The sequence below is a fragment of the Meriones unguiculatus genome, chromosome 3, assembly GCF_030254825.1.
Source record: "Meriones unguiculatus strain TT.TT164.6M chromosome 3, Bangor_MerUng_6.1, whole genome shotgun sequence".
Taxonomy (NCBI): Eukaryota; Metazoa; Chordata; class Mammalia; order Rodentia; family Muridae; genus Meriones; species Meriones unguiculatus.
Window position 1 is genome coordinate 45,497,760 of NC_083351.1, and position 71,735 is coordinate 45,569,494.

General features: G+C 41.2%; 1 protein-coding gene, 1 long non-coding RNA gene and 1 other non-coding gene across 3 annotated transcripts; 1 reads left to right on the forward strand and 2 right to left on the reverse strand.

Moving 5' to 3' along the window:
* Window positions 1-11,768: 11,768 nt before the first annotated feature.
* Window positions 11,769-16,033, reverse strand: LOC132653054 (uncharacterized). Its single transcript, XR_009590705.1, has 2 exons — window positions 15,678-16,033; window positions 11,769-13,003 (listed from the first exon to the last, which is right to left on the reverse strand). It is a non-coding gene; the product is annotated as an uncharacterized LOC132653054 (long non-coding RNA).
* Window positions 16,034-16,169: 136 nt separating this feature from the next.
* On the forward strand, window positions 16,170-59,881 carry Rad23b (RAD23 homolog B, nucleotide excision repair protein). Its single transcript, XM_060379933.1, has 10 exons — window positions 16,170-16,522; window positions 34,503-34,584; window positions 36,084-36,163; window positions 41,017-41,285; window positions 47,280-47,335; window positions 50,428-50,555; window positions 51,707-51,842; window positions 52,835-52,962; window positions 53,685-53,888; window positions 58,196-59,881. The coding sequence occupies exons 1-10, from the start codon at window positions 16,457-16,459 to the stop codon at window positions 58,307-58,309; spliced, it is 1,263 nt and encodes a 420-aa protein (XP_060235916.1). The 5' UTR covers window positions 16,170-16,456; the 3' UTR covers window positions 58,310-59,881.
* LOC132653276 (U6 spliceosomal RNA) lies at window positions 44,789-44,895 on the reverse strand. Its single transcript, XR_009591055.1, has one exon. It is a non-coding gene; the product is annotated as a U6 spliceosomal RNA (small nuclear RNA).
* Window positions 59,882-71,735: the final 11,854 nt, after the last annotated feature.

Below are 71,735 nucleotides of genomic sequence, written 5' to 3' on the forward strand. Positions count from 1 at the left end.
TGTTTTGCTTGCATGATGTCTGTGTGTGCTGTGTTCTCAGAAGCCAGAAGAGGGTGGTGGATTTACCCAAACTATAGTTAATAGACAGTTTTGAGTTGCTTTGTGGATGCTAGGAATGGAATCCGCGTCCTCTGGAAGCATAGCCAGTGCACTTAACTACTGAGCCATTGCTCCAGCTCCTTGAAAAGATTTTTTGATCTACAGCTAGATGAATATGTAGGTGTGAAACCTCATATATGGTCATGACTTTAAATATAAATTCTCTGTGAGCCAGATCTCTCCCTCATTTGTATGTCTCATGGAGGAAGAGACCAAGGAAGCACACAAGACTAAGAAACTTTGGCAAAAATCATCTTACTGTCACAAGAGTAAAAACTTAGAACAGCACTTGGACACACTAGGTACTGCAGAAATGTCTATTGACAGAGTTTATCGACTAATTATATTTTTTTTCTTTTAGTTTTCTATATAAGGCTTTTGTAATTTTCCTAATGGACTCCTAACACTTTTTTTCTAATCTGTATGAATAACTTGTACATTTATATTTCATTTGTCATATGTTAGAACTACTTTAGGTTAGGGATGGAGATATAGATTAGTGGTTAAGAGCACCAGCTGTTCTTCCAGAGGACCTGGGTTCAATTATCACCACCCACACACAGCCCCTCCCAACTATCCTGTCCCAAGGAACTCAACACCCTCACATTGACATACAGGCAGGTAGTAAACAAACACACATAAAATTTTTAAAAATATATTTTAGGTTTGTTTCATTTTTCTGTCTATATTCTTGTTTGAGAATGAGATAGCAAATTTCTGTTTGTCTGTTTTGTTTGGTTCTAGGATTTTGCTGGCCTAAAACCAAGACCATTCTCCCTTAGCCTCCTGAGAGTGCTGGGACTCATAAACAGTGAAATAATATTTTTTGTAGTACATCTATTAGGATTTTTTAAATTGGAATGTTGGCTGGCAATCATGAGAGATTTGGTAAGTATTTGCTAACCTCTTCTGTTTCTTCAGTTGGTTTTTGTTTGTGTTTACTAACATAGCTAGTGCATATTTACATTAGTTTTTTTACACCTCAGAGAACAGATTGCCTCAAACTGAATGGACCACGTTATGGTTTGAATCTGAAATTGTCCCCCCATGGTCTTAGGTTCTAAACTCCTGGTCTCAAGTAGATGATGTTATGTTGGAAGAGAAAGGGGAGCTGTTTTACTATGTTTAGGGAACACATACCATTCACAACCCCCATGGGTGTGTGTGTGTGTGTGTGTGTGTGTGTGTAAATAGAAGTACGCTTGTATCCTGACGGTGACACAAACTTTTAATCTCAGCACTCAAGAGGCAGAGGCAAGCAGATTTCTGCTAGTTTGAGGCCAGCCTGATCTACAGAGTGAGTTCTGGGACAGCCAGGGCTGCACAGAGAAACCCTGTCCCAAAAAAACAAGACAAACCCCAGGCAGCTACATCTAAAGATATTTAAAATACTAATCTGATCACATCTGGTGGTAGACGGTCAACCCTGGAAAACTTTTGCATTCTTAAGATAATGAGCAATGACTTAGGGATCTTATCTATTTTAAAAAAAAATTTTTTTTTAAGATATTTTAGGGATGGAGAGATGGCTCAGAGGTTAAGAGCATTGGCTGCTTTTCCATAGGTTCTGAGTTCAGTTCCCAGCAACCACATGGTGGCTCACAACCATCCATAATGAGATCTGGTGCCCTCTTCTGGTGTGTAAGTGTACACGCAGACAGAACATTGCAGACAAATCAATCTTTAAAAATGGTATTTGGTTTTCTGGGCACTGGACTATTATTTTTACTTGTGTTCTCTGTAGGCGTGATACAAAGGTCTTTTTTAAAGCGCAGTGCATCCTACCATTCCGTTGCCTAGTTGTTCCAGGATGCCCAGGATTACTCAGAGAAACCCTGTCTCAAAAAGCAAAACAAGGGCCAGATGTGGTGTTGTGCGCCTCGAACCCTGGAACCTTGGGAGGCAGAGGCAAGCAGATCTCTGTGAGTTCCATGCTAGCCTGGTCTACAAATAGAGTTCCGGGATAGCCAAAGCTGTTATACAGAGAAATCCTGTCTTGAAAAAAACAAACAACAAACAAACAAACAAACCCAAAAGACCAAAAATGTGTTTGCATGTGTGTGCGTGTGTGTGCGATGTGGTGGGTAGGTATTCCTACCAACTTTGTGGTGCCAATTCTCTCCTTCCCACTAACTGTATATAGGTTCCAGAGATTGAACCAGGTCACCAGACCTGCGCGGCAAGTGCTTGACCTGCTGAGACATCTTGCTGGCCCTATTGAATTCAATTTTAATTAAACTACAACGGAGCCTGTATTTATCTTATAATAACTTGAAATTCCAGTGAAGAAGCAAAGAAAGAAGGAGGAAGTTCAGGATTTAAAAGAGAACCACTCTAAAAAACTAATCTCAGTAATGCGCATGCTCCGTCTGTAGACTAGTAGGTCAAGCTGCGAGTCGGGCGCTTGTAGACTAAGGCTCTTTTGTCTTTGGAACAAAGTCTGTCTCCAGCCTAGGTTAGCTCTGAACGCACATCCTCCCCACTGCTTACATTCTCCAGCATGGACTGCATAACACACCTGGCCCCGAAGCGGTTCTTACTTCATTCAAAGTGGAGCAGCTCTGCAAAACACAAGCAAATTTAAACTGCAAAAATACAAATAGCAAGATTAAGTCAATGAAAAAGGAACCTGAACTTTTCATTTTATTCAGTTAATTTATTTTTTCTTAGTGCTCTGAAGTTTCTTCCAGGAAGCTACGAAGTTATGCAAATTTGTTCAGAATTTACCTTATGAGTGGATGATAGTCTAATGGTAATAGAACATTCAGAACATCCTGCCAACACATAGATTAGATAACCAGCTCTGAAAGACCAAAAGCTGAAGTGGACACCCCCTCGCCCCCCACCCCTTTTGCAGTCAGTCATGGCTTCCTGGCTTTCATAAACATCCCTTAATCTCAACACAAAACACAAATCTTGTTTTCTTTTCTGCTAAGCTCCTGAGGTAGAGATTCAGAGTGTTCTCTTTCATGAGATCCAACATGCAAACATATCCCAAGAAATGCTAGAGAGTTAAATGATAGCAAATTAATTAGCAAATACACATGGTTTAAGCAAAAGGCCAGCTATGGTTTTTAGCCAGAGAGATAAGCCAGGTATATTTGAAATAAATTATGTGTAAAAGTCAGCTTTAACTAAAACGGAGACCCCTTTTGGAATGAGAAAAAAAGAATGTTAAATGGGTTAGGGGCACAGGGAGATTGTTTAAACACACTGAACTTTAGCAAAAGATCTATTTCACAATTTATTGCTAATAATTTTTAACTCTCTTGCAAAACTGATGAGAAAAACAGCTCAAATAAGAAAAAGGAATGTTGCATTGCATAAACAGTACTGTTTAAACATAAAAAAGGGGGATGCCAGGCCTTTGCCCCAGTAGCTGCTGCTGCTGACACCATGAAACAAACCCGTTTACCAAATCATACCTTATAAGCCAGCGAAGGTTGTTTCCAGAGTATTTACGGCAAGGCTTTGGTGAATGTAAGAGTTGAGATTCTGGAAGTTAAGAATCATCTATATAGGCCAGGCATGTTGGTGCACCCCTGTAATCCCAGCCTTGGGAGGCTGAAGTTTAAGAGTTCAAGGTCATCCTTAACTACATAACAAATTCAAAGCCATACAGGGTTACAGGAGTCCCTGTCTAAACAAACAAACTATCTGTATGACTAAACATTAAATATGTAGTGTTAGGATTGTGCAGCAAAGTTACACTGCAGGTTCACAAATCACGGCACACCACTGGTTCCACGTGGGAGGTTTACTCAGGGAAGGGGTCACACAGACTGTCTCTGGGGAGGGCAAGAGACAGAGAGAGAGAGCTTGGAGGTGTTATGAGTTCTGTTATAACGTGACCCAGAGCATGCACAGATGGTTTCAGGGGATCCATAGGTGGCTTCACAGATGCCTGATATCCGGTTTGTCAGGTCCCTTGGGGCTGGCCGTAGAGATGCCTGCTTACGGATCCCAACAGTCCTCCCTTTTTGTTTTAATAAAAAGTGAGGAGCTAGAAAGGGGTGATGGTGGGGAGGGCATAGGAATGACCTTTGCTCTTCAAACTACTTCCTGCTGATTAGGGGTGTAGTCATTTTCACGGTATATAGCTGGTCTCCACCATCAGGGTCAATTGGAAGGTCATTGTCATCTGGTTCTGTGGGAAGAGGTTGATAATCCTGTAATAGTAACTGATTAATGATTTGGTCAGAGAAATTTTGCATTTGTTGTTGGAAAATTGTAGAGAGGAAGTTAATAAAGCAGTGTGCAAAAAGCAAAAGCAGAAAGCAGAAGAGGTGTGAGAAAGGGCAGAATCCATTTCCATATGGGGTTCTCAGAGGCCCAAGAGCTAGAGGCCTCCAACTGTTCCCTTCGCTTTTGTAGATTTGTCTGGGGTTGTTGGATTTTATCTTTTCCTATACCCGACTGGTTGACATAAAACAGCATTCCTCCTGGAGAAAGATCCAAAGGCCACCTTCTTTAGCTGTGAGGAGATCCAGTCCACATCAGTTTCGAAGTACTACTGTTGCCCTTGGATAGTTAGTATTGTCTGAGTGTCCCGACCCATGGGACTTCAATGGGGTTCCTAAGGAGGAGAGTAGAAGGAATGGGGGAAGGGAGGAACAAGAGATGCAAGGAATGAAGGCCAAGTCTGTTCGTCTGATCAAAGCCTCATTTATTAGAAATTTTTACTCAACTTATATAGGGAGAAGGCAGGACAGGGGGAAGGTTAATTTACTGCTGCAGGAGATAGGAAAGGTGCTTTCATGGGTTAAATATTGTACCTGCAAGATACCATAAGGATGTTTTCTTAAGATATCTTATGGATGCTCTAACAAATGGATGTCCTCACAATCTATCACCCATGATTTAGGGTCTTAGATAACTCTTTCACTAAATAGCTTTAGGTCTCCACTAAATGACCTTTGCTCACTACTTGGCTTTGGCTTCAGTAACTACCTTTGTCTCCACTAAATAGCTTTGGCTCACCAATTGACTTTGGCTTCAATAGATAGCTTTGGCTCCCGGCATCTGAGCCACTTGCTAGAGGTCCTGGATGAACTGGGAAGAAAGATGATAACACAAAGTTAATGAAGTGACTAGTCCTGCTGTCCCAATCCTGACCGCTGCCGTGCATGATTCCTGCAACAGCCAAAAGGAGCAAAATGTGAATTACCCTCTTATCCTGCTGGGCAGCTATTGAGTCCACAACCAGGATTGGTAGGGGCTCCTTTTCATTTTTCACCCTCCAGCTTGGGGAAGAGGAGCACAAGCGTGCAAACTCCTGAGGAACCAGCAGGCAGATAATGGTAGACCTGAGTGCCACAAAGAATCGAGGTATTATTAGCAGTAGGGCATTGGGGTTGAGATGAGGTATCAAGGATCACAGTTTTATTACACTCTAAGGAACTTAGCATTCCTACAGAGTGTGTCCCGGATGCCTTGAAACAGCTTGCCATGCCAAAGAGGGTGATATGAAAAAGGTAGGGGGTTGTGGCAACATCAGAGTCAGGACAGTTCGTGAATGGAGAAGTAAGGCTACTTGACAGTCATTGGAGAAGCTGTCAGTGGTAGTTCTGAGTTGGTCCCAGGTGGGACACACAGCCAGCAAGCTTTAAAATGGCCCGGTTGGGTCACATTAAGGAGCTTGTAGGCTGAGGTCAGAGTCTAAAGTAGGAAACGAAATGACAAGTTTGTATTATTTAGGAGGGGGAATATCAGGGAATAACCTTATATGCCAGAGCCTGCAGGCAGAGTCTAACAGTTCCTGAATGGGGAGTGAGGATTGAAATAATTAAAGCAAGTTACATCAATACAAGAAAGAAGTTTGTGGAACTTCCAAACTTGTTTCCTGAAACTACTTCGCTATAACAGATATAGTCCAAGATCACACAAACAAGTTTTAAGGAACTTGGCTAAACTTCCTCTTTTCTCTGTCTCAAGGAGAAGGCCAGGGTGAAAACTGTTTTTCAATAAATAACAAAGCAGTTTGACAAACTAGCAGCTCTCCACCCTTAGAAGAGTGTTAAATTACCTTCTCTACTTCTCCCATCCCCAGGGATTGGGTAATATACCAGGTAGGATCCTGTAGCTGAAGGACCATGGGAAAATGGTGCATAGCAACAGGGGTTTTGGACGTCCCAGACTTGGAGGTCCACTTGAGAGGCTGGTAAAGGAAGTGCCATGTCACAACTGGTAGGTAGGGTAGCCAGGAGGAAGAGAGAGGATGCTGGCAAGCTTGGGGTCAGGTGAATGGGTGGAGTAAAGGAGATAGCGGCTCTCACTTTGGCTAAAAAGTCCCTTCCCAGTAAGGGAATTGGACAGGTTGGCATCATTAAAAAGGAATGAGTCAAGGAACTACCCCTGAAAATACAATTAAGTGGTGCAGTCCGCAAGGCTAGCAAGGCTGTTCAAATAGAAGAAGAGGATGGACCCCAATACTTCCTCAGGACTGAGTAAGTGGCTCTGGTGTCCACAAGGAAGAAGATGGACCACCCTGATAACATGATAATTACCTGTGGCTCCCTGCTAGTGATGGCAGTGGTTAGGTCAAGGGAACCCAGGCACCTTCAGTCATCCATAGCCAGGCCTAGGATATAGGCCAGAGGGCGATCTGGGAGTGATGCTCCCATATTGTGTTGCGGTCAACACCCCAATGTCCCTCTTGGTGGCATTTTGGACATGGCCCTGGTGCCTTGTGGGGGTTTGGATAAAACTGGGCCCAGTGACCTTCTTGACCACATTTGAAACAGGGACCCCGTGGTCTTCGTGCCTTAGGAGGCAAGGCAGCCTGGGTAGTGGCTGAGGCTGGTCGGATGGCCTTGGCCAGCATTTGGTATTTTTGCTTGTGGGCTTTATCATCTTTCCCATGGTACACCTTAAAGGCCAGCACTAAGACTTCTGCCTGTGGAATCAGAGGTCTTCTCTCTAAGCATTAAGCTTAGCCCTGATGTTGGGGTAACTCTGGGAGAAAAAAATAGGTCATTAGAAGTTGCCTACCCTCTGTGATTTCGTGGTCTAGATTAGTATGTTGTAAGAGAGCCTTTGTAAGGTGCTTTAGAAATTGAGACAGGTTTTCATTATTGTCCCGAATGACCTCCTGGAGCTTCTTGTTATTAACTGGCTTAAGGGCAATCTTGAGGAGACCAGCCAGCAGGCAGGTTGTGAACTGATCTCTGGCTAAAATGCCTTTCAGGGTATTATATTCCCATTGTGGATCCCGGTCAGGCACCGCCTCAGCCCCAACCAGGTGTCCTATGTTTGTTTGGTGAACCTCATCTGCATGTGTTCGAGCCTGTTCCCTAACTCTCCAACACTCTTCAGGTAACAGGTTATTGGTAAGAATCATATATATATCATGGAAGGTAAGACTACAAGATTGAGTGAGATATTGAAATTCTTTAGTGAAAGTAGAAGGATTAGTGGTGTAAGATTCTAATCTCTTTTCTACTTGAGAAAGTTCAGTTAATGAGAAGGGAACATGCACCCTAACTAAGCCATCCACACCGGCCACCTCCTACAAGGGAAGAATTGAGGCTGGTTTATGCTGAGTAGAAGAAGAAGGGGGTTTCACTATAAAGGGAGAACAGGTTGCAGGGGGGCTAATAGTTGTTGGTGGTGTGAAAGGGGGTGCCGAAGTAGGACAACTAGGACAGCCTGTTGCTGGGGAAGGGTGTAAAGGTTCTGGAGAAGCCAAAGAGAAGAGGAGGAAGCAGAGGAGGAGGAGGAGGAAGAGGCCAGATGTTGGAAAGAAGCCAGAGGTTGAGAATGGCAAGGTGGAGGTTCATTGGCAGGGTCGAAGGTAGAGAGAGCTCTGAGGTTGAGACTTTATAGCTAGTAGAAGTTGGGTAGGAGAACAAAAGAACAGAGAGAAGGTTTAGAGCAGAGAAGAGAGAAAGCTTGAACATAAGGTATATCCTTCCATTTACCAGATCACTGACAGTAATTAAAAAGATACCGTAAAATATCAGGATTTAATGTGCTGTTAATCTACCAATTTGAACCATTATCTAAGGAATATGTAAGCCAAGTCTTATTACAGAAGTGTATGTTCTAAGAGGCCTTTAACTCAGGCTCCCTGTGTAGGGTTTTTAAATGCTCCAGAAGACATCCCCGTGGGGACACCGGAGGAAAGGACAAATGGACTGTTCCCGTTGGGAGGGTAGGAGTCAGTAACCTGCCAGAGGCGTCCCAAAAGTAAGATTTGACTCAGTAGAGTATGATCCTACCTGATCCAGCAACTCTTAAGTGTTGGCTAGAGACCAAGGGCTCAGCTGCCTGTAGAAGACACAGTTTACCTCGTGCTAGGATTTTCATAGGCGAGCGTGAGAGGAGAAACTGTGCACATAGAAAGGAAAAAAAAAATCTCACCCAAGGGAAAGAAGAATCCCTAAATGGAGGTCAGCACAAAGGGTGAATCGTAGCCAGTGAAGACCACAGTTGGGGGTTCATCTATCTCAAAGGGTGGAAGGAATTTGCTGGATGCTCAGCCGTCAATTTTCCCCTACCAAGAGAGGTGTTTATGCTAACCAATGAGGGGAACTCACCAATCCAGCCAGTGTTGCATGGAGAGTGGGGCATGGGCGGATTTGGGATGAAATAGGTTTCCAGCAGCTCCAGTGGTGTGCTGGCACCAAAAAGTAACCACCACACGGCGTGGCCACTAGAGGCACCTATTCCCAGCCAAGTGCACCAATGTTAGGATTGGGTAGTAAAGTTACACAGTGGGTTCACAAGTCATGCCACGTGACTGGTTCCACATGGGAGGTCTATTATGGGAAGGGGAAAGGGGTCACAGAGACCGTCTCTAGGTAGGGCAGAAGAGAGAGAGAGAGAAACTGGAGGTGGTGTGAGTTCTCTTATAAGGTGACCCAGAGCATGTGCAGGTGGTTTCAGGTGGTCTGTGGGTGGCTTCACAGATGCCTGATATCCAGTGTGTCCTTTGGAGCTGGCTGCTTACAGATCTCAACATGTAGGAGGCACAGAGATCCATGTACTCACTAGGGAAATCAGAAATATTGCACACACAGGGTTGTTCCTTCAAAGGAAGGTATGAATAAACTGTTATTCACCTAAAATCTGGAAGCAGATGTGTTTAATAGTCTGGTGACCAGCCGGGCATGGTGGCTTATGCCTGTAATCCCAGCACTCAGGGAGGAAGAGGCAGGTGGATCTCTATAAGTTTGAGGCTAGCCTGCTCTACAAAGTGAGTCCAGGATAGCTGCGTCTACACAGAGAAGCCCTGTATTGGGACAAAAACAAACAAACAAACAAACAAACATACAAACAAAAAGAAAAAAGGAAAGGGAAAGGGAAAGGGAAAGGGAAAGGAAAGGAAAGGAAAGGAAAGGAAAGGAAAGGAAAGGAAAGGAAAGGAAAGGAAAGGAAAGGGAAAAGGGAAAAGGGAAAAAAAGGGAAAAGGGAAAAGGAAAAAGGAAAAAGGAAAAAGGAAAAAGAAAAGAAGGAAAACTCAAAAGCTGATGTCCAAGATGGCATGGGCCACAGCAATCTGCAGTCTAACTTCTAACATGGAATGACATGTGTTTTAAGAAAACCCTTTTTTTTTTTATTTCATGCCAATAAGGCAAGTATGCCGGTGGTAAATTATTGTTTGAAAAATATTACTATTTTTTTTTAATTTTTTTTTCATGCCTGATCAAATGAAAAGCAGTTGTTAGTCTTTACAAGTTAGTTTGGACTGAATGATCAAGCTGTCAAATGAATATCAAGTCTCCCTATTCAGGAGATCTCTCCTACTCTAGTCTAATCTTTATCAAATTTGCTGGTATTCACAGCTTTTCTACTGTGGAAACAAAGACAAAACCTCTGCTCCAACGTAACACATATCTTGGTTTCCATTCTGAGATCAACACATCTTTAAAATTAATAGGCTGATTTAATTCAGCAGTTTTTGTACTATCCAATATCTCTCTGCAGCTGCTGTACTTTTCCCATTAGCATTTAAAAAATTAAAGTTAATAGAGTACTGTGTAATCTATTTCTAGGGGTCTTTATTACCCCTTTCTGTTTATTAAGCATATATTTTAAAGTGTGACTAGATCTTTCTATAAGTGTTTGTTATATAGGATTGTGTGGTATACCGATGCTTTACGTTGTAATATGCCAAAACTGTTTCATTTTATTAGAGAATTTTCTGGTCTATTGTCAGTCTTAATTTGTACAAGTATCCCCATAATAGACAGAACTTTTAACCAGTGTGTAATTACAGAATCAGCCTTTTTAGAATTTAAAGCAGTTGTCCATTGAAATCCTGAAAATGTATCTGTGGCATGGGGTACATATTTTAATTTTTCAACTGCAAAATGAAATATATCCATTTGCCAAATTTCTTTTTTTCGCTAACCTTTTTGGTAATGAAGTTTGGTTATACAAAGAACAAGTAGAACATTTCTTTATAATTTCCTTGGCTTGTTGCCAGGTAATAGAAAAATCTTTCTTCAAACCTTAGTTTTCCTAAGTATTTCTTATGAAATTCTGAGGCTTCTAGCACATTTCCTATTAAGAGCTGATCAATTTCAACAGTACCCTGTGCTAGAGGACCTGGGGGACCCATATGGATTCTAATATGTGTTATATACAATGGATGATTTCTATTTCTGATTACTTGTTGTAGATGAATAAATAGTGAAGTTAATTCTGAATCATCTAGAATAAGTTTAGTGGTTTCAATATGTAAAACACCTCTTTCTGAACATCGAGAGTCAGTAACTATATTAAAATATTCCAGAAAATCAAATAATACCCAAGAATGGCATATAGTCCTGACTTTTGAGCTGAATCATAAATAAGGGTTTTGAGCCACTTAACTTATTTTTCCTGACTTTTAATCTGCCTTTCCTGATTTATTTGCCTCAGTATAGAAGGTAGGGGCTCCAGAAATTATTGTCTCTTTTACTATATGAGGGAGAATCCAATTAGTTTTTTTATAAACTGAAGTTGCTTGCTTTGGGGGCATTCCTTGTTAATTTGTTGCAATTTCCAAAATAATTACTGCTAGCTCTTTGCCAATGTTCATTTTCTACCTTTAATGAGGCAATTTCAGCATTAGTAAAAAGATACTACAAATTCTGCTAGGTCTATTATGGAGAGCTGCTTGTTTGTCAAGCTGCTTAACAAGGCCGTGAAAAACATGTTTTCACCCTGGCCTTCACCTTGCGACAGAGAAAAGAGAAAGTATCACCAAGTTCCTTAAAACTTGTTTGTGTGACCTCGAACCATATCTGCTATAAGGAAGTAGTTTTAGAATACAAGTTTGGCAGTTCCAGGAACTTCTTTCTTGTATTAATGTGACTTGGTTTTGCTTTGCCTATAAAAAGGAATTGTGGAATAAACTCAGGCAGCAGTCTCACTAACAGCCCTCTTGAGCTGATCCCGTGTGTAGTGTGACTTTGCTTTAATTATTTCAATCCTCACTCCTCACTCAGGAACTGTTTGATTCTGCTGGTAACTGCAGAAGAGAAGACCTGAGGCTTTGCTGATAAGTGCCTCACCTAAGTGTCCTTGTTGGCATAAAGATGCCATTTTATTATCTAGCCTGTGTCCTATGATATTCTGGGCTTGGCAGCTACATCCAAGGACGCAAACAGCGCATTCAACCTGTTCTATTTTGGTCAAGAGTAGGCATATGTAATGTCAACATAAAAACCACAGTTCTCATCTTAAAGGGAATAAAAGAGCATTTATTTTGAGTTACTGGGACTCAGGAATACAGATTTAGGTTACCCCAAATTTCACATTCCAACACGGAAGCAGTGCCATGAAGTTTTTATAGTTTTACAGAACTGAGAAAGTCATAAACCAGGGCAAGTTTAGCCAGAGATCACTACTAAAGACCTTCTAGGTCTGAATGATCCAGCTGGAACACAGACACACCTTTAATCCCAGGAAACAAGCAAAGTGATTTCTGAGTTCCAGGCTAGCCTGGTACAGTGCAAGTTGCAAGTAGAGAAAGGCTAAGGTCCAGGCATGGTAGTACACATGTTTAGTCTCAGTATTCAGGAGACAGAGGCTCTGAGTGCTGTTCAGAACTTCAGTTGAATCAGTGAGTTGAGAGGCAGTGCATTGGAGTTGAGTTTTTGGTAGTAAGGTTTATGAAATTCAAAGCAGTTTTTTACCGGAAGAGTTTTACAGAAAGAGGTTGAAGAGCGAACAAACTGGATACAGGTAAAGACAGAATAAGCCAGAGAATGAGGAGACAGAAGATTAGAACAGATTGCTAGAGTTAGTTTGAGGCCAAGCAGAGCTATTCAGTGAGAAACTGAGAGAAGCCAGATAAAATCAGTCAGCATGGAGAGGGGTTTGAGCCAGAACAGCTGAGTTGACCCAGTGAGCCCAAACTCAGAAAGAACCAGAAAAAGTGAGCTTACTTAATAGGAAATCTCAGAGGCTGAAAACATTCTAGGCCTTGGTTAGATTGTATGCAAGCTAGAGGTTTCTAGGACTAGGCCTAGAAGCCAGACTAGGTTAGCAGACAATGGCAGTAAGCCTTGAAGACAACAATTGAATCAGGGGAATAAAAGTTACTTTTACAGGGTACATCAGAGAGGCAGGTCCAATGAGATAGGGGAATATTTTCTATAGCTTCTAGACACCATCTGAAGACATTCTTGGCTTTTGGATTGGTAGAGTCTAGTGGCCTGCAAAAGGCTTTAATCTGTTGTCCCAAGATGTTAGTTCCAACACAGGAGGCAGGCAAGGAGTCTGTTCTGGAGGGCTAGAACTAGCCTGAGATAAGGTAATTAGCTTCTGGACCTGCAACATTCCAGTCTCTGCAACAGCACTGAGATTCTAATCAGCCAGTCTCTGCAGATGTGGATTCCTTTCAGGACTTTTCTTTCACAGCCAGATGCAGCTTCTCTTCACAAGTTTTGGACCACAGTAACATGCAGCTTCCCTAGAAATCAAAAAAATAATTCACACCAAAAATTCACCATCCTGGTCAGGATGGTGAAGGATGAGCACTAACAGTTCATGGTCAGCCTGGTTACAGAGTCTCTCTCAAAACAACAACAGAAAGGAGCTGCAGAGATGGCTCAGCAGTGAAGAGCATTTGCTACTCCTCCAAAGGACCTGAGCTTGGTTCCCAGCATGTCCATTGGGCAGTTCTCAATGGCCTGTCATTCTAGCTCCTTGAGAGCTGACACACTCTTCTGAACTCTAAGTCACACTCACACATGTGGTATTTACTGCCACACACAGACAAATAAAAATAAAAACCTTTATTTTATATATATTATATTTTTTGAGACAGGGTTTCTCTGTGCAGTCCTGACTCTCTTTGTAAATCAGGCAGGCCTCAAACTCAGAGATCTGCCTACCTTTGCCTCACAAGTGCTGGAATTAAAGGCCTGCACCACCATCAGCTTAAAGATAAATATCTTAAGAGCTCATGATAAAACTAGAGAAGAATCTGAAAAATGAAAAATAGCCATTTAACTATTGGAAAAGGTGACGTTTCAGGCTGAAGAAACCTCACATACAGGCCCAGAGGACAGAATCAGCGTTTGAGAGATGAAGGAAAGATGCTCCAGAGGACAGCAGTGAGTAGGAAGGAGACAGAAGGAAAGACACAAGCTCAGAGAATTTGTCAAGAATCAGATCATGAGGGCTCTCAAAGGCTAGGGAGAGTTTGCATTTTATTCCAATGTACAACTAGGTATTGTTATGGTTTGGATCTTAACTATCTCCCCAAGGTTTGTGTGGAAAAGGCGGGCAGTGGAGCTGTATGAGAGGGGAGGAAGATCGGTTGCTGGGGTTGTGCTCTTGAAGGGAGTGGAGACCCCATTTCTTCCCTCTCTTAGCTTCTGGATATCAGAAAGCAAGCAGTTTTATCACCATGCCCTCTCAATGTAACATACTGTATGACCATAGGCCCAGAACAACATGAGCAAGCATCTCAAACTGACGCCTCTCAAATCACTAGCCAAAAGAGATCTTTCCTTTAAAGTTGATCACTGTGACATTTTCTCATACCTAGGAGTTGAACTTAAGTGTTAAAAATAAATGTGATATGATTTGATTTATGGTTTCAAAAGAACCCTTTAATGTAGGAATAGTGGTGCACACCTCTAATCTGAGCACTCAGAAGGCTGAGGCAGGAGAATTGCAAGTTTCAGCTCAGCTTGGGCTATATAGTTGAGACAATAGCTTAAGAAACAAAAGCAAAAATAAAATCCCCAGTTTAACATATTGGGTACTTTGACTGCTGGACTATTTTCTGGTTGGGAATTGGAATTAAAGACAGTGAAACAGGAAACAGTGACTGATGATGGCTGTTAGCATAGAAATCCTGAGGGGGGAAAAAAAGGCTGAACTTGAGGATATGGTTTGGAGAGTAAAACTGATACAATTTGACAATGGTTTGGACATAGTGGCTAGGCAGCAGAAGTCAGGGAAGCAAGGGACTTAAGGAAGGAGCCCTGGTTTTGGTCTGAGTACCTGGAGAAGAGATGGAGATGTCATGAACTAGGGAAGACTAGAAGAGAAATGGTTTGCAGGGGTAAGTCCACAAGGACGTCAATTTCTACCTTTACCGTGTTTTCCAGAGAACTGTTACACTGAAAACAGTAATATTGCTTTTGCCTTTGGCTAACCGTACAGCTAAAGAGAGAGATCCCAGCTGCCAGTTTTTCAGAGCAAGAGTTGGAATCACCAGGAGACTGAGATCCACAGGAAGACAGAAGGCAGAGAATTAGATATTCACCACAGTGGAGAGGGAGCTTGGTCAGGGAGAGTTCCACGACAGGATTATATCCTACCTTCCGGATCCCGTGAAAATTCAAACAGACTCATCCGTGAAGGTGCTAGCTCAGAAAGGGAGTTTGTAATTGTCCTGTGATCTGATTGGAACTGCTTTTTATTCATTTTCACCTTTTAAGTCGAACGGGTCACTGTACTATTAAGAGGCAGTATACAGACAAGGCCCCATGGTGTCACTATTCTGGTGTCTGGGTGCTTATTACTCGATACCTCTGCATTTATCCCTGTGTAAATGGACATACTGGTAAAACTAAGCACTTAACTTTGTGTTCCTGAAACTAAGATTTACATGCATTATCCAACACCTTCAGACCACCAAGGAGCTGAGCGACATGTCAGTTTTACTGCTAAGGAATCAAAAGCGCATCCACCCATTTCTCTAATACTTATCTTGTATCTACAACATGGTAGGCTCATTTTGTAGGCTCTGGAGGTACACTGTGGGCAAAATAAAATCCATGCCTTTGAGCAGCCTCAGCTTGGGTGTTAGTAAAGGAAGAGATGACACATATGCTAAACACTACACATTGAATAGTAATCAGAAGGTGATGTTACTGAGAAGAGTAGAGCTGGATAAAGGGAAGGATAAACTTCACCAAAAATGCGGTATCTGGGCAAAGATTAGAAGGGGCCAAGTGTAAAGGAAAGCGCTTGGGGTGAGACTGAGGACAAGTGTTTAATATCCACCACCAAGCCCTCAACACGGAGAGCAATAGGAAGCTATGAAAGACACAAGTAGGCCTCCTTAAATCCGCCTTTCTTCTATAAGGTCGGCGATCCCAAGGCTAGGCAGAGAACACAAGACGCACAAGGAAGCAGATCATCGCTGGAGTCTGTCTCGGGTCAGAGAAGCAACCGGCATTACACTCCTCCGCCTGCGGCGTGCGTCCCTTCAGGGCCGGCCCCAGACAATCTTTCCACCAAGGCTCCGCCCGCTCCACCGGCCCCTAGGTTCCACGCTCTCTGCTCTGCAGCCATTCAGTGGGTCACCACGTAGCCGTTCCCCGGCTACGGATTGCGCAACTCGCGCCGCTAGGCGGAGCCTGGACGTAGGCGGAGCGACAGCCGGCGAGCCGACCCCACCAGGCCCTCCCGAGCGCCGCTGCCCGCGATGTGCGCTTGCGCACGCTCGTAGCGCGCCGCGGACATTCCAGCGCCTCCCACCACCCCGCCCCCGATTCCCGGGCGGAGTTCCTGTTCGCGCCTGCGCACTGCGCCGCCGCACCCCGCGCCTGCTCAGATCGCCCGGGTCCGGCCCCATCCTCCGGGTTTTTCTGGTGGGGGAGGGGGCACGTCTCGGCGAGTCACGGTGATGGCGGCCACCATCCTGTGGTGAGGTAGCCGGGTCTCTGCGGCTCTCGGGGAGTCCCTCGTGCCTCCTGCGGGCCCGGCGGCCGGCGCGTGAGGAAGCACCGCGGGTCGAGCCCGTGGGGGAAGGCGGCGGGAGCGGCGGTGCGGCCGGGTGACAAGGGGCCCGGGGCGAGCGAGACGCGGGGCGAATGTGACAAGCCCCCACCCCCATCGCCTTCCTCCCGAGAGCGCGAGGATCGCGGCCACCCCGGGGCGCCCAGGCCCCGGCACCGCCACCATGCAGGTCACCCTGAAGACCCTTCAGCAGCAGACCTTCAAGATCGACATCGACCCGGAGGAGACGGTACGCGCCGCAGGGCGAGGGGAGCGCGGGCCCGGGTCGGGGCGGCGTGGGAGGGCCCTCCCCCCAGGGGGGGGGGCGACAGGTCACCGCCGGCTTTGTGGGCCGAGGACGAGGAAGGCCTGGAGGCAGCTGGCGTGGAGCAGTACCGGCCCGCGCGGGCCCTGGAGGCCGCGGCCCGGAGCGCGTGGTCGTGGGGGCTGGGGGAGGCCTGCCGGCCTGGGCGCCGGGGCCTGGCCTGGAGTGCACAGGTGGGGGAGGGACACCCAAGGCGTCGCCACCCCCCTCGGGCGACCCGGCTGGGTGCGGGGGTCTAGGGGCCGGTTACCCGAGGTAACGGGCTTTATTGCCTAGTTTTGTCTGCAGCCGGGAGAGGTGATGGTGGGGAAGAGAAGGGATTCTTTGCCTCTCCTAAGGGACTCTTCTCATTTGTGTCCTGGGTAGTTTTTACGAGCCGCCCCCGGCCCCACCCCCATCCCGCCACTGAACCCACACCCACAGGTAGATTACGCTCCGAGGCCGCATTGGTGGTGAAGAATTTTGTATTAGAAAGCTTCAGATCCGGATTTAAACGAGTTCTCCTTCGCCTCGGGAACCTGCACGCTCCTCGGACTCCCAGAATAGTAGTATTGGGGGGGGGGGGGCGCGAGGAATATAAAAACTTTGTGTTCTGCAGTCAAAGCCGATTACATTTATCGATTTCACGTGATAAATTCTAACGCTGCCGTCTTTAGTCCTGCCTTTAAAAAGATCTGCTATGTTAAAGTTAATACAACTTTATGTTAGGAATCTAAAAATGCCTCTAAAAATTTTCTCAAGTCCGTGGAAATTGTGAGGCTATGTTAAGATTGTCATCAGATTACTGCATATATTTTTTAATTTTTTTATGACTAATTATATTTTGGTTAAAGATACAGGGACGAGGTGTTAATTAAATAGACCCGGGACCCGAATTCTATTTGTGGCTCTGAAACTCATTTACTACTACGTGGACAAATTACCCTGTTTCATTTTCTAAAACAGGAACAGTACCAACTGAGATGGTGAGGATTAAATGGCGTTTAGTTGGTTCATACATGAGGCCTACTTTGTTATCAGTGTAGATATTTGTATGGAGACACTATGTTAAGTTTTGCCTATCTCATCTAATATTCTAAAGTCTACATCTAAGAATTCCTGACCTTTTTGAAATTGTGGCACACACTGATTTTATATGAAATTATTTTGCAGGCATATGCAGTAATTCTTGAACGTACAGAAAATAACCAGTTACGTATGAGAGCTCTGCAGTCTTCTCAGAAGCAGTTGTTAACACCTAGTGGATGGGGGCCCAGAGGAATACAATTCCATTTTTTGGTGTTTTGAGACAGGGTTTCTTTGTGTCTGAACTCTGTAGATCAGGGTGGCCTGGAACTCAAGAGATCCGCCTGCCTCTGCTTCCCCAACGCCAGGATTAAAGGTGTGCTTGCCACCATTTTCCTTTACTGTTTAGTACTGAGTGGTAAACTGAAAGATGAAAGTGCAGGGCTAGGGATGCCAAGCAGGTGTGAAGCCCTAAGTTCATCTCTAGTACCTTGAGAAGAAATTACAACAGTTATCTGTTTAATGATGGTAAGCCAATTATGTAAAATGCCTACTTGGCTTTGGTTCACTGGGGGTGATAAATGATAAGTCATGGTAACTTTGGGGGCTTATAATATTAATTTATCCCAGAATCACTAAAACAGAGCAGTAGTTTTTGCTTTATTTCTTTAATATCTGAATTTGATGGCGTTAGATAGTAGCTTCAGACCACTGAAGTATATAGACATATATATGTGTATATATATGCCATATAAAACTTGTGCCCCTATTAGGCCCACTACGTGTCTGCTGTTATCTTTGAGCCAGTATAATATTAAGTTCCTAACTGCATTTATTTATTGTTTATAAGTTTATTTCCAGGGGTTGTAATAGTTTACACTTTCAGAGGTACATGTTTTTGGTAAGTTACTACTGGCCTCCTTGCTTTGTTACTAGAACAAAATAATTTGTTGCTATTAATGTAATATAAAAACAAGTATTGCAGAGTATTTTATGAGGCATATTTTGATTCCATATTTCATGCTTCTTCCTTTTCCTTGTGCTGGGATCCTGTATGGGGACTCTAGGTTTTATGCACACCAGACAAGCTTTCCCCAGTACTCGCACCATACCCCTTCAATTCCATCTCCAGTGTGCAAGCACAGGAGTGTTTCTTTCATCCACCTATTTCTAATTGTGTGAGGGCATGGTTTCACACTGTGTAGTCCTGACTGACCTGGAACTCACAGGAAACCACTTGTCTTTGCCTTCACAGTGCTGGGAATAAAGGTATGTAGCCACTACCTAGCAGGGTTTAGATTAAATTGATAATTTTTGATACAGTGCTTTAGACTTTGGTAAAAATAAATAGTAGGTAACACAAAATACTTTGTTTCTAATTTGTTACAAAAATGTTACCAAGGATTTTAGAAGTAGATCAAGTTTGGGAATTTATAATGGATCAGCAGGTAAAGTTCTTGTCACCAAGCTTGGTGACCTAAATTCAGTCCTTTTGACCTGCATGGTAGGAGAGAATGAATCCAGGAGGTTGTCTTCTGATTCCTCACTCACTGGTTTGGGCACCCCCACCCATATGAATGAATAGATGAATGAATGTGTTTTAAAGTAGATTTAAAATTAGGGTTTAGGAATGCTTGCAATTTACGGGCTTTGTCTTTGGTCACTTATGTGGTTTCAGGTTTGCCTTTAATTAGTTTTTACTTAGAAGGAAGTAAGGAAATTAAGTGACTTAAGTTATGTTGCTTAGAAACTCTAACGAGCTTGACATGAACATGAGCAGAATGAGAAAAGACTGAGAGCTGAGGGCAGTCATAGTGTTTCAGTGCTGCACCGCTCAGTGCTGAGTGAGCTCTGCTGGTGGTGCTGAGCACAGGGACAGGGAAGCCATGGGTTGTTTTTTTTTTTTTAAAGGCTCAGTAGCTAAAGGACAATGGGCATGTTTTGGTTTTGTTTTTTGTTTTGTTTTCTTTTTTGAAAGATAAAAGTCCCTCTCTACTTTTTAAAATGGCAAGGTATAAAAAAAATATTTTAAAATATTTTGGTTTTGTGCATGGGTGTTGTTTTGCCTGTATGTGTCTTTGTGCCACTTTGTGCAGTGCCTGTGGAGTCCAGAAGAGGGCATCAGATTCCGCCAGTAATGGGATTTGAACCTAGGTCCTCTACAAGAGTAGCTAGTGTTCTTAACTTCTGAGCCATCTTAACCCCCACAAGATTTTGGGTGGGGAGTTCAAGACAGGATTTCTTTGTGTACTCTTTGCTCTCCTGAACTCCCTTTGTAGATCAGGTTGCCCCTGAACTCACAGCAGTCCACCGGCCTCAGCCTCCCTGAGTTCTGGGATCAAAGGCATGCACCAAGCTGCTTGGACTCACACCTTTAATCCCAGCACTCATGGAGGTAGAGGCAAGTAGATCTCTCCAAGTTGGGGCTACAGAGTCCAGAACAGGACAGCCAAGACTACACAGAGAAACCCTGTCTCCAAGCAGGGGCAGGGAAGGCATGCACCGCCAGGTTTGTTTTTTTTTTTTAATCATTACTATTTTGTTCCATTTATGGTCATTGCCATATACTGTCTTCACCATTACCCTTTACAAAGGCTCTACCTTTTTTAAAATTATAATATCACATTAGTCAAGTATTAAGAAACAAGATGAAGCCGTGCGGTGGTGCACACCTGTAGTCCCAGGACTTAGGGAGGCAGAGACAGATCTCTGAGATCTAGGCCAGCCTAGTCTATTAGCAAGTCCAGGACAGTCAAGGTGCTACACAGAGAAATTTAGGCAGATCTCTGAGTTCTAGGCCAGCCTAGTCTATAGAGTGAGTCAGAGCTATAGGTCAGCCAGAGCTAAACAGAGAAACCCTATCTAAAAAAACTAAATGAGAAATGTTTGGTTTTTAGAAGAGATCTGCTTCATTTTTTTGTGGTGGTGTAAGTAGATGGTAATTGTAAAAATGATAAGGAAGTTTAAGCAGTTTATATCACATGCTGATGCAATTTTGAAATGCCCAGATCACTACTATAATTTTTTTTTTTTTTTTTTTGGTTTGGTTGGTTTTTGATTTTTGAGAGTCTGTAGTCACTGTTTAGATGAAGAAGGCTTGACCTGTTGGTCGTGACCCCCATTGGGGAGGTCAGACGATCCTTTTCACAGGGGTTGAGGATCAGATATCCTGTATATCAGATATTTACATTATGATTTATAATAGCAAAATTACAGTTATGAAGTAATGAAAATTTTGTGGTTGGAGGTCACCACATGAGAAACTATATTAAAGGGTCGGAGCATTAGGAAGGTTGAGAACCACTGTTTTAAAATCCTTAATGTAGCTGGTTGAAGTGGTGCATGCCTGTAATCCCAGTACTCAGGGAGGCACAGGCCAGCCTGCTCTACAAAGTTGAGGACAGGGCATAAAACAAAAGTTTTTAACCCAAAGTTTCTGAGTTGTTTCAAAATTCTTGCTGCTGATTAAAACTGATAAGAATATGCTGTAAATTAAGTGTTTATTTTGACTTGGAGGCTTACTGCCACTGTTTGTAATCTAGGCCTAGTCCTGGAAGCTTCTAACCTGCTAAAATATTTTCAGACTCTGAGACTGCTGAATAAGCTCACTCTTTCTTGTTCTTACTAAGCTCTGGGCTGGCTGGTTCAACTCCGCTGTCCTGGCTCAGACTCCTGTCCCAGCTAACTTATTCAGTCTGGCTTTTCTCTCAGCCTCTGAATTGCTGTTTGGCCTCAAACTCCATTAATCTGTCTGGCTCCTTCTCATTCACTGGCTCGTTCAGTCTTCACCTGAGAGGTTTTAACTGAGGAAGGATATGGCTAGCACTTCCCTATGATCTGGAGTTCTAGACTGAAAGACTCTAGAAGCTGTCTTCTCTGCTTCCTGACTGGATGCAATGTGATCAGCTTTCTCACAGTCCTGCTGCTGTGACTCCCTCCTCACCAAGGTGGACTGTTGTGTCACAGTTTCCTTTGAGGTTGAAACATTCCATCCTCCAGGGATGCTCTTTAAGCAGGGAGTTGAAGAACTCAAGGTAGTTGTAAATGTAAACATTTATTCGCCTGTTTCAATAGTTGAGTCAGAGGATTACTGCCTCTGCCTGCTAACCTAGGCCTAGAATGTTTCTGGCCTCTGAGACTTAATTCTTAATAAGCTCATAGCTGGCTGGGTTCAACTCTCAGCTGTTCCGGCTAGCTAACTTATTTATTCAGTCTAGTTCTTTCTGCTTCTGTGTTGCTCTCCTTGGCCTCAAACTAACTCCAGCGATCTTTACTTATCTTCTGGCTCCTTCATTCTTTGGTTTCTTCTGTCTTCACCTATGTCTAGGTTGTTTGCTCTTCAACCTGTCTTTGTATATCAGTCCTGGCAAAATGCCTTCTCTCTCTCTTCTCTGTCTCTCTCTGTATTGCCCCTAAGTAGTTTCCCTTTCCTGTTTGTCAAATCTTCTCTTGATTTGTCACTTTTTCTGCCACTCACTTTTTTTTTTTTTTTAAGATTATGGTTTGTGTCTAGATTAGAGGACAACTTATAGGAGTCAGTATTCTTTTTCTATCATGTGGGTCCGAAAACCTAACTGGGATAGAAGCCAGGTCAACAGGCTGGGTGCATGTGCTTTACATGCTGAGCCATTTTGCCAATCTTAGTATGTTTTTGATAGAAGAACTATAAGATAGGTTGCTTTATAGTAATTTACAAAGAATTATTTCCCTTTGTGGTTATCGCTCTTGATTTTGGAGACTGCTGTAAAATAACTACTTTAGTTCTTATCCCATATACAATGTTTGCTAGCCATTACTTTTTAGTAATTTGTTTTTGTTGTGATTTATTTTTCAGTATAGTCAGTGCTAGATACAGTGCTAAGTTATTAAAATAGTAAATGTGTTACACTACCATATTACAAGGGTTCTTGGCATATAGATAGAACAGATAAAGTATGACTGAAAATTCTGGTTTCCATGCTTTTTATTTTCCTTAGTAGGTATTCGATAGTTTCACTAAAGTGAATGTATTCTAGCAGTAAACTATGAAGTTGCTGAATCATTCTCTTTTTCTTTTTCTCTGTGTGTATATGTGTGTTTGCATGTTGATTCATTTACAGTTGTGTGTTGAGGATTTTTTATTTGTTTGTTTTGTTTTTTTGAAACAGGATTTAGTTTCTCTATGTAATTTTGGCTGTCCTGAACTCACTCTGTAGACCAGGCTGGCCTCAAACTCACAGAGATCCACCTGCCTCTGCCTCCCAAGTGCTAGGATTAAAGATGTGCTTACACTGCTGCTGCCGATGCTGCCTCTACCATCCAGCATTGTTGACTTTTTATTAGATGTCAGTTCATGGTATATATATTCTAGTAACATAAAGGATTCAGAAAGTAGTTGAATGTTAAGTCCTTTTGCAGAAACTGAAGTAGAGTGAGATCATGTGACAGTCCTTGACTGGGGGGCTACCTTAAAGTCCAGAAAGGTGTTTCTGGAGAAGGTGACTTGTGACTCACAAGCAGAGATCTGAACATAAGGCACATTGCAAGGTACGGAGTCTTTTGTGTGGGAACCTTTAGAGGACAGACCTTAGGATTGCAAGAATGTGCTTTTGGAAGTCTTAAGGGCCAGTGTTTCAGAGGTTTACTGTGAGGAGCTGAGGTAGACAAGGGCTCAGAGCATGTAAGCTGTTGAAGGGTAGGATTTTTCAAAGATCGATTGTTCATGGGTATTTTGCTGTTGTTGTTGTTGTTGCTGTTGTTGTTGCTGTTCCTCTTCGTTTTTGAGACCATGCGTTACCTTATTCAGTTCCCTAGGCTGGCCTCAAATCTATGACAATCCTATTCTACCTGACTATTGGGATTACAGTCATGAGCCACCTGCCTAGCTCACTGATGATCTGTTTTAAAAGGTTTCATGATCTTCTGTGGGGAACGGACAAGAACGAAAGCACGGAGATCAGGTAGCTGCTTGTGCAGTATTTTTAAGCAAGTAAACCTTTGGCCAGGATTGGAGATGGAATTGAGATATATATTTGCTAGGTAGAATTGTGGGGATTTGTTGTTGGGTTGGTATTGTTAATTTGGTAGTGTAAATTTTGTGAATACTAGTATTCTTTCTAGGGATGTGGAAGACTGAAAACAGAATTGGGGGTTGGAGTACAGACACTGAGATGGAAATGTTATTTGTTGAGTCTGTATTGCAGAGAATTTTAGATTAGAGATTACATGGAGATGTGAAAATAACCAGTGTACTTCATACTTGTGATTAGAATCTCTGTCAGGGCCTGCCTTTGAGAAATGTGAGCAGTATGCTTAAGTTATCCTTTGTATATAATTTAACTTCAGTACTTTGGAGCCTTGGCAGAGATGGCATAAAGTTTGAGATTGGATATTTGATGCTCTAATATGTGGCAGGGCATCGGTCAGTCAAGGAGCAGTCTTTGAAACAGGAATAATCCAAGTAAAGTTTCAAGCAAAAAAAGGGTTCAGTTATATCTGATACTTCAGAGATGAAAAGGATAAAAACAGACCTGCTTGTTGATTTGGCGGTTTGTAGGTCACTGTTGACCCTGTGAGCAGCATCTTAGTAGAAATGGAGCTAGAAGCTGGATTGAAGCGGATGGCATGTGTGCAAGTAGAATAGTAGCTATGGGCATAGTGTTCTAGTGTTTATTATCTTGTTTCCTTAGTTATGGTTTAAAAATATGAAGTTGGCCCGCTGTGGTGGAGCACACATGCCTATAATCCCAACACTAGGGAAGGCAGAGGCAGGCAGATCGCTGAGCCTGGTCTACAAAGCGAGTCCAGGCCAATAAAGACTACACAGAGAAATCCTGTCTCAAAAAACCAAAAAAAAAAAAAAAAGTAAAAAAAGAATAAAAGAATATGAAGTTGAGCAGTACTTCTCAGCTTTATAACCTTGGAGGTAGGCATTGTTTGAAAAGGAATACCATATTGCTGAAAACTTTTTTAATATATTACATAATCCACTGTTCTGCCTGCACATCAGCAGAGGGCACCAGATCTCATTATAGATGGTTGTGAGCTACCATGTAGGTGCTGGGAATTCAGCTCAGGACCTCTGGAAGAGCAGCCAATGCTTTTAACCTTTGAGCCATCTTTCCAGTCTGCTGAAGATGTATGTGAGCCAGACTGGGTGGCACATAACTTTAATTGCACTTAGAGAGGCAGAGGCAGGCGGATCTGTGAGTTCAAAGCCAGCCTGGTCTATGAAGGAAGTCTAGGACTGCCAGCCAAGATTACACAGAGAAACAAGAAAAAACAAGGAGGGGGGGGGCAGGGAGAAGGGGAATATCTATAAGTTACCTGTGAAAAATCAGGTAATTTGGTGCATTAAATATATAGTGAGTTATGGAAGAAGTTGTGCTATATTTTTAAAATCAAAATCCCACTTTTATCAGCTTTTTTATTTTGATCAGTCTTCATTATCCTTTCTATGAAAAGCTTGTGTAAATATACTCTTTCAGCTTGACTTTGTAAGTACAGTGGCTTTGAAATGTATAAGCTGTGAACATGGTCCTGCCTTGACTTGAAAATTAGATCTCTCTCTGGATAGGTAATGTATGAAATTTTCTTTTTAAAGAAATGTGCTAAACTTTGATGTGCTATAGCAGAGTGAGTCCTGCCAAATAATGATGTGTCATCTGTTCCTTATAAACACCTAGGCACTGGAGCCAGTCTCACTTCTGAATGAATTCTGTAAAACTCTTAAACATCATGTAAGCTTATCCAGGCAGTGGAGGCGGGTCTGCAAATGACTGGTGCATGTGATCAGATCTCACACACTGAACAGTGAACAAGACTATTTCTTATTCCCTGCTTTGGTTGATGAAGCAGGCACATTCCCCTGACTCACACAGTAAAATGGCTTATTTTTGTTCTTCTAGAAACTTAAAAAGCTGCAGATAGTATAGAATTCACCTTATACACTCTTCTATTTCTAGCTGCTTTGATCTTGTTAAATCTTAACATCTGGAATATATTTTAAAAGCAATTAAGTTGATGTGCATATGAGTATTGATGTGACTTAGGAACATTTTACACAGTTTCTGTGGGGAAAAAAAATAGATTCAGGATTTAAAGTAATAGCCTTAACTGGGTGTGGTGACACATGCCTGTAATCCCAGCATTCTGGATGCAGAGGCAGGCGGATCTCTTGAGTTCGAGGCCAGCCTGGTCTACACAGTGAGTTCCAGGCCAGGGCTACACAGAGAAACCCCAGAAGCAGAAAGACACTCACTCATATAGACAAATAACATAGGATAAGCCATTAAAATCTGTACATCTAAAGAAACTAATCAAGAGAGAGGACCCTGACTAAAACGCTCAATCCCCATCCCAAAAGGCAAAGAGGATGGACATCAGAAGAAGAAAACAGGGAACAACCTAGAAACCTGTCAGAGGGTCTCTGAAACGCTCTGCCCTACAGACTATCAAAGCAGACGCTGAGACTTATGGCCAACTGTTGGGCAGAGTGCATGGAATCTTATATAAGAAGTGGGAAATAGTAAGAGCTGGAGAGGACAGGAACCCCACAAGGAGAGCAACAGAACCAGAAAATCTGAGCACAGGGGTCTTTCCAGAGACTCATACTCCAACCAAGTACCAGGCATGGAGATAACCTAGAACCCCTGCACAGATGTAGCCCATGGCAGTTCAGTGTCCAAGTGGGTTCCATAGTAATGGGAAGAGGGACTGTCTCTGGCATGAACTGATTGGCCTGCTCTTTGATCACCTCCCCCTGAGGGGAGAGCAGCCTTACCAGGCAACAGAAGATGACAATGCAGCCACTCCTGATGTGATCTGATAGACTAAGATCAGAAGGAAGAGGAGGACCTCCCTTATCAGTGGACTTGGGGAGGGGCATGTGTGAAAAAGGAGGAGGGAAGGTGGGAGCGAGAGGGGAGGAGGGAAGAACTTATTGGGGGATACAAAGTGAATAAAGTGTAATTAATAAAATAAAAAGGAAAAAAAGACTTTGGGTAATAACTTTAATGAAGATTGCCCTTTTAAAATAGTTACATTTATTTGTTTGTCCTCGTGTAGAGGTCAGAGGGCAGCCTGTGGGAATTGGTTCTCTCCTACTTTAACCATGTGGGCCCTTGGGGATGAAGCTTTAGGGTTCCCTGCTTGGTAGCAGATCCTTGTACAGCCTCAGGATTGCCTGTGTTTACTCTATCTTCTCATATAATGCTCTACTATCAATGCTGTTTTAGGAGAGACAGTCTCTTTTTCAGTGTTCCGATTTTTCTGTTTTCATTGCAGTTGGTAGACATCCTTGCTCTTTTGGTTTCTCTGTGTAGCCCTGGCTATTCTGGAACTCACTCTGTAGAGCAGGCTGGCATCAGACTCAGATATCCAGCTGCCGCTGCCTCCCAAGTGCTGGGATTGAAGGCTTATACCACCACTGCCCAACAATAGATTACCTAATAAACACTTTTGTTTCTATAGTTGTCCAGAACCTACTTTGGAGGAGAAATTTAGAACATTTTCTTTTGTGCCTCTGTCAGGTTTTTCAGACTCCAAGAATACCACCCAAAGAAATTTGGGTGATTCTGAAGTAATTTGTAAACATACTTGGCTTTGTAAATTTTTTCTGTGTGTGACAGCAAGAGCATGCCATAGTGCACACATGGAGATTAATGGACAACTTATTCTCGCCTCTTACCTTCTGAGTCTGAGATCTAACCTAGGTCCTCAGGGTAGGCCACCACACCTTTACTTGTTGAGTCATCTCTTTTGCCCTATTGTTTACAGATGTGTTGCACACTCAGATTAGCAGGCCTGTGTGTGTCTGTGTGTGTTGGGGTGGGTGGAATTTTCCTGTCTCCATATCAGGTTTGAATCCAAATTACTATGCTTGTGTAATGAGTATTTTTACCCTTCCTAAACTGCTCTTTTATTTTTTAATCTAGATTATATAATATTAGTTGCCCTTAATATAAAAATGCAATGGTTTCTTGTCTGTTATTAATAAGTGTTGGTGAGCAATACAAAGTTTTATTTCAAACTCTAGTTTTCTCTAATTAGTTACCTACCCTTGCTATAGTAAAGTAGAAGCTCTTGTCCTTAGTTGAGTAAGCTCTTTAGATTGCCTTTCATATACTAGGTTTGTTTTCAAAAATATATTGTGCAGCCACTAGGTTTTTTTCTTTCATGATTTTCATTCTTTCACTTATACTGCACAGTATTCAGATGAATATTTGTGCAGTAATTACTATCCCAGCTTGATGTGTGTTTAAATTTGTTTTTAGGTTTTAGTGTTAAAACTGTATGTCTGTGTGCCTTGGAAAGACAATGGGAGAATCTCGTTTGCATTGAATTATTGGCTCAGTGGCAGGCATATAACTTTTAAAATGTCTGTCAGTGATTGAAAGTATTAGCATGTTCACAAATAATTTTCATGAGTGCTTGCCTGTTGGAGGAGGCCCCCTTCCAAATTGGCTCCCTGATATGGCTAACCCCTTGATGCTTCCTCTCGACCAGAAACTTGAGTTCTTTCCCATATCACATACAAATCTTTCCTGGGCTGCTTTGCGTGTATTTAGGACATGGTGGCTTGCATTCAACTAGTACAACTAATGGAGAAGTAGTGTAGGTGAGAAGTGCTAATTATGGTCATGTCTTGTTACGTGCACAGTTAGTTGCAGACTTCTCCCCAGCCTCAAACAAAAATTCTCCAGGGCATAAGTCCCTCACATAAATTTTACTGATGAACATTCTCCCTGTACTGTAAATCTTCTCTAGGTTACTTGAATACCCAGTGTAATGTAAGATAGTGGTTATACTTTTTTTTCTCTTAGAAGAGAAACATATTTCAGTCACTGTTCAGTCTTTTGACTGTGGAACCTATAGATATAAGTGGCTGCTATGCTATGAAGCTCTTACCTGACACATGGTGGCAGGTTTACCACTAGTTAACCACTAGTTAAGTAGTCAAAGGCAGCTATTAGTCTGCCCTTGTCATTTCACTGTTTTCCTACAGGTGCAAGACTATTTTGTTCTGCTTCTTAATTTCATTTGCATTTCTTTTTTTCCTCCTATTTGAGTTGCATGCTCAGGTGATCAGTTTTTCTTTGTTTAATAATGAATGTGTTCGGCGTTACTCTTGATTCTTTAGCCAAATGGTTCAGTATTTATGTACAGAACTTTCACTGTTAGGCTCTTGATTTTTTTTTTTTTTTTTTTGTAAGCATAAATTATTTAGCAGTAAGCAACCCCCCCTTTGGTCCTTTATACATATTTTTTTTTGTAATTCACAGAGGTTTTTGTTTATATATATATAAATTAAAAAGTGGTTTAAGTCTTTAAAATAAAATATATGCTCTAAATTTTAAAAATATTTATTGTGTTGATACAGGAAATGAAAATTACCTTCTTGGGCTGAGTCAGTGGGTTGAGTGCTTTCCTTAGTTAGGCTTAAAGTTAGGATTATTATCACTGTGATGAAACACCATGACCAAAAGCAGGGAGGAAATGCTTTATTTGACTTAGTCTTCCATACTGTACCACTGCTCATCATTCAAAGAAGTCAGGACAGGAACTCAAGCAGATCAGGAACCTGGAGGCAGAAGCTGGTGCAGACTGCATGGAAGAATACTGCTCACTGGCTTTTCCTGGCACGGGCACCCTGCTTTTTTAGAGAACCCAGAACTACCAGCCCAGGGATTTCGCCACCCACAACGGGCTGGCCCCTCGCCAATCAACCACTAATTGAGGAAATGTCCTACGAGGTTGCTTACAGCCCATCTTAGGGAGGCATTTTCTCAATTGAGGCTTCTTCTTCTTTGATGATTCTTGTGTTAATTTGACATAAAACTAGCCGGCAGAATGCTTATAATGGAAGCCTGAGGATCATCTCTGGCACCTCCGTTACCCATGTAAATGCCAGGTGAGTGTGGCAGCCCACCACTAATTCCACTACTCAGGATGGGAAGGTGGGGAAAGCTGACTAACTTAACTAGTCAAATCTTTAAGCAGCCCTGCCTCGGTGTGTAAGGTAGACTGAATTGAACAAGAAGCTCAGGGTCAACTTGTGGATTTCTCATACATACACACATGCATACACACAAAAATCAAAAGTTTAAGTTGTTTCTGTTAGATTTCTATGCATTTTTCCCCTTCACATATTGCTGTATAATATTTATTCATTCATTCAGCACATGATAGCTGATCACTCACTAGCTCAAAAGCACTGTGTACTGTTCTAAAAACAGAGTTCACTCAGAGGGACACATACAGTTTGTTATTCATTTGTTGCTTCCCAATAATCACATTTGCAAATACAATTTTCTCTCTAAAGGGAACATATATATTCTGTTACTTTTCTGTTGCTGTGATAAACACCATTACCAAAAGCAACCTAAAAAGGGGTTTATTTTAGTTCCTGGTTCCAGAAGGAAAGAGTAAAGGCTGGGAAGGCAAGACTTCTGGAGCAGGAAGCTGCCAGGTTGTATTTCCATCCACACACAGGAAAGCACAAATGGAATAAGACTGTAGTGCTTCAGAGTTCCTCCTCAGTGATAGACTTCCTCCAGTAAAGCTATACCTCCTATAGGTTTCAAACAGCACCACCAGTGGGGGTGAACTTAGTGGGACATGTCTCATTCAGAACAGCAAACCATCCAACAGCATGCCAGTTGTTCTCTGCCTTCTTAGTTGACTTTGGGCAAGTAATTGAGCATGTTCAATGCCACTTCGCAAACTTTTTTTTTCCCGTTTTTTGAGACAGGGTTTCTCTGTGTAGCCTTGGCTGTCCTGGACTTACTTTGTAGACCAGGTTGGTCTTGAACTCACAGAAATCCACATGCCTCTGCCTTTCAGAGTGCTGGGATTACAGGTGTGCACGACTTCTCAAGCTTTTTGACATCTACCATATGACCTAACTATACCATACCTGGCTGTTTCCCCAAAGCATTCTAAGTCAACACATCACAGAGATACTTGACTTGGTGTGTGGCATTGATTGACAGTAGCTGAGTTAGGGAGCCAGCCTTGGGTTCTGTTAGCAGAGAAATGTGCAAAGAAAATTTGGTATACCAAATAACTTCTCAGCCATAAAGAACATATGCATTGTTGACATGAAAATGGATACAACTCAAGATAAGTACTTAAATGAATTAAGTCAGTTTCAGAAACACCAATACTGTAGGTTTTCTCTGATTTGTGATTTTTATTTTTTTATATTAATTAGTTTATTTACTTTGTATCCCAGCTGTAGCCTCTCCCTCATTCCCTCCCAATCTCACCCTCCCTCATTTCCTCCCATGCCCCTCTCCAAGTCCACTTATAGGGGAGGTCCTCCTCCCCTTCCATCTGACCCTAGCTTATCAGGTCTCACCAGGACTAGCTGCATTGACTTTTTTTGTGGCCTGGCAAGGCTGCTCCTCCCTCGGGGTGTGTGTGTGTCAAAGAGCTAGCCACTTGGATACTGAGCTGCCATGGGCTACATCCAAGCAAGGGTTCTAGGTTATATCCATGCTTGGTCACTGGTTGGATTTGTGATTTCTGTTTGAACATAAGTTAAATCATATGTGTCTATATGACATAAAGGTAGAGGTAAAATGTCTAGGGGAAAAGGAGACAGGAGGAAAGAGGTGCACTAAGTACATTGTATGCCTGTGTGGAAGTGTCTCTGTAATCCAGTACTGTGTGCAATGAGTATATGCCAATGGGGAAAAGAGAACATGAAAACAAATTTCCTCATAAGAAGGTAAGTATTGACAGTGTAGTAGAAGATCAAAGTTGTTGAGGTTGTAGATTTTTTAAAAAAATTATGACCTACACCTAGCATAAATTTATATCACAGGGAAACTATATTAAATTGGATAATGGCGTGTAATTTATATTCTGAGTTTATTGATGCTAAGATCATTTTCTGAGTTTTTTTGGTTTTTCAAGACAGAGTTTCTCTGTGTAGCCTTAGCTGTGCTTTGTAGACCAAGCTGTCCTGGAACTCAGAGATCTGCTTGCCTCTGCCTCCCTGAGTGCTGGGATTACAGGCATGCACCACTGCGACCAGCTCTTACATTTTTGTTTCAATGGTTTCATATCTACCTGTGAAGTTTGGAACAGTGGGAAATAAGAGTTTTGTGACATTGGGTTACATCAGAATAATATTTTAGGACATAAACGTGACATAGACAAGTTCGAGTATTTCTAAAGTGTCCTAACCTTTGGAGTCAAGGGAACCACTTTGGGTTCCAGCTAACACTAAGTAGTATTGTGTCTGAGGGCAAATGATTTAACTTTTTCATTTTCACTTCTCACCAGTAAAACTGAGAGGCTATCATTCCATTGATCTTAGTGTTTTAAGTATTGAATTCCATGTTAATGTAGTTAGTGTTAAATAAATATTCCTATATGCCTTTTTTTTTTAATTTTTGGGAAAGCTCTTCACTATTTGCTCATTTTGAAAAGCAATTCTACAATGTAGCCTATGTTAGCCTATGGCTCATTGTGATTGTGTAACCAAGATCACCCTCAAACATGATTTCCTTAAGTGTTGAGATTACGGTTGTGCATCTCTGTGCCTGGCTCCCCACCATCACTTCAGTTGCACAGAGAGGAGTGGAGAGATGTCTCCGTAATAAAGAACACTGGCTGGTCTTCCAGAAGACTGGGATTGGATTCCCGGCAACTACATTGTGGTTCACAGCTATCCACAGCTCCGGTTTCCAAAGGCCTCTGGTGCCCTCTTCTGGTCCTTATGAGTACTGCATGCACGTGGGTGCACAAACACACATTTAGGCATAACATTCAGACATGTAAAAATAAATTGCACAAAAAAACTCTTTTTCCTAGATGAGTTTTCACAAAAGGCACAGGACCATCAGCTTAGACGGTTTCCAGAAGTCTTCTAGAAAATTGAAGAGAAAGGGATTTTGCAATTGATTTTGTTCTTGGTTTTTGTGACTTTAAAGTAATAGAGTTCCACTAATTGACGAGGGAGAGCCATGCCTGTCTTTTTAGCTCATAAGACTCTGTACTTTCTGGTCAGGTCAAGGAGTTGATTAGACTCATTTTCTAATTCTTTATAATGAGCCTGTTAACACATAATTTTAAGAATTAAAATGCCATAAAGGTCATTCATTCCAGCTTCCCTTTCCAGATGATACTGTTGCTGAAAGAGATCAAGTTACATTATTTAAGTAGCCTGGTGATGGCCTTAAAAAACTGTGCTGGGGAAATGGCATTATGTGTCATTGGTCTTCTGATTGGTTATAATGAAACATTATAATAAATTTGCCTTTAGCATTGATGTATTCTTATTTTAACAGAAACATTTTATTTCTTAGAATGAATGCTTACATTAAAAGGCTTTTTTTAAAAATGCATTTATTTGTGATTTTTTTTTTTTTATGCATGTTTGTCATGGCATGAGGAGTTAGAGAACAACTTATGGAAGTCATGTTTCTCTTTCCACCTCATGGGTCCTGGGGATTAAAATCAAGTCCTCAGGTTTAGCTGCAAGTGCCTTTACTTACTGAGCCCTTTTGTTGATCACAGAAGGCTCTCTCTCTCTCTCTCTCTCTCATTTAACTTAAGAGCTTTATTTTATAACTGTAGCCTGGTCCGGATCTTACTGTGTAGAGCAGGCTTAAGCTGTTTAGGGTTTTTCTTTCTGTAATGAAACACCATGACCAAAAACAAGTTGGGGACATTGTAGTTCTTCATCAAGGAACTCAAGCAGGGAGGAATTTGGAGACAGGAGTTGTGCAGAGGTTACAGAGGGATGTTGCTTACTGGCTTGCTCCTCATGATATGCTCAGCCTGCTTTCTTATAGAACCCAGGACCACCAGCCCTGGGACGGTACCACCCACAGTGGACTCTTCCTTTCCAGTGAATAACTAAGAAAATGCTCTACTGCCAGATCTTAAGGAGACATTTTCTCAACTGAAATTTCCTCCTTTTGTAAAATTTTACATTGTGTCAAGTTGACATGAAGTGAGCCAGCTCACGCTCCTAAAGATCCATCTGTGCTGAGCTAAGGGCATTGCCACCATGCTCAACAAGAAGGCATTTCTTTTTTCTCTTTATCATTTCTTTGTTTGGTGGTTTATTGTTTTTGGTTTTTGGTTTTGGTTTTTGAGCCAGAGTTTCGCTGTTAACAGCCCTGGCTGTTCTAGAACTTACTCTGTAGACCAGGCTGGCCTTGAACCCAGAGATCTTCCTGCCTCTGCTTCCCTAGTGCTGGGATTAAAGACTTGCATCACCATACCTGGTTTAGAAGGCATTTCTTAATATGAGAGATAAGCTCACAAATTTTGTGAAATAAAACCTTTAAATTTTTAATTTTTTGTTTTAAATTGGTTAAAAGCCAGTGGTGAGTAGAGGTGCTTGCTGCCAGGACTAAGGATCTGAGCGTGATCTTCAGGACCCATGTAATAAGGGAAAAGAATCAACTCCTCAAACTTATCCTGTTATTGCTACATGTGCATGATGACATGCATGCATATGGGCTCATGCAAATTAATTCATTAATAAAAACTGTGGAGCTATAAAAAATAAATAAAATTGAGGCAGAGGCAGGCAGATCTGAGTTCAAGGCCAGCCTGGTCTGAGTCCAGGACAGCTAAGGCTACACCTTTCTGGACAAACAAACAAAAAGTAGAGAAAAAAGTTTTTTATTAGATGTTTGTGCTGCTGGGGATTGAATCCAGGCCTCATGCATGCTTTAGATGTATGTATATGTAACATGATGCAAAATAAAGCTCATGCCAGAATAATATAATACAAGGTGGGTCTTTGAGTTAAATATTGGAAAGACAAGATCTTTGAAGTGCTTGAAACACTAATTAAAATGTATTAGAATTTTTATCTTGTACTCTGTTTTCAAAGTATTGTAATTTTTTGTTTAGACTAAATTTTCTTTTTTATTATTTTTAATGTTTTCTATAGGTAAAGGCATTGAAAGAGAAGATTGAATCTGAAAAGGGGAAAGACGCCTTTCCAGTAGCAGGTCAGAAGTTAATCTATGCAGGTATGAATTCAGTTTTGAAATTAATTGGCGTGTCTTGCCTGAAATTAATTGCATGTCTTTGACATTGTTTTAGTCTTAGAAATGAGAGTGTTTTCAAATTGAGTCTGTCAGAAGCTTGATTGCATAGATAATGGTAGTGGAAACAGTTATTTAATTATAGCTTAGTATTCCGTGTTCTCTTTGCACATTTGTCTTCTGTGTCCATGCAGTGATATTACTTAGTTTGTGAGCATTGTGACTGACTTCTGTGTCAATTGTGTAAACTGAGCATCATTGCTTTCAATCTATTAACAACGTGTGTACTAGCTGACTGCTTAAAATTTCTGTCAGAGACACTTTGTACATCTTTCTAAACTACCAAAGTTGAAGAATGAAGGTGTGTTTTGTTTCAAACATCAAAAGACCTTCATGATAGGATAAAAAAAAAGAATTAAATACAAATTATATAAAATAGATAATTAAAAGAGGACCAAGAACCCAAGAGTATGACTAGGAAATTGTAAACTTAATTAGCCTCACTAATAACCTAGGAAAATAGACCCAATAGCAAATTTAGTAGAGAAAACTGATTTGTTCCTTGAAGGAACTACTAAATGGTTGTTCTTGTAGGTCTCAGCGAAATGTCTTCAGTCTGTTCTTTTTTCCTTTTGGAGCTTTTGTAGTACTTCCCTTCCTACCCCCCTTTTTGGTTTTTGAGATGGGATCTTAACACTGTAACTTGGCCTGCACTAATAGATCCACCTGCCTCTGCTGCCTCATTGCTGGTATTAAGGGCGAGGAACACTATGCCAGTTATCTGTTTCCTCACGTATCTAACCCATTGTTTTTGTAGGTCACAATTCAGAAGCCAGAACAAAACTAATTTTTTGTGTATGGCCTCTTGTCTGACTCCTGCTCTTTTTGTGTAGTGCCTGTTGTTTTCTAGGTAGTGGCCTTTTTAGAATGGGTTCAAGGGAAAGGAAACATCCGGGAGTCCTGATTCTAAATGTGTCTGGCCTGAACATGGCCTCCTCAGTCTTTGCCACTGTGCCTACTGAGTCTCAGGATTCTTCCCCTTTCTTGTGCTGTTTTTCTGAAAGATTTTGTTCATTCATTTGGCTTGTTTTGTTTTACAATGTTGTTTTACAACTTTGGAACGCTTCTGATTCATCAAATGTTTAGTATTTCAGAATAGGAAGTTGAGTTGCTCATCCCTTCTTTCCATTAGGAAAAAAAATACATATTTCCCCAAGGATGACTAGGCAATTGAAATGTTTTAGTTTCCTTTGTCTTTAAGAACTCCATTTTAAGGATTTACTTCAAATTTTCTTGCCTAGTAGGACTTAGATATAGTTAGTGAATAAATTAAAAGCCAAATAAATTGGCTTTCATTTGATTGCTCAGGTTTTTCTTAGAAGTTTTACTTGGTAAAATTAACGTTGTTGATAAATTAAGAGTATTTTCTTGGTAAGACAAAGCTTAATGTGTCTTTAAATAACATTTTCCCCCTGAATTATTAGGTAAAATCCTCAGTGATGATACTGCTCTCAAAGAATACAAAATCGATGAGAAAAACTTTGTGGTGGTTATGGTGACAAAAGTAAGTTTTATCTTCCTTCTGTATCTTTATGCATGTGAATCATCTCAAAAGCAGTGACCAAGTCCACAGTGGACAAAGTTTTTGCATTTCCATAGCATGCACAGGATATGTAATAAATAGCATGGTGCACTTAGCTGCTTTCCAAAATGTAGGCAGATTTACCATGGTCCCCTATTAAGGTAATAACTATATATTTATCTCTAAAGTCATCTTTATGTAAGATTAAACAATTAAAGTGGCTTGTATTTAAAAGGACATTTCTTAGCTGGGCTTGGTGCTGAATGTCTTTAATCTCAGGAAGCAGAGGCAGTCCTATCTCTGAGTTCAAGACCAGTTTGGTTTACAGCTATCCTGGGTAGGGCAGCTAGGGCTATCCCACAGAAAAAACCCTGATGCCCCCAACTGCCCCCCCCAAAAAAGGGGGGGGTATCATTTTTCTCTTGACATCCCTTAAGAGTTTTTCTCATTTTTTTTTTCTTAATCTGTTTTCACTCTGCCTTAAAAGAAGTGCTAGTTGGATAATAGCTAAGTCATCATGTGATTATTTTAAAATATGCTTAGCAATCAACTTAATGTCTTTTATTCTGTACTTTTTAATATGCAGCCTTTCAGGTACTAGGTAAGTTATGTGTTAGACCTAACAGGCTCAGGGCAAAAAAAAAAAAAAAAATGCAAATTTGGTTTTCAGTGAAGAGATAAGCGTTTTAGAAAATAAAAAAGGAAAAGTCAACTGAAGAAATGGTGGAATGACTTATGTGAGTAGTTATTAGGAACTGTTTTGTGATTTATGATATTGAAATACATTGGGTAATTTTATGAAAATAAACTTTTTTTTTTTTTTTTGTACAGTAGAGCTTGAAAGCTCCTGGGGGAGCTCAGCCAGTAAGCCAGCCTTGCTTACCTTGCAAGGCTAAGAATCTGAGTTCTGTCTGTCCAGAGCCTTCATTAAAAGGTTGTGCTCACACAAACTGCTGTAAGCTCAGTACTGGGAGGCAGACAGGTTCGGCCCTGGGGCTCACTGGCCTCTGGTCTAGCCTACTTGGTAAGCTCCAGGGCAGTTTAAGGTAGATGGTCCTTGAGAGTTGATATCTGGCCTTTGGCCTCCACATGCAAATCTGGGTGTCCTTACAGATAGAGCTTCAACGTGGACTCCTTAAAGAGACTGCTTTGTATACTTATTTAAGGATACTCTGAGAAAGAGTGGTGCGTTATCAGTCATCATCTTACTGCTGTATTAAATATCCAAGGTGGAAGTGTAAAGTAGAAAAGGCTTTATTATTAGGGCAAACAGTTTTGGAGGATGGAAGTCCAAACTGTGTGAAGACTATACAATAATGTTTTGTAGCTGCGTTGTGATGGGAATACTTGTATATTTCCATCATTGTGTAGTTTTTCTGCTGTAATGTAATCGAAAGGTCCTACCTCCAGCACCGCAGTCAGATTTAATTTCTACCCTTCTCATACTGGTTTATCATAAAACTTCAGGGTTTATTCCAGGTGTGGTGGTACATGCCATTTGCAGCCAGAGATAGGGAGATCTTTGAGTTCTAAGCCAGCCTGCTCTACTTAGTAAGTTTTGTTTCAGGCCAGCCAGGGCTATTAGTGAGAGCCTGTCTCAAAACAACAACAAAAAGACTGTAGGGTTTGAGAGGGAACAGATATAATATAGCAAGCACTTTTTGTAATAGTGAAAGCAAATTTAAGTGGATGATTAAAGTTGGTTCATCAAAGACTAATAGTGGAATAAATATAAGTTTTCGCTAAAGTCACAGAATAATAGCAGAAGGAAATGGTGAAATGGATGATAAAAATCTAGCACATATAAAATGGAATATTACTCACCTCTAAAGAAAAATCACAAAATTTTCAGAAAAATAGGGAAACTTAGATTCTTTAAGCAACGTTCACTCGGGAAAAAAAATGGATGTTCTCTCATTGATGCTAGCCTATTGGGTATACATTCGCACATGTAAACATGTGAGTATAGTTAGCATGCGGACAGGAGAACAAGAAAAGATAGCTCACGAACTATGTAGTATCTATAGTATACTTCATGTCAGTCTTTTGTTCTCAACGTATGACATTTTCAATGCAAAATAGTTCCTTAAATGAGCAGTGTCCGTGCGTGATTCTGTGAAAGGCTGTTACCTTACTAGGAAATGAGCATTTTGCCCTTTCTTTTTTATTGCTTGAAATTTCCTTAGGCTGTAGTTCTTTGCAAGCACTGCTAACTTGTGTTCTATTCATTCATTCATTCATTCTGTATGCGTGCAGTGTGCTGCCTGCATGTGTGTCTGTGCACCAGAAGAGGGCAACAGATCTCACTATAGGTGGTTATGAGCTGGGAATTGAACTCAGGACCTTCGAAAGAGCAGCTCGTGCTCTTAACCTCTGAGTCATCTCTCCAGCCCTTGTGTTTCATTCTTCAACCATGAGTTTTGGCTACTGAATAACACAGTGTGAAGATTGTTGAAAGTATGTTTAAAATATTCACAGGCTTGAAATTTCTTAAGCGTTTCTGCTAGTATTGCTTTATTATCCCTGAAACTCAAGGACTCACATGCCAGCAATTTGAAAACCCTGAGAAACTTGCATTTTTTTCAGTGTTGGAACTAAAATGTATCCATGTGTGCAGTGGCACATGTCTTTAATCTCAGCACTCGGGGAGGCAGTGGCAGGCAGATCTCTGAGTTTAAGACCAGCCTGGTCAACAAAGGTACACAGAGAAACCCTGTCTCAAAAAAAGAAAAAAAAAAAAAGAACTAAAATGTATCTTTGTTACTGAATAAGCATACTTAATTTTTTTTTTTTTTTTTTTAAGAAAATAGTTTTAATTTCAACTGCTGCATATTTTTGTTCTGGGAAACAGAAGGCAGCTAAGGCAGACTTACGTATTGGGATTTTGTTTTCTCTTGGGACAGGATCTCTTATGTATCTCTAGCTCTGGCTGTTCTAGAACTTGCTATGTATATCTGAAAGTGCTAGAGAACCACCTGCCTCTGCTACCATGCCCGGCCAGTTTTTTAAATTTTTTAAGCCAATAAAAAGAATCTGTGATTTTGCAATATTTGTTTTCTCAAAATGTCAGACTTGATTGAGAAGCATAGTCATGCAAAAAACAAAACAAACAAACAAAAAAACCAGCAAACACCCCACCCCCCACCCCCAGTGAGACAGGGTTTCTCTCTGTGGCCCTGGCTGTCCTGGAACAAACTCTATAGACCAGGCTGGCCTCAAAGTCATAGAGATCTACCTGTCTCTACCTCCTGAGTGCTGGGATTAAAGATGTGCACCACCCACTCCCCAGCAACTATTTTTAAGTATGAAGTTTAATAGCATAGGGATTAGTAAGCACATTAAAAAAAATTCCACTGCTATCACTCTATAAAGTTTTCATTTTTCCACACTGAAGTTGCACTCACAAATATTAACTCTGTGCTTATTTCACTTAGCACAGTGTCACGCGGTTCATCTGTGTTGTGGCATGAATCACAGTTTCCTTCCCTTTTCAGTTAGTTTTATTCATGATGCATAGGGGAAAATAATGGGAAAGGCACATATTAAAGTAGTTGTGCTGTATTTCCTTTAGTATTTTCATTAATGTAGTGAAAAGGTTTTGGAATGGATATATAACTTATGAGGAATAGATGCCTGAAGCCTATCATATCGCTCGTACAAGATCAAAAAAGCACCTTTATTTTAAAAAGCAGAGGTCATGGTGCTTTGGTAATTAGACTTAAATAGCTCTTTTCAGTATGGCTCACAAATAATTAAATACTAAGTGCATTAACTGATGCTAATACACATTTCATGGAGATTAGTTATTACAATATTTTGATGCTTAAAAATTAAAATCTGCACATTTGTGTGATGTTCCATTTTATCTAGAATAATTCATGTGAAGGATTTTAACCCATTGCAGATTTAGAACCTTAAAGAGATGCCAGGGTGTGGCAAAATAATCTTCACACTTTTATATTGGCAGTTAAGGTTTACAAAAGGAAAACGGAGTACATGCCAGTAGTGTTTTAGTCGCCGTTGAGCCCGCACTAGTTTGTTAGTCTCCCCCAACAGCTGCTAGCTCATGTTGAGCAGAACAGTTCAGCTCATTGCTTTTGTGCCTTCTGATTTAGAATTGTGGGAGAGTATGCTCAATTTTAAGCCCGTCTTCAGTTAAAATAGTTGACTTAAGTCCACCAAAGGTTACAGACTGAATACTAATAGGGCTCAGATAGAGTAAAATTCGGTCTGATTTTTATCCACTTGCTGAGGTTTTATGGCTGTGCGTTTAGTTGAGCAGTTCCCAGGCATCTGATCCGGAATCGTTTTGCTGTGTGTTTGTGTTTCTAGCCCTTCTTGTACACGTCTGTTCTACAGGCAGCAATAGGGCTTTTTTCCTCCTAAAATAAAGCAGATTATTTGGAATCTTTATAACAATCTACTTAGAGTTCAGCCCTCAAGAAATCATTTTGATGATGCTTTTAAGTGTGATATAGTTGTTAAAAGTTATAAGCAAGGTCATAAGTAAAGATTTGTAGGAAACTGTATGGTACTTTGGCTGTGTAGCCTGCATTTAAAACAGTGACTTCTTTGGGTTCTTTTTCATACCGAATTGTAAATACTGAAATGAGTGTCCGATGCTAATTGCACTTGATAGTTAAGACAGTGTACATCATCTTAGGATCTTTGAGAGGTGGTGAATTGCTTTCATTTGCTAATGTTGGTATTTTACAAAATTATGTTTCTCTGTGTAGCCTTGGCTGTCCTGATTATTAGGTTGATCTTGTAGCTGTTGTAGTACAGTGAGTGGTCACACAATACTGTATATTTACTTTGTTTTTTAATACATCCAGCCCAAAGCAGTGACAACACCAGTGCCAGCTACAACTCAGCAATCAAATACTCCCACCACTGCTGCCGTTAGCTCTTCCACAGCAGCAGCTGTAGCTCAGGCTCCAACTTCCACACCTGCTTTGGCTCCCACTTCCACACCTGCATCTACTACTCCAGCCTCAACTACAGCATCTTCTGAGCCCGCACCTGCCAGTGCAACTCAGCCCGAGAAACCTGCAGAAAAGCCAGCACAGACACCAGTGGTTACTAGCCCTACACCAGCTGACAGGTAAGGACTACATGTTAAAAATTATATCACAAAGTCGTCACATTTTTTAATATTTTTAAAGTCAGGCTGACTACCATATCACATTTTTATTTTTTAAATATACTCTAAATTGGGCTTGTCTGTTTCTTATGTTTGAATGTGTATGTGTACCCACCAGTGTGTGGAGCGCACAGACTGATGTAATGTGTCTTCCTCTGTTGTTCTCAACCTTATTTATTTGAGATCAGGTCTTTGGCTTGCCAGTTTGGCTTAGGCTGTGCAGTGAATTTTCAGGGTCCACCCTTTGCCATCCTCACAGTGTTGGAATGACAGGGGCATGCCATTACACCCTACTTTGTCATGGCTTTGGGGGACCTGAAATCAAGTTCTTATGCGTGCATAGCAGGTTGTTTATAAACTGAGCTATCTTCCCAGCTGGCTTTATCTATTTTTATAGTTTACTATTAATAGTAATATAGGATACAGTCTTTATGCAGATTTCTACATTCTCAATTTTTAAAAAATCTTTATTGGAAGAGATGTTTAAGAAATACAAATTTAAAAAAGAATAATTAAAATGTTGGCAGCCAGTCATTTTTATTTGTTGTGATTGTGGTCATTTTTATATATGTAACATAAGCATCCTTTCATATCAATAAAAAGTCAGTTGCTGTATTGATTGCTCTGACATTTGTTAGCTTTGATAATTATAAGAAAGTATAATTAAGATCTTTGCGTGTTTTCCTCATCTATAAAATACGGGTCATACTAAGGCAGTGGAAAGCAAGTGGAAAGTGGTGTGTCCACAGTGACTGCTAAGAGTTACAGTAGTTGCTGTTTCACCTAACTCCTTGCTGAACCAACAGCTCTAAACAATATGAATTCATTCATTCAGAAGTGCTGTTATAGGAGATGGCACCTGTGGCTTTTGTATAAAACTCTTAGATTCAGCCTCCTAGCCAGAGCTGCTTCTTCATTCCTTCCAAAGTCACTCACTATTCCTTCCTCAAACCTGGTAAATCAAATGAGAGGGAGGCGGTAAGAATTACAGTGAGGGTCATTGAGCAGTTTGGGTTTTTTTGTTTTGACAGGATTCTGTTTGTTTTGGGGTGGTGGGATGTTCCTTTATTGATATTGAAAATGATAATGACCAAAGCAAATGCTTTAGTCATAGTAATTTTGGCTGAAAATTACAGAAGGGATTTCCTGCGTTATCTAAAATATGAGTTGTATTACTGCCAACCTGAAACTGGCACTAAGCTATTTTTGTTCTCTGGCTTAGTACAATTTGGAACATGAGTAGCAGAAACTATGTGAACTTAGAGTCACTGCGGAGAACGGGCAGTGATTAGCAGTTCTTTGAAAGCACGGAAAAGATTTATGGTGTTCATGGCAGTATAAACAGGTTTTTCCCTTATACAAGGGATGTGTTTCAGATGTCCAGCGGATACTTGAAACCACACAAAGGGAACTCTTTATGCTGTGTTTTCCTAAACAAACATGCCCCTGATAAAGTTTAATCTATAAATTAGCTTTACTAAGAGATTAATGACTAATGAAGTTACAACAATTAAAAAAAAATATTGGATTGAAAGTTGCATGTGAGCCAACTCTGTGGCCCATGACTAATCAGAGCACTCCAAAGGCTAAAGCAGAAGGATTACAAGTTCAAAGGCAGTATGGGCCTAAATAGCACGCTTTTATCTCAAAGGAAGTTCCTTGAGCTGGGCATAATTGTCCACATCATTAATCCCAGCACTTGGGAGGCAGAAGTGGGTGAATCTCGTGAGTTCTAGAACAGCCAGGGCTATGTAGAGAGACTCTGTCACCAAAAGTAAATTCTTCGAAATAATCTCTCTCTCGGTTTTTCGAGACAGAGTTTCTCTGTGTAGCCTTGGCTGTCCTGGACTTGCTTTGTAGACCAGGCTGTCCTTGAACTCACAGAGATCTGTCTGTCTCTCCCTCCCAGAGTGCTGGGATTACAGGCGTGTGCCACCAAGCCCACCTGGAAATGTGCTCTCTTAACATGTCGGATACCCTGTAGATGTCCCAGTCTGTTTCTCTTCTCTCTTCTGCACCCCTTCCTCCAGAGATCTTCTATCCACTCACTTAAAAGAAATCCTGGTGTATTTCATTTCTCAGCATCACTGCTCGTTCATTTGGGGTATTCATAAAATCAAGGTTTCCTAAACATGGTGCTCTAACAGGCACCTCAATGGAGGCTCTAGTAATTGATACTGTTAAGGGACCAATAGACAAGTGGCATTTATAGCATGAATATAATGGGCAAAGATGGCTTCATGACTTGGGTAGAAGCTGGCAGCACAGTATTTCATGCTATTCAGAATGACACAGTTTATGAATTGCTTCGACCTACAGGTTTTAGTACTGTTAGACAATGGGTTGTGAAACCCCTTTGTTTTAGTGTTCTACTTCTAAATGTGGCTTCCTTGTCTAACCATGTCAGTTGTGTTTTGGAAGAGTATAGAATCTCCTGCTTGTTTCTGAGAAAGTAGCACAAAGTTTAGGGAATGTAATGTATTTTTTTAGAACACTTTTCTTCAGCATCTATGGCACCATCGCCTAATTTAAACCCTTTTTCCCGTATATAACTAGAATGCATTCTGCTCTCTTGCACACTAGAAGATCACCAGAATCAAGTTAAACTATTTCATCAAAGTCTGTATGGAAAGGATTTTAGGAATTTGACAAATTAATTCCCCAAACAATTTAGTTACTATAAATTTAATGTTTTTAGTCAGTAGTACAGTGACTTTCTTAATGTCCTCCTAAAACTCACTGTGTGAGCATCTCATACATATCTGAACAGTATACTAATGTGCTAATATTAGATTTTTTTTTTTTTTGCATAAACTCAAGCCATTCAGAATTCCAGCATAGGTGGGAGGTACTCATGCGGCCCCACCCTTGGCTGAGGAGCTGCTGGCAGAAGATGGTTGCTTGGGGAGGGGAATCATTTTTCCATGTGCAAGGAGCCACTGATAGGTTTCCCAAGCCACTGTGGATGGCGTCACACCATGCACATAAGGGTAATAGTAGTGCTGTTAGACTCAGTGGGCCATGAAGCTTGGGGGAGGAGAGCTGTGTTTATATGATCAAGATATGTTAAATACACACTTACATACACATTGCCAAAGAGTGAGATTTTTAAATTAACTTTTATGTTTCCAGAGAGTTTTATAAGTTTTATAATCATACATATTATATTAAATACATACATACATGCATACATACATTGCCAAAGAAAGAAATATTTAAGTTAATTATTTTAGGTCTCTAGAGAGTTACATAACTTAGGAAAGGATGCCTAGTGATCTAGGAAAGCAGGCTGTAAACTTTTTTGTTTGGGTTTTTTGAGATAGGATTTCTCTGAGTAGGTGAGGCTGGCTGTGAATTCAGATCCACCTGCCTCTGCCTACAGAGTGCTGGGACTAAAGGTTTTTTTCGCTATGCCCGGATGAGTGTAGACTTCTTAGTTGGACTTAATATATTAGTTACTTAGTCCTTTTTGCATTTAATCCACAAATTTGCATGTCATCATTACTCAAGGGCCATGCTAGTCTTCTCTGTATTGTTTCAGTTTTAGGGTGTGCACTGCTGAAGCGAGCACTTATCTACTCAGTCTTTTTTTCTCAAATGTGTTTCTTCAAGGAGGGTGACAGACATTCTAGAAAACAAGATAAATGTGTTCTCAAAGTACCATACTTGGTGAATAGGAGTCAGGTATACTCTGGGCTTCTCCATTACTGCTGGCCACCATTTTCTGTGATTTGTTTTTTCAGGTCAGTTTTGTTCTTCAAAACCTACCTGTTAGCAGTACAGATTGTGCTAGTGATTACTGCCATAAAGAAACTGCACTTGTGGGCTTAACTCATTGAGGACCTGGGTTCAATTCCCAACACTCACATAGCGCTTCTTCACAAGTGTCATTTGCTCCAGTCTTGGGGGATCTGATACCATCTTCTGGCCTTCTCAAGCACCAGGCACACATGTGGTGCATGGACATACATGTAGGAAAATACATTAAATCTCAAAAGGAATAAAAAAGGAAAGAAGAAACTTCCCTTGTGCTTTGTGATGTCAGTGTTGTTGGTCAAGGACACGTTAGAGTCAACTCAAATATTATCTTACCCTGCTGCTGTTGACCGTGGAGCAGGCCTCCTGAGTGCTGAGAGGACAGCAGTGTTCTGCCATGCCCAGTCAGGACTTCTTGTTATATGAGAGTGGCAATAGAACAGCATAAGCCAGAGGCAGAAACTAAGTACTACAGAGCAACATTGTACATTTTCCAGGAGTATGTCTTTTACAGTTTTTATTGCATTTTCTTTTTTGTTTATGGCATGCATGTAGAAGTCAGAGTATAGGCTTGTGGGAGTTGGTTCTCCTTGTACCTAGGCATGAAACTCAAGGATCTCTGCCCATTGAGCCATCTCTGGTCTGGGCATGCATTTTAATGAATAGGAAAATTGTGATGGTCTGGTACACTTAGTTATTGTCTCTGTAGTTTAGGAAAGAAGTGAGACTGAGTCAAGATTGAAGAGTACTCTTTAAAGTATACCACAACTTTAACTTTAAGTGCTTAAAGAAATTTTTAAGATACCGTGAAAATTGTCCAAATGATTCTGAAGATCAAGCCTCCCAGCTTCTAAACTGTATCATCCACAGTGGTGACTTAGTGTCTGAGTCGCTCACATTAGCATTAGCTGGGTTGCTAGACAGGATAGACAGCCCTGTAGACATACACCTAAATAGAACTTGGTGTCTGGCTGTGTTTTGCTTTTTAAAGTTGGAATGACGCTGGTGAGTAGAGGCTCTTGATTCCAAGCCAGACAACATGAGTTTTGATTTACTTGCCCATGTGATAGAGGAAGAGAAGCAGTCCCTTTGCATTGTCCTTTGCCCTAGGTGTGCACTGTGTCCACACAGATACACAGATGCATTTCTAAATGTAATTCAAAACTGAAATTGAAGTAATGTATGGAGTGCTGTTACTTAAAAATTTGTAATAGCAGACTGAAAAAAATGGCTTAGCAGTTAAGAGCACTAGTTGCTCCTGCAGAGGACATGAGATTCAGTTTCCAGCACCTACATGGTGGCACACCTGTCTGTAACTCCAGGTCCAAGAGATCTAATGCATCTTCTGACCTCCAAGGCACTACACATGTGGTGCACGTACGTACACTCAGGGATGCTAAAATAAAGTAAAAACGATAATTACTTTGTTACTTAATATTCATAAATGAATATTGTGCACCTAGCAGAACTCCACCCGTAACTACTCTCCCTCATATTGCTTCTCCCATTTGTCCCCTTCATTCCTCTAAATGACTTCACTTCTACTTTGTCACATATTTACACATGATTTTTTATATCCACTGTCAGCATCTCCGCGGTGTTTTCTAATTTGTTTGTCAGACTTTTATTTGGAACTTAATCTGATTACACAACAGAACAGAAATATATGTTCCTGTGTGTTTGTGTTTGTGTTTTTGCTGGGGATTAACCTAGGACCTTATGCCTAAAATTGATTTTTTTCAGTATGTGTGTGTGTGTTATATGTGTTCTTTCCCTATTATTGAAAACTTAAAAAGCTTCACTGTGAAAGACTTGGCAGTCTCGTTTGGTTTCTACATGTGATGCTTTTATCATGTATTACTTTTGACATTTCTTTAGTAATGACTTGATTGATAAGTTATCTTAACTGTGGCATCGTTTTCATATGTCATAGAGCAACTTTTCTTTAAAGGCATTGGTGGGGGTTTTTTGGTGGGTTTTTTTTTTTTTTGTTGTTGTTGTTGGCCTTTCTTTAAGTACTCTTTAAGATTGAAAAATTTTCCTTAACCATAAATCTTAAAGGTAAAGCTATGGATATAGACACTTCAGAGACTGTGTTACCCCCAGACTTTAATACATAAAGAATTCTTTAGAAATTTTGTTACTATAATAGATTGATTTTGACATACTTTTTGAAATTTCTCTCAAAACTCTTTACAGTACACCAGGAGATTCTTCCCGATCAAATCTTTTTGAGGATGCAACAAGTGCCCTTGGTGAGTGTCTAACTTAGAAAATATGTTCTCAGACAATGCAGTTTCTTATTCTAGATCACCCTGATATATCTACTTCTTGGTCACTTACAATAAAGTTTTAAAATTATTTATTCAATCATTAGTCATTTAATTGTAGAACTAAAGACTTTGATACTTTCTATACTGAATTCTTTAAAATCTCTCGCAGTTAAGTCAATTCCCAATGTGAACTTTATATGTAGTCTTAACAGGTTTGGTCTGTGTGTGGGCTATTCCAGATCTGCCTTTCTTTAGTGTGCCTACCGTTTGTTTGTTCACCTCCAGCTTTCATCCAGTGTGCTGGCTTTCTAGATTCCCAGCTGCATCCTGTTGCTTATATAGGCACATAGCAAAAAAGGCCTTCTTGCCCAAAGCTTGATTTAACCATTAAAAATCTTTTCCTTTCCCTTCTCTAATCTGTCAGCTTTTCTCCTCCCATTATTAAATCCCTGTTACTGTTCATGTTATATTGTTTATTGCCTACTATCGCTGTTCCTGTTTTGGTACAGAAGGTAAAGAGCTGGGATGGTTGTAGTCACCTGTTTGATTGGTTTCTGGGCTCCCCAGCAGCAGCAGCATTTTAACAGCACTGACAACCTTGGGGATTACAGGTTGGTTCTGACCTACATGGGCTTTAACTCCTTGGTACCTTCCTTGTATGCAGTGACAAATGTAGATGTTTTAAATAGTCAACCCAAGATTTTCTGGGTATACTAAATTCAGAATTTCATCTTTGAGAGACTAGCCTGGGACAACACTGCCACCAAATACTTTGAGTCAGCATCCATTCATGAAACTGAAGACGTACTTCACACATGGAAAGCCATAAATTGTAGAGACTTGTTAGAAAGGTATCAGAAGAACTGGAGGAGAGGATCGGGGATTACGTAGAAAATGGGAAACTCTTCTGAGCTAGACCAGTTGGCCCGTGTCCCTAATGTCACTAAAGGTTCTGCTACCTGTCTCACAACAGAGTAGAGGGCTTTGGTGCTGTTGCGCAGGAGTCAAGTGCGTCATGCCTCCTGCTGTTGCTGCTGCATCTAAGTCTAGTGGTTTTTACGTACACGCTTTTTGAGGAGCGCCATAACATATTTTAGTCATGTCTCAGTCTGTAGAAGACAGAACACGTTATGATTTTGTCAAGGAGCCAACAACTAGGAATGGTGGTACCCTTATATTTATGCCTTTATGTCACTGGATCATTCCACTTCAGCTTTATAATACCAGGGTCGTGCTCTGTTAAGTCCCTGCTCCCTTCTTTTTTTTTTTTTTTTTTTTTTTTTTGTTGTTGTTGTTGCTGCTGCTTTGTTTTGTTTTTTTTTTTTTTTTTTTTTTTTTTTGAGACAGGGATTCTCTGTGTAGCTTTGGCTGTCCTGGACTTACTTTGTAGACTAGGCTGGCCTCTAACTCACATTGATCCACTTGCCTCCGCCTTCCTGAGTGTTGGGATTAAAGGTATGTACCACATGCCCAGCTGAGTCCCTGCTGTAATTTCCCATTTGACTTTTGAGATTCCTTTCCTGTTCTGTCTGTAACCATTCTTCTCAAACACTCTAGTAAAATATTATTCCTGGCTCTAATTACTGTTTCCTGTGTTTCTGCTCTAGGCCATAGTTAAACATTTAAACTATGGGACTGGCTAAAAATACCATGCATATGTCACAGGGATTCCCCACATAAAATTGTGCTACTCATCCCCCTCTGAACTTGTGGGCTTCTTTATTTAAGCTTCCAAATGGGAAATCTTCAGCTGCCGCAAGTGTCTTGTTCCCTTTCTTGCTTTGCACCAGTGTGCTTGCTGTTGTTTATAGGTGAGTGACACATGGCTGCTGGTCAGTTAAACTACTGGGCAGAGTTAGAGAAGGGAGACCATAATCCCTCCACTTTCGGAGGTGGCAAGAAAGGCAGAGGTACCCACAACCCAAGTGGAAATGAAGATAGTTTTAGCAGAGGTGAGTTGAGAGTGGAAGCAGCTTTCATTAGGCAAGCTACCATATACCATATATCTGGGGCCCTGTGACACAGCTACAATACATGTATTGTATCCCTTATATGAAATTGTAACTTTGCCCATCAATTTGAAAATACAATGTAAATACAGTGTATCAAAAGAAAAAACAGAGCACAGTTTTCTTGCACCAGAATTGACAGCTTGAAATATATAAAAAAGTGGACTTGTTTTTTGTGAGATAGAGCTTGACTTTATATGTAGACAAGGCTGGCTTTAAACTCACAGCAGCCTTCCAAAGAGTGAGATTATAAGAACCCACAAAGCCAGGCATGATGATGCACACCTTTAATCCCAGCACTTGGGAGGCAGAGTCAGGCAGATCTCTGAGTTTGAGGCCAGCCTGGTCTACAAAGTGAGTTCAGGACACCAGGACTCTTGTTACACAGAGGGGGGGGGGAGGGAACAAACTACCGGAATTGTGTCTTATTAACAGAATGCCTTCCCTGACCTGTGAAGTCTTTCTTGTATTTGTACCTTTCTAGTATTTCTACTGTGCTTATAAAACCTAGTTTTCCGTTGCATTTATAAATTATCACATACTTAATGGTGTAAAACAATTTGTCTTCTGGCCATTTTGTAGGTCAGAACTTTTGACACTAATCTTGCTGACTGATAACCAGGAGTCAGCACTACTTTATGTGATTTGGAGACTGAGAGAACATAGTTCCTTATTATTTCTAGGTTCTAGAAGCTTTCAGAGCTCTGGTCATCATTATCTTCTAACCCTTCTTTGCCTTCATTATCTCTAACCTTCCTTCTGTCTCACTTTACTGTTAAGGACCCTTTTGATGACATTGGGCCCATCTGGAAAGTCAGCTGATAAGCAGGTTAACTTTCCTTTGTCACCTAATCTACAAACTTACAGGTTCTGGGGTTGAATGTGAACATTTTGTAGGGGAGGCCATTCTACCTACTTGCTTATGTGTTGACTTTTATGCTGTTAATTGTCTTTGCATAGCACAGTATTATATGCAACGTTATAGACACCTACAGTCAAGAAGTATGGAGAGAATGTTTCTTGACTATTCCTGTGCTTTTTCCTTGTTCCCCACACATCTGTTAGTGACTGGTCAGTCTTACGAGAATATGGTAACTGAGATCATGTCAATGGGTTATGAACGAGAGCAAGTAATTGCAGCCCTGAGAGCCAGTTTCAACAACCCTGACAGAGCTGTGGAGTATCTTCTAATGGTGAGAAGTATATTTAACTTGTGTCTTCATTCTCCTTAATACCAAACTCTTAAAGAAATTAAGATTATAATAGATAAGTTAACAATTCAGTGGAGAGTGCTATATGCTGCATAGTTTGCTCTCCCAACCCCTAATGTTCACATGTTGTTGAGAAAATTAACCTTCTGGAAATGATTCTGAAATTATTTTAATTAGAAAGTAATGTGAGATGAGTTATAAAGTGGACCTTCTTTGGGGTAGAGCCTTATGGGCCAGTGAAGCTCTGGAGAAGCATCTTTCTAATGAATAGACCGACACCTTAGATTCTGTTTGCTGGTGTGATCTATTATGAATTATTTAGAGCAAAATTTTACTTGTCCTCTGTGAGGAAGCAGCATTAACTTCTCTTGGGATTTGATGGAAGATCTGGGATCTGGACCTTGGATCTGCTGCTAATCTTAGAACTCCGTGCCCCAGCTGTTTTGAGTGCCTGCAGTACAGGTGTCCTGTTAGCCACCGCTTTTTCATTCCTTGAGTTTGGCTTCTGTTTAACAGGAAATGGACTCATTACCATCTGTTAAAGTCCAAGAATTTTATGAGTTTTTAAAATAGGTACAACTGCCATTTGTTTAAATCCTGTGCATCAAAATAAAAAGTCTTGAGTGTACTTTTAAGCTGTAATAGTTTCAAAAGATAAATGCTTGAAACATAAAAAGCATCATTTGAAATTTAAACTATTGAAATATTCATACTTATTTTGTCAGTTTTTTAAGTCTGTTTATGTGTGACACTTTCTAGATGGTACTTGCTCAGAAACATGAGCCAGTAGAGGAGACTTTCTAGCTTGGCCACCAGTTTCTTGTTTCACCAAGTGACAGTTTATGAAAGTCTAATGCAAAAGTGGACTGGAATCCCATGAAGAATGAGCACCTTAGTTATTAACGTTCTTAGAGTTTAATTGGACATGGATGTGGCTGTTACTGGACAGAACGTGTGTCACTGTGGACAGTTTTGTTGAACAATGCTGCTCTGCACTACATCCTTGTATCTGAGCCACTTGTAAGGTTTAATAAGCAGACATTTCTTACATAATGGTATTTAATAAGGTATAGATGTAATATTTAGCCTGTGTATTTATGAGCTGTCTTAAAGCTTGGAAATTTTGTTGGCAGGGAATCCCTGGAGATAGAGAAAGTCAGGCTGTGGTTGATCCTCCTCCCCAGGCAGCGAGTACTGGAACTCCTCAGTCTCCAGCAGTAGCTGCAGCTGCAGCAACCACAACAGCAACAACAACCACAAGTTCTGGAGGTAAAGTGACTATTTCAAGTGGCAAATGTTGTTGAGTTTTCATGTAAGGTCATTTAATGTGAAGTACCTGAGTGGTAAGATTTATTCCCAGAGTGTTTGAGGAAAGTCTTGCCTTTTGTCTTCACTCAAAGTCAAGAGACCAGCTTGCTTTTAGTGCATATCAGTGTTGTCAGAGCTCACTCTACTAGTTGACTCTGAGAAAAGATGACTCATGGTTTGAATTCAGTGTTCATTCTGAACCTTTTTAAGATTGCAGTATTGCAGACCGGGTGTGGTGACACACTCCTTTAATTCTACGGAGGCAAAGGCAGGCAAATCTCTTGAGTTTGAGGGAACCTAGCCTATGCTGCAGAGTTCCTGAGGAGCCAGGTACATGCTTAAGAGGGTGGTGGTGTATAATTTCAAAGCCACCAAAATCTGAGTGGCTAATTTTGAAAACACTTATTTTTGTTTTGTTTGTTTTTTGATTGTTGAGAGAACTTCTTGCTCTCATTTTGGCAGTTAGTTGGAACTTCATTATAGTGGAAAGAGAAGGCTCAGATTTTATTATTTCCTGTTCATCACCTACTAGGTAACTTAGTCTCTGAATCTCAGAAACTAATTTATTAATATTATTACTAATATTACACATAATATGGGACTAAATATCCATTTAAATATACGTACATACATATGTGTGTGTTTCCTATTTGTGAGCAACTACAATAACATGATAACCTTTTATTTTGATAGGACACCAGTTTTTTTGTGTTTTCTGTGATGGCTCACAGGGCATTGTGGGTGTGCTTGCTTCTCAATGTTCTGACCTTTGCTAGTAGTATAACTTTTATAGAGCAAAGGTCATTGGGGTTTGACGAGTTTGTGACTTATTTTCCCTGCGATACCAGAGAAGTCATTTCACGTAAGCTATTTTCTGTCTGAATGATGGTTTAACTATCTCTTGTTACATGTACTTACTATTCTTTGTTTTGAAATGGTTGCATCTGTTTCAGGCCACCCCCTTGAATTTTTACGGAATCAGCCTCAGTTTCAACAGATGCGACAAATTATCCAGCAGAATCCTTCCCTGCTTCCAGCTCTGCTACAGCAGATAGGTCGGGAGAACCCACAGTTGCTACAGGTGACTAATCCATGTTAGTTTGGAAAATGGGGTTATAACGTTTTTGTTTTGTACTGTAATTAAACCCAGAGCCTATATGAGTTGAGATACAAAGATTGAATCAGTTTATGTTGGTTAACTAATTGCATTTGGTAGTTTATTTCCTCTTCCTGGTTTCTAAGGCACATTAATGTATTAGTGTCTGAGAGGGTGTTTTAACATTGTAGATCACTTTTCGTAAGCATGCTACTAGTAGGACACTGCCTCTTGGAAACTTACCTGTGCACGTATTTCATGCTCACACCCAGAAATATCTGAGTCTTGTACAGCACAGAATGGCCTACTAGTGTGGAAAATAAGATATGGGTAAGAGTAAGTACTCTTCTGTTTCTAGGATTATGGTAGCTTTCAATGTTGTTTTTGTGAGTGGAATGTTTTCAAAGGAATTTGCATTCTCTCCATTTACTTTCCAGAACTTTTGTGTTTCTTTAATAATAATGTACGAAATCACTTAAATTTTTTCTTTCTTTCTGGTCCTTTTAGATAGGGCTGGCCTGAAATTCAAATTTACTATGGGATTCAAGCATACTTAATATGATCCTTCTGCTTCTGCCTTTTATGTGCTGCAATTAAAGTGTGAATCATGCCTGGTTTAGCTTTTTCTTCTTTTATTTAGAATTGCTTTCTTTATGAAGACAGTTATGGTCAGTGTGCTATTTCTTTTGTTTTTTAAATCACTACAGCAAATTAGCCAACACCAGGAGCATTTTATTCAGATGCTAAATGAACCAGTTCAGGAAGCAGGTGGTCAAGGTGGAGGAGGAGGAGGCAGCGGTGGAGGTGGAGGAGGAGGTGGCGGAGGTGGAGGTGGAGGAATTGCAGAAGCTGGAAGTGGGCACATGAACTACATTCAAGTAACACCTCAGGAAAAAGAAGCTATAGAACGGGTGAGTGTGAGTTAAAGTACAATTTGAGTTCCTAGGCTACTGTAGCACCTGGGCTAGTGGCTTCTGGCATGCAGCTGTGGCATTTCTGTTTACCAGGAAGTTTCTGTTGCCTTGCTCCAGGGGCTGCTGCCGCCTCTGCTTTTTATAGCAGCAAAGTGCCTTCTTGAGTAAATCAGGTATGTGTATTTATAGATTAAAGTTTTCACTGTTGTAAAATTTAAGAAAAACACGAAGCATTACACCTATTTAAAAATTTTTCATATTTCAAATTTTACTTAACTGCTGTCCCCAAAATATTAAATAAATACATTAATTACAACAAGGTGGGTTGAGCCAATAGAATTACATCCATGATTGTTCTGGGATCTCTACAAGTCTATGCATATATGTTCACACACATCTGTATATAAATGTATGCCCAGAAAGGAAGTTGACAAGTAAAGTAACTTGGGTAGCCAATACACATGAAGAGAAAGTAAATATTGATAGCCATTTGATGAATAAAACAAGATTTACTACTGTATTTCAGTGTTTACTTTGTTATCTGTTCTAGCTATGACAGAAAACTGCACCCATGAACTCTCAACATGGCTGCTTAAACAAGTTCTAAACAATGCCAGTACCACTGAGCTACATCCCCCAGCAGACTATCAATGTAGATACTAAGACTTATGGGCAACCTTTGGGCAGAGTGCAGGGAATCTTAGGAAAGAAGTGGGAAACAGTAAGATCTGGAGAGGACAGGAACTCCATAAGGAGAGCAACAGAACCAAAAAAAACCTGAGCACAGGGGTCTTTCCTGAGACTGCTATTCCAACCAAGGACTGTGCATGGAGATAACCTAAGACCCCTGCACAGATATAGCCCATGGCAGTTCAGTATCCAAGTGGGTTCCATTGTGATAGGAACAGGGACTGTCTCTGACATGAACTGATTGGCCTGCTCTTTAATTACCTCCCCCTGAGGGGGAAGCAGCATCACCAGGCCACAGAAGAAGACAAAGCAGCCACTCCTGATGAGACCTAATTGAATAGGATCAGAAGGAAGGAAAAGAAATCCTCCCCTATCAGTGGACTTGGGAAGAGGCATGCATGAAGAGGGTGGAGGAAGGGAGGGGTTGGGATTGGAGGAGGGAGGGAACGGGGGTGGGGGGGATGCAAAGTGAATAAAGTGTAATTAAGAAAGAAAAAAAAAGAGTGGTGTACAATAAACATGAGACATGGCTATCTTGACTTTCTTTCTGCCCTCAACAAGTGGATCAGTGCAGGTTTGGGGCACTGTGATAACCTGGATTTTGTGATGGCAGAATCAGTAACTTCATTTCTCTCTCCTTTTTTTTGCATAGTTTTCACTGTTGCATGGTGTTTTGAGATGGTAATCAGATAGACCCCTATGTTCACAGAGATCTCTGCTGAAATTAAAGATGTGCTGCCCTATGCCTGGCTTTAATTTTCTTCTGAGTTTAGGCTTCAGTTATTTTCCCATTTCTCATTGTAGATTATCTTTTTTTTCTCTGTGATTTTGTCTGTCTTATTGCTGTTATATAGAACATTGCTTAATAATCCAAGTGAAAGTAAGGTTTACTAATTCTTCAAAAGAATTCACAGGTCACTGTGATCCATTGTGAGTTTCTTTTGTCTGGGTTGTGAGTGAGGATCTGTCCTTTTGCATGTGGATATCCATGTATCCCAACATCATTTGTCAAAAAGCCTTGACCTTATGAGTTCTATAAAGTCAGCGGTACGTGGATATGCAGGGTTACTTTTGGACTCAGTTGTAATATGCTTTGACCATGTGTCTCCATAGCCACTAAGGCCAGTACTTCATTCCTCACTCCCTTTACTGCAGATTTCTAGGCCTATGAAACCATGCGTCAGCTGCTCCAGTTTTGTTTCCAAAATGTTTATGTATCCATCATCTTATGTAAATCCCAGAATCAGCGTGTTGGGTTTCTGGGAGTAAAACTTTTAACGATTGCTAAATTTGAGAAATGTTCTGGGTTTTTGTTGTTGTTGTTGTTGTTGTTGTTGTTGTTTTGGAGTTTGCCATCTGAGGCAGTCTTACTATGTAGTAGCATGTAGTGCTTTTCAATTTGATAGGTAGGTGAGGATGACCTTGAATTCATGATTTCTTCTACCTCCATTTTGCAAGTGCTGGGTCTGTAGCATGCACCCCCACTGTGGTCCCAGCACCTGGATGGTAATCTTGGCTGTAGGATCCTAAGTCATGAGATCATCTCAAAACAACCTAATTCTTCCCAAGGCATGTTCAGTGGCATTTTATAGCTGTAACAATTAAAAATTTGTACTACTTTTGAGTTTATTCCTAAGAACTATTCTTTTTGATGATGTTGGAAATTATTCTTTTTATTTTCAAAATGTTCATTATTAGTTGCAAGGAAGTACAGTTTGGTTTTACATGTTGATCTTGCGGAATTCACTTGTTTATTTCCATGGACTTTTCTGATTGAGGAAGTTCCTTTTAGGGCCAGGTTTCGACCTTTTGTCATAACAAGCAGTATATTGTCAAATACTTTTTCAAAGTTTATTAAAGGATTGTCTTTTATTCTTAGAAGTACTTTATTCTGTTTATTGAATCAACGTTGCATTCCTGGTATAAATCTCACTAACCAGTAGATAATGCTTTTTTATTCAGTCTCCAAGTATTTTGGTTGAGGGTTTTTATACCATATTCATAACTAGTATTAACTAGTTATGAATTCCCTAATGGGAATTTGCTCCCACAGAATGAGCAGAGGAAGGTTTTTGGAAGAATTTAAGTATTGGTCTTAAATCTTTAAGTTGCTGATAGACTGTACCAGTTGCCCTTCATTTTCCTTTGGGGAAGTTCATCTCATACACATTTCATTTGTCAATAAAGTAGTAATGTTTGCTACTTAATGTTTACTCCTTAACTTTAGCAACTTGAATCTTCCATTTTCTTATTGAACTGAATGGTCAAAGATGCAGTTTTCTGAAGCACAATTCTTGAGACTGTAATGCTCTTATTAAACATTCTCCTGCTATCATGACCAGTTGCCATACAGTGCTGGTTAATGTCTGATTTCTTTGTTGGTCCTCTGATTGTATCCTGCTATTGATAGTGGTGGCAGTAGCATCTCCAGGTACAGCTAATTTTTCTCTTCAGTATTATTTTTGTTTGTTTGTTTGGTTGGTTGGTGTATTTTTTTGGCCCCCTATATGTCTATCATGTTTTCTTGTGCCCCTCCCCACCTTTAAGTCACAGAAATATCCTTCGTCTCTGGTATCAGTCCTGTAACTTCAGCTGCTCTAGTTGTCTTTGAGTTATTGTCTGCATGGCTCTCTGTCTTTACATTTTATGAGATCTTTATGTCTTTGAGTCTATCTTGATGTGTGTCATTGGGTTGTCGACCGTCCCCCTATCTCTTGATCTGTTACTTCAGCTAACCTAGTTTTAATCTGGATACAAATTAAATAATAAAATAATAAGTTCATTTTTGGAGCTTTTCTACTTCAATTTATAAATAGCTTCTTGTGCTGAATTGTTTTTTGTTTTTTCTCCTCCAGTTCTTAATAGTCATTGTTAAGTAGTGTGGAAAGTTATTGTGACATTGTAACAGTTGGGGAGTGTATTCCTCTGATTGGGAATAATTGTATGTAGTAAAGTGAGCTGTTAGTTGGCTTGGGTGTTTGAAGGTTTAAAAAGTAGTGAGTATTGGATCTCAGGTAATTTTAATAGTTTGTAAATGAGGTTAAGTAGCTAATATTGGTGTTTGAAATATGCTATAAATTTAAGTACATATAAGACCGTGTCTTCATTTCACAATATATCTTGCAGTACTACTGTAATTGATCACCCACATTTCTAGTATAAAGTGTTGTATAAGGAAAGGAGCTAGAGAGCAACATTTGAAAGATACAAGTGCATTAAGAAATGAAACATTTATTTTTATAAAAAGTTGGTGTGCAAGTTAAGTTCTTTCCATGTGTTCTTCCCCTTTCTTAAACCTTCCCTTACTAAAGCCATTTGATACCTATATTTCTACATGCTCACTTACTGACTTTTAGTGTAAGTGTCAGAAAGTACTTAACATACAGTGCCTGTTAGTTTATTCTTCTTAGCTCTAAACATTAAAAAGAAATTCAAATCCATCCTAGGAGTGTTGAACAGTGAATCCAGATTCAAATGGGGCTAAACTTGTGAAATTTTCATGAGCATTTTCTGTGGTACTATTTAAAGTGACTATTCTGCAACCGTTAGTATATAAAGCAGACAAGAAATACCAAGATTGATGAATTGAATTTAATTGCTTCCTTTTCTTCCAGCTAAAGGCGTTAGGATTTCCAGAAGGACTTGTGATTCAAGCATATTTTGCTTGTGAGAAGAATGAGAATTTGGCTGCCAACTTTCTTCTACAGCAGAACTTTGATGAAGACTGAAGGGACTCTTTTGTACCTCGTACTCACACCAGTGCATTACACTAACCTTGTTCACTGGATTGTCTGGGGTGACTTGGGCTCATATCCACACTATTTGGTATATGGTAGTAAGTTGGTGGGGTGGGAGGGAGGGAGCTAGGATATAGGGCAGGGATACATACAGTGCATGTCTGCTTCAACCAGCAGATGCTGCAGATCCACACAGTGTAAACTACTAGTCAACCAAACATCCTCCTTTACAGGTCTTTATTCTTCTAAGCAGTAGGTAACTTTTCCTGGGTTTCATTCTTCCTAGTGTACTAGATCCAGAAATTTAGTGTGATGCCCTGCTTTCTCTTTTCTTTGACTTAACATTGGTTTCTAAAAGAATCTTTGCTACCTAGAATCTGCATTTTGTGTTAATGACAACACTGGATAATGGCTTTTTGAAATTGGAAAAAAAAAATTGGAGCATCTGCAAACAGAAATGCCAAATTACTGATGGTTGTTATTCCTGCTTCACATAAATATGAAATCGATGCAAAAGGAAGCCCATACTTTGTGTTCAGTGCTTGGGGTGGGGAGGGTAGAAAGGGGACTTTTTCTTAAAATGAAAATAATTACTGCTATTTTAAAATTTTTCTGATTATTGAATGTGAGACCCTCTAACATGATTTGAAAAGCTGTATACATATAGGCAGAGTTATTTTCCTGTTTACATTCTTTGTTTGTTTGGGGAAAATTGGTAGGTGTCTAATTACTGTTTACTTCATTGTTGTATTGCAGTAAAAGATTTAAAACAACCATTGCATGTTTGCTTTTGATGTATCCCTTTGTGAATTTAGCACTTTGGGGCCAATGAAGAAATGCAGCATTCAATCTCCTTTCCCTTCCCTTTCCTCAGTAGAAATGTGTTTGATCAGCAAGTTGTGAGTCAAACTGCTGCCTTTAAAAAAAAAAACAACAACAAAAAAAAACCAACAAAAAAACCCACAAAAGCTGATTCAGTTCAAAATTAATGCAACTCTCTCAAAGCTGGGTTTCTGATACTTGTGGATGTTTTTCTTTATTAGATAAGAATGTATTATCATTAAATCCATTAGTATTACATTGTTTTCAAAGAGAAGCAGTGGGTGGAACTACAGTCCAGCATCTTTTACTGCATCTAAAAATGAGAGAAAACTTTTGTATGGTTAGGAGATGTGGCTGGAAAGTACTTTGGAAAATATACAATCAAGATATCTCATGGTATATTAAAAGAAAAATCTCAATCACAGTGTTGGCTTTTATTTGGATTTTGCTCATCATAGTTTTGTTTGGAAACTTCCTCATTGGCATTGCTCTTTGATCATAAAGAGGGGCCTGGTATCAGCCTGTTGAATTTGTCAAATCTTCTTTTCCTGAACATAAACAAGACTTGAAAGAAGTAATATTTACCACCATCTGACCCCATGGAAGGAGACGGATTTGCAGACCCCTCCCCTGTACAGTCTCTTGCAGTGTGCTCAGCACCATTTGGTGACTCTTAAGCTTTCTCGTCATGCGTTCCATAACCTGTTTCATGAAAATAAATGAAACCGTGACTTTCCTTCATGATGTACCATGTTTAATTTTCATCTATTTATTTCTTAAGCGTGGTAGGCTGTGGGATGTTGTATTGCCTGTATGTTTTACAATGGATCATGCAAAACAGGGTTGGTAAAATGCATCTTTAAAGAGAGAGCAGCAGTGGGTTGGGGAGGGGGTGACACATTTCCAGTGGGATAGGGAATGCTTCCACTTGCTGTTCTTACAGCACAGGAAGCTTATAAACATAGTAGCTGCTGTTTCTCTCTGGAAATTGACAGCAGAAGTTAGTGGTGTCAGGTCAGGTTTGAACACAAACCTGAAAGTAATAGGAGTAATGGTTTCGAGAGGACAACTCTAGCCAATGTGACCATTTCTCCCTCAACTGAGACACCATACATGAGTGAAGTGGGCTTTTGTGCCGGTTGCTGTTATTGTTAAATAACAGATAGTTGAGGTAAATCTCGTAATGTCTCTTGGACTTTCTGAGTCTTGCATTTGAGATATACTAGCATCTTTAGTACTTTTGTTTAGCTGTTCTGCAGAAAGTAAGAGGAGCCTGAATTTATATTTGTAAAATTATTTTACCTTCTTCTGGTCAAATCTTTTGTTCCATTGTTTAAAAGTACCAAAATGTTCCTCCTTTCTTTGCTAGATGGCTAGGATTCCAAAGAATTGATTATAAAGTATTTTGAACACACCTGACAGTACATTTCTCATTTTTTAAGATTCTTACATACAAGCTTACATGGAAGTGACATTACATTGCTTTCATCACCAGTATGACCTCATTGGATATTGGTTTATGTATCTTTAGGAGACCAGCCTCAGGGTCTTGGTTCTTGACCAAACACATGGACGCAGTGGCAGGGTACCTGCTGGACTGTAGCGGAAGGTTCATAAGACACTTTTATTAATAGATGGCACAGAATTACCATTTTCTCCCTGTTTCTAATATGCAGCCTAAGGGTGATAAAATAACTCAACCAGAGAGCAGGAATTACTCTCTGGACCACATCTCTTCTGGTTTATTCTGAAGCAGAGGCTGCAAAGCAATGACCACACAAGCAAAATCTGCTTAACCACTGCAAGCCCCAAATTGTCTTAACCCTTTTTTATTTTTTGGATTTTCAAGATGGTTTCTCTGTAACAATGGTTGTCCTGGAACTCAAAATATCTACCTGCCTCTGCTTCCCAGGTGCTGGGATTAAAGGCTTGTGCCTCTGAACACAGTTGAGTTATCACATTTTAAAATACTACAAAAATGAAGTTCTATGGGGTTTAAATTAGCACGTTTCATTGTCCATCTAGTTTTGCAGGTGCTCAATCCAGGCCCATTTAGCAGCTAAGTCTGTCTTCTGTGGATTTCTTGGAATAGACTGTCAAGCTTACAAAGTCTAAAAATAGCTCCTGATTCATCACAGAAAATGTTCAGCCTTCCCTAGTCTCTGTCCATGCTTTGTTACCGTGTTTAGTTTCTGTCTTGTCATGCCAGGACACATGGCTTCGGGTCTTCGCCTAGTTTGGTTCTCATGTGGACATCACCAACTCCTAAATCCTTGGCATCTCCACTAGGAGCATCTTGTGTATGGTGTGCTAGCTGGGCTTCTGGCCTCAATCTGTGTTGAAGTTTCTTCCCAGTTCTTGTCCTTGAGGTAGGATGAGAATTAGTCCAGAGCACCCCGGTGTTAGGAAGTTGGGAGCCTGCAATCATAATATGGGATAAAAGGAAAGAGAGTGATATGACTGGGATTCTGGGTCCTTTTCTCGGACTGGTTTGGAAATAGAAGGATGGTTGTATCAGATTAAAAAATGGCTTTTGGACTGTATGTTTATTATTAGTCCTATGATTATCATGGTGGTATTATCTAACCTACTATGACAAATAATAAGATGGACACCTGTTAGATTTTATAATTGCCTTATTTACCTTGGGCTGGGCAGATATTCCTACCTACACTGAATATCCTCACCATCCATCTCTCAGCCCCCATCCAATACCATCCACCTTAATCATCCTATCTTCCATCCATAATCACAAATGCTTGCTTGTATTCTTCAGGGCCTTTCCACACCATTATTGGAGTCCTTCCTCCCAGTCCCATGTGTTCCTCCCCCTGCAGGCTAACCCATCATGGTGTCCTTTCTCTTTTCCTGTCTCTCTGTCCAGTGATTCTTCCATCCTCAAAAGCCCAAGAACCTAGCCACACCTACCCCATTCTGCCCTGCCCAGGTATAGGCCATTTAGTTAACCAATCAGGTATGTTTTAGGCAGATTTACACAAACAAGGATAGGTGTATCTGGCTGGCAATAAGTAGGAGTTCCAAAATGTCCAGATTACATGGTAAGGAGAGGGGAAGCCCCTACCCTGTAAAGTTCAGGGGAGAGGGTGGAGTGGCTGGCCACACATTGCAGCAGATAAGGACTGAGGAATGCTGGAGAACCTGGAGCTGCTTGTCCTGGACCAGAAGCACACCATTTCAGCCTTTTGTTGATAAGTGGGTGACAGGTGAAGGTTCTCTTCTGACTACTTCCTGCTGACACTGCGGCCATTGTTGGGGGGGGGGTGCAGGAGGTCAACAGACTGAAATGTTGGCCAAGTCCAGAAAGAGCAGGCTGTTTTGATGCTGTCCAGGTGTGCGAGGACATTCATGGCTGGAAGATAAAAGTGCAGGTCCAGCTTGATGCAGTCTGCGAGGTTAGACTGGAACACCTGTGGTAGCTGCTTTGGCAGTGTCACGTATGTAGGAAGCACCCGAGTCTGGCAGGATACTGGAACATGTACATAAGTAGGTTGTGGGGAAATTTTTTTTAGGTGTACATTTAAAACTTGTGGGAGAGCAAACAAGTGGAAGGTTTTATCAAAGAAGAGACTTGAACATGTGATCCTCAGTTCACCTGAGGGAACCTCCATTCACCCAATCACTGGCAGTAATTCAAAAGGTTTTGTTTTTGATCTATCATCCAAGGGAACGTGAGGCCAAGTTTGGTCGCAGAGGTGTGTAAGCTTAGAGGCCCTTAAAGCAGGTGCTAGGTGTAGAAATCTGAAATTCCCTAGAAGACATCCCAGAGGAGAATCTGGAGGAACTGGCAAATAGACTATTCCCATTGGGCAGGTAGGAGTCAGTGACCTGTCAAGGCGTCCCAAGAGCAAGATTTGACTCCGTAGATTGGTATAATCTGTTCCAACAGCTTGCTAGCGTTGGCCAGAGACCAAGGGCACAGTTGCTGGTGAGAGAAAAATCTCACCCAAGGGAGATGAAGGGTTTGGATGTAGTTGGGCAAGAGTGGTAGGAAGCGTTTGTGCCAACCAGAAGTGAAGACTCACCAGTTGGATGTAGGAACGTAGCATAAGAGTATCTGGGAAAGGGAAGCCCCAAAACCAGGGAAAGGGGAAGAATCCCACCCTCTGAGATAGACAGTAGGTGCAGTGCAGTATTTATCTGGAACCTAACTGACCTGAGAGGTAGATTTCCTGCAGCTTACAAAAATCCCTTTTAGATTTCACAAAGGGGATAAACCTTTAGACCTGTTAGCATCACAATTGTAATCTGCACTGAAATACACATTATGGAAAAAGGCAGTAGACATACACATTTATATTAACATAAACATTCTTTAAGGTGAGCTCTGAAAAGGCAGAAGCCTTTCGTGAAGTAGAAAGGGCAAATGCTCACTTGATCTTTACTTTTAGTGGGATTACGTGTTATGGAAGGGAGGCTCCTCTCTATGCAGAAGGCTGGATATATGTAAGTCTAGCACAATGGAACAATTTTTCAGTCTATACTTAAAAGACAAACCAAAGGAGATTTAAAAATCTTCAGCTTGGAACCATGATGGTGGTATAGTGGAATGTTTTCATTAGAGTTAGATTAATAAATCAGGGCTCTATTGATAGAGGCCGAAGCTCTGGGCCATCAGTATAACAGTAGCATAGCAACAGGAGGAAATATTAAGCATTTTTACCTATTTAGGGTACCTTAAATCACCTTAGACCTTGCAGTCTTTATAATTTGCATTTACCAATCTTAAGGCCTTTTTTTTTAGGTCCTCATAACTTAAACTTTTGTATTTTGTATTGAATTAGGCCTTGTATTTAATCATTGACTATGAGACATAGGTGAGACTGCTATGAACATTTATTGTCCTTTAGCTAAAGGGATGGTAAAAGGTTACATCTGAGACATGTTTCTTGAGTCTGATAACAGAGCAGACTGTCCAGACCTGACAGTAACAGCTGTAGTGAGGCTTAAAGCCTGGTCTCCTGCATTTGAAGAGGACTGAGAAGGCATCTGAAGCCTCCCAAGACAGAAGTTGCAATATGAATGTGGGACCTGAGTGTGAGCTTAAAACAGACCTGCAATGTTACCCTGGGCTGAGTGAGGGTGGTGGAGGTCGCTGAATCTAGGAGCCATTTGTCCTCTGCCAGGCCAAGGAGCTCAAAGGCTAGAAGTTGTCTGTGGCCCTTGTGCTGGCTGAACCTCCATGGCTGGGCACAGAGGACAAGCCTGCATGGGAGGATTTTGACTTCCAGAGGCCAGTCTGCCAGCAGGCAGGATGTAGCTTATTGAGGCAGCCATGGGACCAGTGTCCCTTTGGCTGCATTTGAAATAGTTACCTGGCAGAGTTGACTTTTGGATATACCCTTGCGGGATGGGGCATTGCAGATCTCTTGTTTTATTTTTGTTGTTGTTTATTTTTGTTTGTTTGTTTTCTGCAGGAATGCCAGCAGCCTCAGAGCAGCAGCCAAGATCTAGGTCTGTAACATAGTTTTGTTTTGTAGATGAGCCTATCAGGAAGACTCCTCTCAATATTTTTACCAACTCCTGTATGGTATTTATCTGGACCATCCTCAGCTGTTCAATTAAAATAGCAGTGAGGTCATGTTTGCATCTGTAGGAATATATATATATATATATAGTCATGTTAGAGGACTTGCTCATCCATGAGATGAGTGACTTAATTTGCAGTCGTAGTTCTTTAAGTTTATTGGATAGAGATGGGGAGAGAGAGGGAGTGAGAAGGAGTGAGGCATGATGGCAGAGGGGAGGGAGGACCCCGACAGAGAAAGGGGAAAAAGCAAGAGAGAGAGGTAAGAGGCAGGAGTCCATTTATAGCTTCTGGGCAGCTGAACTGTGCCTGCCAGGTGCGTCTACCTGGTGGGTGACACATGGTGACGTCATAGGTTACTAGGCAACCCGGAAGCAGGCTGCCTAAATACTAACAGCTGTGCTCTCCAATTATGTTCTCACTGCACAGAGGAGGCTGAGACCAAAGAAACCTGTGTGTGGTGTGGTCTTCGCCATCCTAGCTCATCCTCCAGGAACAGACTAAAAAGCCCGCATCCAGACTAGTGCCTCCTGTCCTGTTCTTGCTCCCTTTAAATGGCCTTGTTTTCAGGGCTTCTTTCCTTGGTTATGCATTTCCCTATGTGTTGTGCAAGTCTTTTCTTGTTACCCATGGGAAGTTGCTTCTCGGTGCCTAAGCCCCTCATATAGAAATGTCTTTGTGTATAACCTGCTCAGTTCCCATGCTATCCCTGCAGATGACTTGCAACAGCCAGTATGGCGGCCTTTAGAGAGTTGTTTTATCTTAGGCAAGACAAAATGCACATGGTCAACAGAGGTGCAAGTTGAGATGGGTGTGAAGAATGTGTCTGCACCTGAGTCTATGGCTCTGGCTGGCCTGTTTCCTGACTCGCAGGCCAGGGTGGCTTTGTCTCTGTTCCCGCTCTGTTTAAGTCCTGGCATTTCTGGCTTAGCATACTTTTGATCCATACTTAGTTGTGTGTGTTGGATGAGGATTCATGGATCATGGACTGAGAACCAACTTTCACATTTGCCATGGTGTAAAGATTGGGGATCTACATCCTGATTTCTCATTAGCTCCCCCCTCGGTCCTCTACAAACAGGAGTTCTCTGTATAGCTCTGACTGTCCTGGAACTCGCTCTGTAGATGCAGAGATCCACCTGCCTCTGCTGCTCAAGTGCTGGGATTAGAGGTGTGCACCACCACTGCCCGGCTTCATTAGCCCTTTAGAGGCTTTGTGAGTCTGCTTTCTCCAGAAACATGGAGAAATAAGATAGGTTGAGAGACGGGCATGAGAGTCTACAGGCTGGAGAACTGGGAAAGCTAGTGGTGAGTGGTTCAGTCCAAGGCTAGAGACCTCAAAAGGCTGCCGTGTAGGAATGGGATTATGCTGGTGCAGAAGGCACTGCAGTGGGCAGTACTGGTAGGCGAAGGCTGGGCAGAGTGGATGTCCCAGCTCCAGAAAGCAAACTACCTGCACCTGCCTGTCTTCCGTTCAGGCTCTCCCCCCAGGGCTATGTTGCACACCTTGAAATCCCAGCACTTAGGAGGTGGTGGCAGGAGGATCCAGAGTTCCAGAACAGCCTTGGCTGTGAAGCAAATTCCAGGTGAGCCTGGGCTAAGAAACCCCTTCTGAATTAAAACAAACACAACCGTTGTGTTATAGCCACACGCACTGGTGAGAGCAGTCAGCTTGTAAGTCCACAGATTCAAATTCTGATTGCCTAGGCCAGTTCTCGGCCACTGGGGTGAATATCAGATATCCTGCATTATCAGATACTTGCGTTATAATGACTAGCAAAATTACAGTTATGAAGTAGCAAAGAAACAACATGAGGCGCTGTATTAAAGGGTCGCAGCATTAGGAAGGTTGAGATACTGGCTCAGATCCTTGTACACATCGAAACAGCACTTTGCCGACTGGGGTTTCCCCTAGCTGGGTCATTTGTTGACATGACCAACCACCACGGCTGCTTTCTGTCTCCAGCCCTCCATACTCACGTGGGTCCTTAGAGCTGAACTGCTACTTTGAAGACAAAAGCAGTGTCTGGCCCAGTTGCTGGGTTAGGTTATTAACAGCTCCCACTCTCATTTCAAACTCCGAAAGTATTTGAGAACTGATTTTTTTTTTTTTTTTTTTTTTTAGGCGTTCAAAAGCTGTTTACACATGGCTGCACTTGTGTCACCTCAAAACTGAGAAATGTTTACTGGGGAAGTAATGTCTACAGTGACATAGAACATGGGGTACTGTTTTTTTAAGTATTTTGTGAGCCTGGAGTAACTTCTATAACTTTTCAGCATTTTAATGTACAGTTTTAAGTATATGGTTTCAGGGTTTTTGTTTGTTCTGATTTTTCTTTTGGTCAGTTAGATTTGTTTGATTATTTTTGACTAATATATCTTCTCTAGTTCCAGGGAAACTAAAAACCATATAATTAGTTATTAAAAATTTAACTTCTATATTTTTTAAGGCAGTCTTTCTATGTAGTTCTGACTGTCCTGGCACTTTCTTCGTAAATCAGACTGGCCTCAAACTCACAGATCCATTTGCCTCTGCCTCCTAGGCGCTTGGACATAAAGCATGCACCTCTATTCCCAGCGACTCCTACTCATTCTTAAGTATTGCAATTCAAAGTGGCTTTTATAATTTTACACCATTTTTTTCAAATGTAGTACCATATAAATATGCATACATATATGATTAAACAATAGTTTAATGATGTAATATATTTATTAATTAACATAATATATTTAACTTGCAGGAAAACACGGAAATAAACAAAGAACTGCCATAACCTCATGTCCGTTTCTGAGAACGCTTTTCAGTTTTGCAGCTAGCCCACGAATGTCTGCCCTAGCCAGAGTCCCGACCAGTTAACACGCGGCCTTTAGTTTGTCTCAATGCAGGCCCTTTCATCTTTGACCATGGCTTCACGTTTCCAGGCAGCTGCCATGAAATGTCACTTATCGCTGGACCTGGGCACACACTTGTCAGAGAAAAATGAGGATTGCTGCTGTGAAGTGACTAGTTTGTATCCCTTGATGTTTCCTTGCTTGAAGGAGGCGGCCCTGCCGGGGAAAGCTAACCTGTGGCAGAGTTAACAAGTTGATGGGGATCCGAGTTAGCCTTTTCTGAATGCCTTGTCTGTCACCTACTTGCTTTGGTATCCTCTGATGCTTCTCAATCAATTCTGACTGTAACGGTGGCCATCTGTGGCTTTCAGACAGTCATTTGTTAGTAGGGACTGTCCTGCATTCTTGCATTTTCCCTCTGGTACTTTGCAGGCCTTGGCCTCCTGTTTTTCCTCACAGTAGATAATTTGTTACTTCCTATTTCAGGGGTGGACTTGTCAGGTGTGACAAGTGCCAGGCCCCAGCCTGTCTGACTAGTTCCTCACTTTCTGGCACAGATGTAAATCCTAGGTGTTTGCACTTTTAGCATCAGAGCCTTGGACTCTGTCCTTTCCCCTGCAGCGCTGGTTTCCTTACCTGGAGAGTCTCCTTAGTTTCTTTTTGTGTGGTTACTATGCCTTCTGCATCTGACACTTACTACACATTTGCACGAAGAGTATGTCTGTATACATATATACCTTGTGCGTTGATAATGCAGAGTATAGTACCATGCTAAACTACTATCTAATTCTCCAGACTTAAATCCAGCTTTTGTGTATTTTGAATTCCTTGGAGAGCGGGGAAATGGTCCAACATTATCCTTGATAGGATTTTCAGCTCACCCATCTGCCCGTCTCCTCAGGCACTCAGCTGTCATTCTGCCGCGTTGATTGGCCAGTACATTCATACTACTTTCTTTCCAGACCATCTTACTCTAGCTAAGGCTAATCTCAAATTCACAGCAGTCCTATCTTGGCCTTCTGGGTGCTGAAATTACAGGCAGGAGCCAAAACACCTGGCCACATTCCTACCTCAATAGAAGATGAGGCTGGGTGCATTTAGGTTCTTTAATTTCGAATTCCGCCAATGGGCCTCTGCATGGGTGCAGGGGAGGCCTTGCTTGGCCTGCTCCAGTTGTGTACCACCTAGAGGTTACCTCCTCTATTGTGTTGTGGGTAGGGGTAGTGAGGGAGATGGCAGGATCACAAACTGCACTCGTGGACCCCAGAGTCCTGCTGTCTGCCTCACCTCTGCTCTGGCCCAACGCAGCCTTTCTAGTTCACAGCCATTCGCTTCGGGCCCACACCTGATTCTGACTAGTCCCCATCTTCTTGATATCCCCACTTCTAGGTCTAAATTATAAACCGCCCCTTCAGGAAGCTCTTCACTGATTCCCTTAGAATTTCCACCAGGGTCTCACCTCGGTTGGCATGCCCATTCAGTGTCTGCCATGGATGTGAAACCCTGACTCAAAAGTGTTGTTCAGCTCATTAATATGCAGTACTGGAAGAGGGAGGCCTGGGTAGGACCATGGAATTCATGCTATGCCTTTCATCTGAGAGTTGACCGATGCCAGCCAAAGACTAGACAGAGGAGACTCCATACAGAACTGGACTCTAACTGAGCAGTGCCACCAGTGGCCTGGCCCAGTCAGCTGCCATCAGGTCAGATGTAGCAGAGAACCCAGCGGGCTGTGGGGGCCTGCCTTCCTCTTCTCACATTCCCTGCATTTTCTCTCATGGCTTTCCAGACTGCTATGCACAGAACGGGAAGAGTGGATAGCTTCCTGCTGAGCCTGAGGGTTTGAGTTCATTCTCTAGAATCCACATGGTGGAAGGAGAGAATGGACTCCTTCCGGTTGTCTTTTGACTTCCTCATGTGAGTATTATCATGGACACACGAAAAGTTAAGAGAAAAATCTTGGTGAATCTCTCTCTGACTACCTGCTATCTTCTGGTTGAATTTAACATTTTGAAAAACTGGAATGTGGCCCACTAAAACTGTTTGCCAAGTCCCGTGTCCATTTTCCATGAATACTTGAGGGAGGGTTCTGAGTGCAAGAGCAGCTCTTGCCTCCCTTGTTCTGGCCATCATGTCTCTGTTAATGCAACTTCAATTCTGCCTGGCTAGTTTTAACAGCCACATTGCACAGAGGTTACAGATTACAGTTCTATGATGTTAATGGCAGAGTTTTCAAGATTGCCAGGCATTGAGGACTAACTCAAGCTCCAGAAGCAAATACAGGCCACCACAGATTGACATAGACTTTGACTTTGCTGTCACCGTGAGGTCCTGTTCTGGGGAGACGAAAGGGTCCTAACTTTTGCAAGTCTGGGGCCGTACCTTGTGCCCTACGCTTTGCTTCTAGGAGGCATTGTTACCATTTTATAGACAGACGTGCCTACCGTACAGCAGAGGGGGAGACAAACCAAAGTGCTCTGGCTCTGGAGTTGCCCTCGGGTCGCTGCCTTCCCGGGGTTCTTGTCCCTTGCATGTTCTGAGCTCATCCTCCATCACTCTGGCACACTTTTACCCTCCTTGCTGCTTTGACAGATATTGCTGGAATGGCAGCTTCTAAAATGTGAAAGGAGCACTCGTCCATGAGGCGGAAAGTCAGAACACTAAGGCTCCATGAGCTATTCTCAGACCCACTCAGAGTTTAGCACATTTCCCAGAGGGTAGGCGAGGTGATGTCATAGTCACCAGAAGAGAACAAGAAGAGTGAGACTCCGGCCGTCCTTGGTGGAACCAGGAGGCACAGGGATAGGCAAAGCTGCAACAATCTATTCTTCTCTCAAATTATTTGAAGATTGTAAGAAGATTTGTCTTTATGGGTTTTTTAAAAAAATTATGTGTATGTGACTAGACTGCGGGTGCTTGAGAATGCCAGAAGCTTGGGATCTCCTTGGAGCTGGAGTCACAGCAGCTGAGAGCCCCCCAGCTGGGTACCGGGAACCAATCCTGGGGCCTCTGTAAGAGCAGTGTACATGCTTAACCTTGGAGGCATCTCTCCAGCCCTTGCAAAAAAAAAAAAAAAAAAAAAAAATTACTTTTTATGAAAAGGTATTTTTAAAATTTTATGTGGTAAGTGAACAATTTGAATTCAACAATTCCCTTCATCACTTTTATAACTATGTGCGTGATTTGTACTTGTAAGATCATATGAAGTCTCCATTTTGTAAAGGGTTATGCAGAGTAAATCATGCTAAGAATGTCAAAAAAAATTTATGTGGTAAATTTATTTTAGGTGAATATTTTTTTTAAAAAAACTTTCTGGGCTGAGTCCTGCTGGCACTGGCCTCTAATCCCGGCAGTGAGGCAGGAGAACCGTGAGTTCTAAGGCAGCCTGGGCTCTGTTCCAAAACAAAGCAAAGCAAAGCAAAACAAAACAAAACACAAACAAAAGAAAGAAAGAAACAAACAAAGTATCTTGGCATTTAATGTAGGTAAGTGAAAGCTGAAAAAGGAAGGTCAAGGACCCTTAAGTTGAGTGTTGCCATGGCAGATTACGGGTTTTCTGCTGCACACTGAAATGATTTCGAAAAACGAGGTGTTGCCTCCTGTCTGCAGGAGCCTGCTGGGAGACAGGATTCTGGGAGCCTGTGGGGTGTTCACAGCTTCAGTAACCCCCTTCCCCACCTGCAGAAAATCCTTCTGCAAACTGCTCGGCTGGGCTCCCAACCAGCGCTCATTTTATTTTTTGAGAAGTATTAAATATTCTTGACTTGATAATCATATGCACCAAACTAAGATGTATTTCAGTAAGTAAAGGGCAGGGTCTTTCAGTGTGTGTGGGATGCTTCTAATTAAACTGGCATAATCAAGAACAATGCAGACACTCTTTTTTTTTTTTTTTAATCTTTACCCATTGTTTGTTCCTGGCTGATGAACACAAATTGAAACAAGCATGTCTTGCTTTTGAGATGCTGGAGAGGATCTCCCATATTCATATAAGTAGCTATGGAACTAAAACCCAGTCTTCAACAGATTTTGAGCTGGCATTCCCCAACTTTATGAAAAGTTGGACATTCCTAATTAAGTCCAAACATCTTTAGAAGGGACATGTTGGCAGTATTTATAGACCTGGAATATATATATATGGTTTTTTAAAGATCATATTGCCTTTGCTACAAGCCAGTTTTACTTTAACCAGGATCAACAAAAATCTTGTTTGCCATT

Excerpts from the sequence above, each read along its gene's own strand:
- Rad23b (XM_060379933.1), top strand. The coding sequence starts at position 16,457 with ATGCAGGTCACCCTGAAGACCCTTCAGCAGCAGACCTTCAAGATCGAC. Across the intron at positions 16,523-34,502 it reads ACATCGACCCGGAGGAGACG|GTAAAGGCATTGAAAGAGAA; the intron begins GTACGCGCCGCA and ends TGTTTTCTATAG. Across the intron at positions 34,585-36,083 it reads TCAGAAGTTAATCTATGCAG|GTAAAATCCTCAGTGATGAT; the intron begins GTATGAATTCAG and ends CTGAATTATTAG.